General features: G+C 36.5%; 1 protein-coding gene across 1 annotated transcript; it reads right to left on the bottom strand.

The window, feature by feature from the left end:
* Nucleotides 1-35,997: 35,997 nt before the first annotated feature.
* Nucleotides 35,998-71,282, bottom strand: LOC137237142 (aminopeptidase N-like). The gene is made up of 6 exons (XM_067760438.1): nt 70,694-71,282; nt 51,209-51,364; nt 50,679-51,153; nt 39,752-39,990; nt 38,438-39,674; nt 35,998-38,355 (listed from the first exon to the last, which is right to left on the bottom strand). The coding sequence occupies exons 1-6, from the start codon at nt 71,263-71,265 to the stop codon at nt 38,131-38,133; spliced, it is 2,904 nt and encodes a 967-aa protein (XP_067616539.1). The 5' UTR covers nt 71,266-71,282; the 3' UTR covers nt 35,998-38,130.
* Nucleotides 71,283-72,089: the final 807 nt, after the last annotated feature.

Genomic DNA, 72,089 nt, shown 5'->3' with positions numbered 1-72,089 from the left:
GTAAGGCATACAAACATATACACTTGGTTTGAATGAAATATATTCATTTTTCAGTGAGTTATTAATTTTTCGCGTCTAAATCATGCAAAAATGCCACTGTGCGACGCGGCGTATATCGTCATCCCTCGGCATTGTGTTAACAGCTTTAGACTTCTTTCGTTCGAATGATTAGAATAATTTTTTCTCGGAGGATATTTGAGAGCCGGCGAATCCATACCAGGTGGTAGCAAAGCGAATTCAACCAATTCGCCGTGCTGAAGAATGAAAATTTTAATTGATTTCGATTAACTGGCATATTAAAGTACAAGGCCCTGTATGGAAAATAATCAGGAAAAAACAATCAGCTGTCGGGAAAAAAAAACTGATACTGAATTCACTTTGTTTGAAAGCAAAACCAGATTTTTATACTCAGCTGAGCAGAGCTCACAGTGTATATTAATTTTGTTCGCAAAACGGCACCCCGTAACGACATAAACTAATCGATATATAGCTTCTATATACCAAAATGGTCTGGGCGAAAAAAGAAATTCATTTAGCCATGCCCGTCCGTCCGTCCGTCTGTCCGTAAACACGATAACTTGAGTAAATTTTGAGGTATCTTAATGAAATTTGGTATGTAGGTTTCTGGCCACTCATCTCAGATCGCACAATAACCACGCCCACTTTTTCGATATCGAAAATTTCGAAAAACAGAAAAAGTGTGATAATTCATTATCAAATACGGATAAAGCAATGAAACTTGGTAGGTGGGTTGTCCTTATGACACAGAATAGAAAATTAATACAATCTTGGACAATGGGCGTGGCGCCGCCCACTTTTAATAGAAGGTAATTTAAAAGTTTTGCAAGCTGTAATTCGGCAGTCGTAGAAGTTATCATGATGAAATTTGGCAGAAACGTTACTCCTATTACTGTTTGTGTTCTGAATAAAAATTAGCAAAATCGGATGACGAACACGCCCACTTTTTAAAAAACAAATTTTTTAAAGTCAAATTTTAACAAAAAATTAAATATCTTTACAGTATATAATTAAATTATGCCAAAATTCAACTCCAATAATGATATGGTGCAAGAAAGTATAAAAATGAAAGAAAACTTTAAGAATGGGCGCGGCTCCGCCTTTTTTCATTTAATTTGCCTAGAAAACATTTAATGCCATAAGTCGATCAAAAATTGAAAAATCCCTGTGAAATTCGGTAAGGGCATAGCTTCCATGACGATAATTGTTTTCTATGAAAATGGGCGAAATTGGTTGAAGCCATGTCCAGTTTTTATATACAGTCAACCGTCTATCCTTCCGCTCGGCCGTTAACACGATAACTTGAGCAAAAATCGATGTATCTTTACCAAACTTAATTTACGTACTTATCCAAACTCACTTTATCTTGGTATTAAAAATGGGCGAAATCCGACTTTGACCGCGACCACTTTTTCGAAATCGAAAATTTAGAAAAATGAAAAAAATTCCACAATTCTATACCAAATACGAAAAAAGGGATGAAACATGGTGATTGGATTGCTTTTTTGACGCAAAATATAACTTTGGAAATAACTTTGTAAAATGGGTGTGACACCTACCATATTAAGTAGAAGAAAATGAAAAAGTTCTGCAGAGCGAAATCAAAAGCGCTTGGAAACATGGCAGGAATATTGTTCGTGGTATTACATATATAAGTAAATTAGCGTTATACGACACATGAACCAGAACACCCTGGCCCACATTTTGGTCGATATCTCGAAAACGCCTTCACATATACAACTAAGGGCCATTTCCTTAAAAACCCTCTTTAATACCTTTAATTTGATATTCATATCGTACAAACACATTCTAGAGTCACCCTGGTCCACCTTTTTGGCGATATCTGGAAAGGGCATCCACCTATAGAACAAAGGCCCTCTCCCTTTATCATAGTTATTAACACCTTTCATTTGATACCCATGTCGTACAAACATATTCTAGAGTTACCCCTGGTCCACTTTTATGGCGATATCTCGAAAAGGCGTCCGTCCAGCTATAGAACTAAGGCCCGCTCCCTTTTAAATAATCATTAACATCTTTCATTTGATACCCATATCGTACAAAAACATTCTAGAGTCACCCCTGGTCCACCTTTATGGCGATATCCCTAAATGGCGCCCACCTATTGAACTAAGGCCCACTCCCTTCTAAAATACTCTTTAATACCTTTCATGTGATACCCATGTCATACAAACACATCCCAGGGTTACCCTAAGGTAATTTTCCTACATGGCGATTTTCCCTTATTTGACAAAGGATGAAGGAAAATCGTTCCAAAAAACGTCACCCTTGGTCTAAAATTTGGTCGATATTTCCCAAACGTATGTGATATTTAATTAAAAACCACTTATAAACCATCTACGAAACCCTACGAAACCAACGCAGCTATAATTATATTCAGATGAGCAGAGCTCACAGAGTATATTAATTTTGTTCGCATAGCGGTATAAATTAATCGAGATAAATTTAGACTTCCATATATCAAAATTATCAGGGTGAAAAAGAAATTCATTAAGCCATGTCCGTCCGACACGACACGACAACTTGAGTAAATTTTGAGGTATCTAAATGAAACTTGGTATGTGGATTCCTTGGCAATCATCTCAGATCGCTATTTAAAATGAACGAAATCGTACGATAACCATGCCCACTTTTTGGATATCGAAAATTTCGAAAACGCCGAAAAAGTGCGCTAATTCATTACCATAGACGGATAAAGCGACGAAGCTTGGTAGATGGGTTGACCTTATAACGCAGAATAGAAAAGTAGTAAAAGTTTGGAGTTTTGCACCGCCCACTTTTAAAAGAAGGTAATTTAAAAGTTTTGCAAGCTGTAATTTGGCAGTCTTTGAAGATATCGCGAAGCAATTTGGCAGGAACGTTACTCCTGTTACTGTATGTGCGCTAAATAAAAATTAGCAAAATCGGATGACGAACACGCCCACTTTTTTAAAAAAAAATTTTTTAAGTCAATTATAACAAAAAATTAAATATCTTTACTGTACCTATATAAGTAAATTATGTCAACATTCAACTCTAGTAATGATATGGTGCAACAAAATACAAAAACAAAAGAAAATTTCAAAGTGGGCGTGGCACCGCCCTTTTTCATTTAATTCGTCTAGAATATTTTAATGCCATAAGTCGAACAAAAATTTACAAATCCTTGTGAAATTTGGTATAGGCATAGATTCTATGACTAAAACGGTTTTCTGTGAAAATGGGCGAAATCGGTTGAAGCCACGCCCAGTTTTTATACACAGTCGACCGTCCGTCCTACCGCTCGACCGTTAACACGATAACTTGAGCAAAAATCGATATATCTTTACTAAACTTATTTCACGTACTTATCTGAAGTCACTTTATCTTGGTATTAAAAACGGGCGAAATCCGACTATGACCACGCCCACTTTTTCGATATCGAAAATTTCGAAAAATTAAAAAAATGCCATAATTCTTTACCAAATACGAAAAAAGGGATGAAACAGGGTGATTAGATTAGCTTTTTGACGCAAAATATAACTTTGGAAATAACTTTGTTAAATGGGTATCACACCTACCATATTAAGTAGAAGAAAATGAAAAAGTTCTGCAGGGCGAAATCGAAAGCCCTCGGAATCATGGCAGGAATACTGTTCATTGTGGTATTACATATATAAATAACATACATACATAAATAAATTATATATATAAATAAATTAGTGGTATCCGACAGATGATGTTCTGGGTTACCCTGGTCCACAACTAAGGGCCACTCCCTTTTAAAATCCTCATTAATGCCTTTAATCTGATACCCACATCGCACAAACACATTATAGAGTCACCTCTGGTCCACCTTTATGTCGATATGTCGAAAAGGCGTCCATCTTTAGAACTATGGCCTACTCCCTTCTAAAATACTCTTTAATACCTTCCATTTGATACACATGTCATACAAACACATTCCAGGGTTACCCTAGGTTCATTTTCCTACATGGTTATTTTCCCTTATTTTGTCTCAAAAGCTCTCAGCTTAGTATGGAATGTTCAGTTACACCCGAACTTAGCCTTCCTTACTTTTTTTAATTGCTTTTTAATATACATACGTAGATTATGTTTCAAAAGACTTTTTCCTCTATCTTAGAGTACTCATTGCTAAAACTATTATTTTTCTTTCATGCTTACACAAGCTTCACTTTTATGAATTTGTTTGTAACTCTATAGGCTAGACGCGCAAAGGATGTAAATATACATATATATATAAAAATATAGTTTAAAAAAAACTAAAATAAACGCTTTTTAATAATATCGAACTAAAAAGTTAAAAATTGTTTTCAAAATAAGTTTAAAACAATAATGAACGAAAAACAGTAGTATTATTTCATATTTCATTATTATTGTGAAAAAAAGCGTGAGCGCGTTGTGCATATTTTTCGTATATCGAGCGCCCGACGCTTTTTTTTTTACAATAATAATGAAATATGAAATAATACTACTGTTTTTCGTTCATTATTGTTTTAAACTTATTTTGAAAACAATTTTTAACTTTTTAGTTCGATATTATTAAAAAGCGTTTATTTTAGTTTTTTTAAACTATATTTTGTCATGCTCAACATTGTGTCCATTGTCATTAAAAAGAAAGAAAATCGCGCTAATGTACATAAGTACGTATATATGTACATACCTACCCTTTTGCACTTTTTATACCTTTCATGAAAATGAAATGGTATATTAATTTCGTCACGAAACCGAAAATTGTAAGTCCTTAAAGGAAAATAGATAGACCCACCATTAAGTATACCGAAATAATCAGGTTGAAGAGCTGAGTTGATTTAGCCATGTCCGTCTGTCCGTCTGTCCTTCTGTCTGTTTGTATGCAAACTAGTCCCTCAATTTTTGAGATATCTTCATAAAATTTGGTGAGCGGGTGTATTTTGGTGTCCGATTAGACATTTGTCGGAACCGGCCGGATCGGACCACTATAGCATATATCCTCCATACAACCGATTTTTCAGAAAAAGAGGATTTTTGTAATATCTTACTCAATTTAACAGATTGAAGCTTCGAACTTCACCATATAATTTCGTATATTGCACATATTGTTGCCTGAAAAAATTGATGAGATCGGTCGTATATATAGTATATATCCCCCACAACCGATTGTTCAGATAAGAAACTTTTCGTAATTGCTGCCCTATTTTAAGAGCTAGAGGCATCAAATTTCAACGAATGCTTACGTATATATCATATATTGTTGTCTGAAAAAATCATACAGATCGGTGGTATATATAGTATATATATGGTGGTATATATAGTATATATATATATTTTCGCAATTTTAGCCCCATTTTAACAGCTAGAAGCTTCAAATTTCACAGAATGCTTACGTATATGGCATCTATTGTTGTCTGAAAAAATCACAGAGATCGGTCGTATATATAGTATATATCTCATACAACCGATTGTTCAGATAAGAAACCTTTCGCAATTTCTACCCCATTTTAATAGCTATAAGCTTCAAATTTCACCGATTGCTTACGTATATAGTATATATTGTTGTGTCAAAAAATCATAGAGATCGGTGATATAAATAATATTTATATGATGGTATATATAGTATGATGGTATATATAGTATATATATATATTTTTTTTTGCGATTTCGGCCCCATTTTAACAGCTAGAAGCTTCAAATTTCACCAAATGCTTACGTGTATAGCATATATTGATGTCTGAAAAAATCATTGAGATCGGTGGTATACATAATATATATCTCATACAACCGATTGTTCAGATAAGAAACTTTGCGCAATTTCTTCCCCATTTTAACAGCTAGAAGCTTCAAATTTTACCAAATACGTACGTGTATAGTATATATTGTTGTCTGAAAAATCATTGAGATCGGTGGTATATATAGTATATATCTCATACAACCGATTGTTCAGATAAGAAACTTTGCGCAATTTCTGCCCCATTTTAACAGCTAGAAGCTTCAAATTTCACCAAATGCTTACGTATATAGCATATATTTTTGTCAGAAAAAATCATAGAGATCGGTGGTATATATATTTTATACTTCATATAAACTCTCATTTTTGCCCCTTTTTTACGGATAGAAGCTTCAAAATTCATCAAATTTCATCAAATAGTTACGTTTACGTCATATATTTTTGAAATTCGTGATTCGTAGTCATAGTTTTTACATTCAGACCACAAAAAACGTGAAGCTTTGCATCCTCACACAAAGTACCTACCTATTTTTATACCTTTCATGAAAACGAAATGGTATATTAATTTCGTCACGAAACCCAAAATTGTAAGTCCTTAAAGGAAAATAGATAGACCCACCATTAAGTATACCGAAATAATTAGGTTGAAGAGCTGAGTTGATTTAGCCATGTCCGTCTGTCTGTCTGTCCGTCTGTCCGTCTGTCTGTTTGTATGCAAACAAGTCCCTCAATTTTTGAGATATCTTCATAAAATTTGGTGAGCGTGTGTATTTGGGTGTCCGATTAGACATTTGTCGGAACCGGCCGGATCGGACCACTATAGCATATATCCTCCATACAACCGATTTTTCAGAAAAAGAGGATTTTTGTAATATCTTACTCAATTTAACAGATTAAAGCTTCAAACTTTACCATATAATTTCGTATATTGCACATATTGTTGCCTGAAAAAATTGATGAGATCGGTCGTATATATAGTATATATCCCCCACAACCGATTGTTCAGATAAGAAACTTTTCGTAATTGCTGCCCTATTTTAAGAGCTAGAGGCATCAAATTTCAACGAATGCTTACGTATATATCATATATTGTTGTCTGAAAAAATCATACAGATCGGTGGTATATATAGTATATATATGGTGGTATATATAGTATATATATATAGTATATATATATATTTTCGCAATTTTAGCCCCATTTTAACAGCTAGAAGCTTCAAATTTCACCGAATGCTTACGTATATGGCATACATTGTTGTCTGAAAAAATCATAGAGATCGGTTTGTATATATAGTAGATATCTCATACAACCGATTGTTCAGATAAGAAACCTTTCGCAATTTCTACCCCATTTTAACAGCTATAAACTTCAAATTTCACCGATTGCTTACGTATATAGTATATATTGTTGTGTCAAAAAATCATAGAGATCGGTGATATATATAATATTTATATGATGGTATATATAGTATATATATTTTTTTTGCGATTTCGGCCCTATTTTAACAGCTAGAAGCTTCAAATTTCACCAAATGCTTACGTGTATAGCATATATTGATATCTGAAAAAATAATTGAGATCGGTGGTATACATAATATATATATCTCATACAACCGATTGTTCAGATATGAAACTTTGCGCAATTTCTTCCCCATTTTAACAGCTAGTAGCTTCAAATTTCACCAAATGCTTACGTGTATAGTATATATTGTTGTCTGAAAAAATCATTGCGATCGGTGGTATATATAGTATATATCTCATACAACCGATTGTTCAGATAAGAAACTTTGCGAAATTTCTGCCTCATTTTAACAGCTAGAAGCTTCAAATTTCACCAAATGCTTACGTATATAGCATATATTGTTGTCTGAAAAAATCATAGAGATCGGTGGTACATATATTATAACCCCATATAAACTGTATTTATTTGCCCCTTTCTTACGGCTAGAAGCTTCAAAATTCATAAAATTTCATCAAATAGTTACGTTTACGTCATATATTGTTGAAATACGTAATTCGTAGTCATAGTTTTTACACGCAGACCACAAAAAACCTGAAACTTTGCACCCTCACACAAAGTACCTACCTATTTTTATACTCAGTTGAGCAGAGCTCACAGAGTATATTAAGTTTGATTGGATAACGGTTGGTTGTACATATATAAAGGAATCGAGATAGATATAGACTTCCATATATCAAAATAATCAGGATCGAAAAAAAATTTGATTGAGCCATGTCCGTCCGTCCGTCCGTCCGTCCGTCCCTCCGTTAACACGATAACTTGAGTAAATTTTGAGGTATCTTGATGAAATTTGGTATGTAGGTTCCTGCGCGCTCATCTCAGATCGCTATTTAAAATGAACGATATCGGCCTATAACCACGCCCACTTTTTCGATATCGAAATTTCGAAAAACCGAAAAAGTGCGATAATTCATGACAAAAGACATATAAAGCAACGAAACTTGGTAGATGAGTTGAACTTATGACGCAAAATAGAAAATTAGTAAAAGTTTGGACAATGGGCGTGGCACCGCCCACTTTTAAAAGAAGGTAATTTAAAACTTTGCAAGCTGTAATTTGGCAGTCGTTGAACATATCATGATGAAATTTGGCAGGAACGTTACTCTTATTACTATATGTACGCTTAAAAAAAATTAGCAAAATCGGAGAAGGACCACGCCCACTTTTAAAAAAAAATTTTTTTTAAAGTAAAATTTTAACATAAAATTTAATATCTTTACAGTATATAAGTAAATTATGTCAAGATTCAACTCCAGTAATGATATGGTGCAACAAAATACAAAAATAAAAGAAAATATAAAAATGGGCGTGGCTCCGCCCTTTTTCATTTAATTTGTCTAGGATACTTTTCACGCCATAAGTCGAACAAAAATTAACCAATCCTTTTGAAATTTGGTATGGGCATATATTTTATGGCGTTAACTGTTTTCTGTGAAAATGGACGATATCGGTTGATGCCACGCCCAGTTTTTATACACAGTCGTCCGTCTGTCCTTCCGCATGGCCGTTAACACGATAACTTGAGCAAAAATCGATATATCTTTACTAAACTCAGTTCACGTATTTATCTGAACCCACTTTATCTTGGTATGGAAAATGAACGAAATCCGACTATGACCACGCCCACTTTTTCGATATCGAAAATTGCGAAAAATGAAAAAAATGCCATAATTCTATACCAAATACGAAAAAAGGGATGAAACATGATAAGGTAATTGGATTGTTTTATTGACGCGAAATATAACTTTAGAAAAAACTTTATAAAATGGTTGTGACACCTACCATATCAAGTAGAAGAAAATGAAAAAGTTCTGCAGGGCGAAATAAAAAACCCTTAAAATCTTGGCAGGTATTACATATATAAATAAATTAGCGGTATCCAACAGATGATGTTCTGGGTCACCCTAGTCCACATTTTGGTCGATATCTGGAAATCGCCTTCACATATACAACTGCCACCACTCCCTTTTAAAACTCTCATTAATACCTTTAATTTGATACCCATACCGTACAAACTCATTCTAGAGTCACCCCTGGTCCACCTTTATGGCGATATTTCGAAAAGGCGAACACCTATAGAACGAAGGCCCACTCCCTTTTAAAAATACTCATTAACACCTTTCATTTGATACCCATATCGTACAAACAAAGTCTAGAGTCACCCCTGGTCCAGAAAGGCCCACTCCCTCGTAAAATACTCATTAACTCCTTTCGTTTGATACCCATATTGCACAAACAAATTCTAGAGTCACCCCTGACCCACCTTTATGGCGATATCTCGAAACGGCGTCCACCTATGGAACTAAGGATTACTCCCTTTTAAAATACTCATTAACACCTTTCATTTGATACCCATATCGTACAAACGCATTCTAGGGTCACACCTGGTCCATCTTTATGGCGATATCTCGAAAAGGCGTCCACCTATAGAACTAAGGCCCACTCCCTCTTAAAATACTCATTAACTCCTTTCGTTTTATACCCATATTGCACAAACGAATTCTAGAATCACCCCTGGTCCACCTTTATGGCGATATCTCGAAAAGGGGTCCACCTATAGAACTAAGCCCCACGCCCTTTTAAAATAATCATTAACACCTTTCATTTCATACCCATATCATACAAACAAATTCTAAAGTTACCCCTGGTCCACCTTTATGGCGATATCTCGAAAAGGCGTCCATCTATAGAACTTAGGTCCACGCCTTTTTAAAATACTCATTAATACCTTTCATTTGATACCCATATCGTAGAAACGCATTCTAGAGTCAACCCTGATCCACCTTTATGGCTATATCCCTAAATGGTGTCCACCTATAGAACTATGGCCCACTCCCTCATAAAATACTCTTTAATGCCTTTCATTTGATACACATGTCATACAAACACATTCCAGGGTTTCCCTCGGTTCATTTTCCTACATGGTTATTTTCCCTTATGTTGTCACCATAGCTCTCAACTGAGTATGTAATGTTCGGTTACACCCGAACTTAACCTTCCTTACTTGTTTATTTTATATTTATCTTAAAAATCGTTTAGGTATGTAGATTTGTTCACTATCAGACCAATTCTAAATATTCCCGCGGAATTTTGTTCTCGCGGATTTCGTTGCACATTTCTTATTTTGTTTACAAAATTGAAAAGTTTAATTATTGTTGCAAATTTGTTGGAAATTAAGAAATAAAATATAAACAATGCACAGTATTTATTGCATTTCATGTGGTATTCACTAAAATGAGTAATGAATTGGTGCCACAGCAACATCAACAGCGGAACATAAGAACAAGACGGCCGCATAACACAAATCTGCCGGAGTTGCCTGCTTTCATTCAGCAAAGCAATTTTCTGGCGGCCAAGTTGAATTGAATTCGTCCTTCGTCATATGCCAAAATCTATTTAAGCCTTATTAAAAAATCCTTGCGCAATTTCTGGATGGCTGCATCAAATATACAAAGAGCTCTTCCGTTGCTTATGATATATTTTTCTACTTAAAATAAAGAATATTGTGGTTGTTGTTGTTGTATTAACAGTGAGAATACTGTGGTAGAATGTACATATTTTAGCACAAATTTGTGCAAGTGTTCTTTCTTAAAAGAACCAATTTCCTTTAACTATTTTGATGCATTCCCTTTAATTTAACTAGTGAAAAAACTTCTATGAAATGGCAAAGAAATCTCCCTCACATTCATAATACCTACTTTTCTCCCATAACCGGTTTCCGCTTTTTCGAACATTGTTCAGAATAGGAGGAAAGGGAGAAGTGAAAAAACTCACAAGGAATTTTTATTTAGAATACGAGGAATGGGAGAAGGGAAAAAACTCGCACGGAATTTTCGTTTAGAATTGGGCTGAATACATTTCTTATCTTATACATCCGATTATTCGGAGATTACGAATGGGATAAGATTATTGTTCAGCCCCATTCATGAAAGGTATGAAGTCTTCGGCACATCCGAAGACAGTCCCGTCCTTACTTGTTTATTCTCTGATATGACCTAATTATATGAATTAGAATTCAAGTGGCTATTAATGTTTTTATAACTTCTCATATTTTTTGCTTTAACTAATATTAGAATTCACGCGTGGATACCTCCAAGACGGAAGTCGAAGTTGCTGCATCACTTTGGACTCGTATATCTTTTTGAAGGAAACAATTCATTCCTATTAAACGGATACGGCTATGAAGCACGTGGGTAAGAAGCTGAACCCGATTCCACAATGGATGACGGTGAAATGAATGTTCCACCACCCGACAATGACAAGCCCGACATACTTAGTGATAACGACGATTCCTCGGTTCCATGGGAAAGTGCCGACATAGACGTTATGATTACCTTAGTAGTCAGTTTCCAGAAAAGAGCTTGCATTTTAGCACTGGATCATTGCAGGATATTCGGCAAATTAATATTGGGGTTTATATTGTTCCCGCCGTTAACAATTCCAAGATGTTGCCTATAACAATTTACCAGATTCCATAGCTTTGCGACGCTAGCAACCGAGATCGGGCGGGTTTAAAGCCGGGACGTCATTGCATGAACAAAGCAATATAAAAGGTGATCCACTGGCCGATCGTGGTACACGCTGCCCGGATCGAAACACACGTAGTATGTATGTAACAGCGGGTCAGACTGTAGGCATGTTAAGGCCCGTATTACATAAGTCACCGTGAATGTTTGCGTCGCATTCACTCACATTCACATTCACCCAGAAGTTCGTATTTTTTACTTCTTACGTATTCGCGTTCGCCCAGTTACGTAGTCAAATAGCTAATAATAATTCGCTCTAAAATATTTCAAACAAGTAAGGAAGGATAAGTTCGGGTGTAACCGAACATTACATACTCAGCTGCCAATTTACAGCTTGCAAATCTTTTAAATTACCTTTTTTTAAAAGTGGGCGGTGCCACGCTCATTGTCCAAATTTTTACCAATTTTCTATTCTGCGTTATAAGGTCAATTCACCTACCAAGCTTCATCGCTTTATCCGTCTTTGATAATGAATTATCGCACTTTTTCGGTTTTTCGAAATTTTCGATATCGAAAAAGTGGGCGTGGTTATAGTCCGAATTCGTTCATTTTAAATAGCGATCTGAGATGAGTGCCCAGGAACTTACGTAGCAAACTTCATTAAGATACCTCAAAATTTACTCAAGTTATCGTGTTTATGGACAGACGGACCGACGGACGGACGGACATGGCTAAACGAATTTCTTTTTTCGCCCAGATCATTTTAATATATAAAAGTCTATATCTATATCGGATAGTTTACGCCGTTACGGGGTACAGTTATGCGAACAAAATTAATATACTCCGTGAGCTCTGCTCAGCTGAGTAAAAAAATTTAATAAACTAGAGAATTGAAAGCATTTGTTATTGTTGTTGTTTTTCTTTTAGTGACAAAGATATTTGTTCTTCAATACGTGCGACCACTCACAAATTGGCATCAAAGTTCTCTAATGAGAGTTCAAGGAAACTTGTTGTGTCAACAGTGCTGCGTCATAGCAGAGAGAAATTGTTGTTTGAGACGTTGGCTCCACATTACAATTGGAAAGACAGTTGGTGGCAAGAGGAGATACATCGTTTGCGGCACCTTCATAACATAGGTCGAGGCTGAGCATGGATAAGTAAAAGTTTAGGTTTAGGTAAGTGTCTGGCAATGAGGCTAGTGGCTTCTAATATCGTTACGAAGGCAATATATGAAAATTATCCTTTATATAATGACAAAAGTAAGGTCTATTTTTTGCACATTTTTGCACGACTTAAGCTTCATAGTACACCAAGATTCCTTCTTCAGTAGATATTATGTGCTGACGAAATTCAAGCTTTTATAAAATGGCGAAGGTCTGGCAGTCACGGGCTTATTGTTGTTGTTGTAGCAGTGCTTCCCTCTGCGATCACTCACAAATTGTCATCAATATCCTCTAAAAGGAGTCCTACGAAACTTGCAGTTTCAACAGGGGTGAATATAAATGATTTTGTACCCCACGCTCGTAATAGCTCCAATAAAAAGCATATTTGTAGCACACTCCCAGGCAGACTGTCTTATATTGGGCTTGGAGCTGTAAAGCAGACGGAGTAGCCGTAAAATTCCCTTAAACTTAAATATTTTGTCTTGATTGTTTAACAAATTATTATTAGAAAAAAAATGTTTCCAAGTATAACATGCGCCTGACCAGAAAAATGCGAGCACGGTGATCGCCGTGGTGTGGTGGTCGCATGCTTCGCCTACTACTCCGAAGGATCTTGGCTCAGGTCAAAAATTTAGAAAAACAAAGTTTTCTCAAACAGTTTTTCTAGGGGGAGTGAAATAGCTGTGACATCAAACTTTTCAAACGAGAAAAGTCACAGAAACGCTCTACCGATCGATTTCGAGAAACATTTTACCATTGAATTTGTATTAAGCAAACTGTATAGATGTTTTGCTCCTTAAATTAGATAGTTCCCAAAATAATCTTGCTCAAATGAAAACGTTTTAAATGACTGAAAAACTTCAATGAGATTGTTCGAGCATCAAATATAAAATCATGACAAGTTGACCCGAACCCATTCGGTTTGTGAAAACTAAAAAGGCCAATAATATCATAATCGTAGTAAATCTTATCTAAAACGTAGTGGTTTAGTCGAAAGACGGCAACCGGTGCGTATACGTAACATACAATTCACGCCAATGTGTTCAAAAAGCATTCAATTACCTTGTGTGACAGCATTATTTATTACTACAATGAAGGTAATATGAGAATGATGATGCCGGCACGTTCCGGTAATAAGCACCATTAAGGTACTATACCCCGACCATATCGCGAACAATTTAATATGACCATATTGAACCTTCTAGGCCGTCCCGCCCTCCATCCCCTAGTTCCATGACCACCTGTGTATGATACATGCATATTTGTAATAGGATTCGTCTCGGTTATCAACCTCTTGAATCCCTTCAATATGGTCATATTAAATCGTTCCGCGATGGTCGGGTCCACCTTCGGGGATTGTCTTTCTCGCTACGACAGCAACATGGGCTTGTAAGCTGCAAAATACTATCAGTAAACATGTATCCTACTATTCTGGGTGTGTTCTTATCGCAAATGATGGTGTTTCATTTAAAAATAAAAGCTACGTTTCAAAAATTTAAGATTTAAAAATTATGAAAATTTTTCTAAAAGGGTTAAGATTTTTTTTCTTTTTGACTGACGTCCAGTCTTTTTGGAAGCTACTAAATTCTGCTTTAATTGCAATAAAAAAATCATATCGAAAACTGGTCCGGCGGGAACGGCTTATTCAACTGAAAAGACATGTTATGCCCTACACACTGAATATAATTTTTTTCTCATATTACAAATCTTTGTCGGGTACAACACTAGTTACTCTGTCGGCAAGTACAGATAGATATTACAGTTTTATTCATTTAATACGTATTTAGATTTTGCCTTTTCTACATATTTTCGGTACGAAAAACTTCAGTTAAGATCCTTAATCTATAACTGGTACAAGCGAAGTTTACTTCTGACCGAGAGATAACGCCATGATTGTTTCGCGATTTTTTTCAAGCCAGTCGAAGTTCAATTTCATATTCGCCTTTACTTCTTTCTCCAAGTTTGAGTCTACCATACTGCTGTTTTTAACTTTTTCTACCAGAGCGAGGAGCTGAAAATATCGAGGTTATAATGTACAAAATCAATATTTGAATAATCACACACTCGTTGGATTTGCTTACCTTATTTTGCTGATGATTGTTATTCACGTAATTCGCCATTTCAAATATATCTTCGTTATGTGGATTGGAGCTACTTGTTTCGGTGGAAAGGTTGCCGTATGCTTCCCAATTCTTATTCAGAAAATCAATACTAACCAGCAGCCCTAGCCCACTTCTCGTATACGCGTTATTTAATAATGAGGTGCGATCTTCATCGCTCAAAGAATTGTTCAAATTAATCGAGATTTTAAAAACTTTTGTAGTTGTATATGATTTTCAGAAAAACCTAATGCACTAAGCAAGTATGAGCGGTAATCCGTATCGCTAGACTCTAGGAAATCATTAAAAAAATAATTGTAATCTTCATCACTTTCCCTTCGTAAGCCATTACAATAGGCTTGTTGCTTGACGTTTGGCTCAACGGCGACACCATTGTTGATGAGCGCTTTCAATTTCAGACACCTGCATTCTCCACACCTGCTAAACATGCGAGATTAACTGCCCTATTTCGTGTATACTGGCGTAACAGATGTTCGCCAGGCACTTCGTTGACACCCAACATTTCATAAATATTGCTTACCAATGACGCAATAAACTTTTTAAATTCATTGTACTCATTATCCCCGCTAAGGTATGCATTGTAAGTTGTCATAATCAAGTTAGCAGCAACCCAAGGAGCATATTGATCCTCAGCGGGAAGATACGTCATCAACTTAATAGAATTGTTTTGTTCCAGGCGATCATTGGTTGCAAATTTGAAAGCATCAAACAAGAGCACGATTACGGTAATGTATTCTATTGGGACGATTCACCAGGCCTTGAGCTATTAGACGCCAATTCTGCACATCGTAGTTAATTCGATAGTAGCCAGTTGATTGCTTATTTAAAATCAACCAGTCGTCAGAGTTCAGATCGTTATCCGCTATAGTGACATCTTTTGTATTTAGTAGGTAGTGTTTCGCCTTGATATCACGAAAGTATGCTTTCGTAAGTGTATCATAATTAAATGGAACGTAGTGCGTTTTCGATGACTCATTGCTTTTATTGTCGTTGTACGCTGTTTGTGTTACAGTAAATGTTTTCGAGGTATAATTACGTGACACTGTGAGCAATGGGTATCCTGATTGTTGAGACCATGTTGGCAATATAACGTTAATACCAGCAGAAATCGATACTTTGTGTCCATCAACAGCACTTTGTATTGCTGAAAACAACTGCCATTCCCGGTTGAACTAAAGGCACTATGTAAATGTTCTTATTATTAAAAAAAATATTCATATAGAAAGCCAAGTAGGTACTTACTTATCGGTTAGGTATTTGTTCAAACCAGTGAACTGCAAAAACCACAATTTCTTGATTTAATCAAACACTAAAACTTGCATTCACATTCGATCATGCGAATAAAATCATAGTATAGAATAAACTCATAATTGAATAAACTCGTAATTGAATAAACTCAGCATCTGTCTTTACAAGACTGTTAGCATGATTGCGATCATGGCGGAACGATACAAGGCGGCCGCATCGAACAGCTGATTATAACATTTTTTTATTTGATTTGATACATCAACTTCCGGCGCAGTACGATTTTCACATTTGTCCATCGAATTTACAAAAACAAAGTACATCGAATTCTTATTTATGTATGTAGGTATGTCACCATGCTGCCACCTTGTATCGTTCCGCCATGATTGCGATCAAATGACCGAACAGTAGCGCTATTCACTAACTTTTAACATATCTACATACGAGATTTTTAACATAAAAACTTTCGTTTGTTATATCATACATGCGATTCACTAACTTAGCTTTAACAACACTTGTTAACTATCATTTCGATGTGGCAATGCTGGTAGTGAAATGTCAAAATTTACGAAAAGTTCAAAGAAGAATCGAAAAAAACAATCAATTTCTTGTACGCGCCAATAATTTTATGCAGCTATTTTAGCAAAGGGAAGTATTTTTGATATATATTTTATATTTAGATCATTTACTGCTTTTATTTCTCAACTCGAAAGCCATATTTTTTTAAATAAAATGTAATTTTGCACAAACCCCAAACGAAAGTAAACAATGTTTTAGCAGCTTACACAAAATCTGCATTAAAATAACACATGCCAAATCGACTACGTTAAATTATCGGATTTGGAGTTGGCAAAAAGTTAGTGAATCGAAAAAGTGTTAAAATTTATGTTAAGCTAATTTAACATCTCCAAATGTAGTTAAAAAAGTTAGTGAATAGCGCTACAGGTTTTGAGTACGATTGTATTGATCAAACGAAGCAGGGATGCACCTTAACGTTAAGCTAATCGTTTATCAAAAAATTTCCACCGTTTCCGTTGAAACACTTCGAAATATTATCGATAAAGAAATGATCAAGATAAATTGTTCCTCGTTTTTAACCGAAACGAAAAGCTTTCGCTAACGTTAAAAACGTTAACAAAAACGTGATACTTTATGTTTGAATTGTGCTGGCAATGCTATAGCCATGGTGAAGCCGTAAGGTGGTAACAGCGAGCGGACATACACACACAAACTCCATGTAATTTGTTTGTGTAATTCGTTGGTGGTAATGTCAAAAATACTCTGAGAAATGTTCGTACTGTCAAAATTCGTGAGAAAAGTTGCAATCAGCTTGGCTAATGCTTTCACCTTTAATGACTCCGCCATCAATCAGCTTTGCCAGCATAGTTTGAAATTAATAAATCAACATAAACGATTTGATTTCGTTTTGATATGACAGAAAACGAAGCAAAATCATTTCGTTAATTTGACGTTCTTAACGTTAATAAACGAAACGAAATGACTTTGTTCGTTTATTAGCGTTAATTATCGTAACCAAATGATATCGGTTCGTTGGTTAAGCTGGAGTCATTGGTGCCGTATGTCGTATCGCTGTATCCGTATCCCTAACGTAATCAGCTGTTTATCGTTACGACGGTAAACCAAAACCCAATTGGTTGGCTACGATACGGTTACGACCTTAGCGGCACCAATAATCGATTGCATTGATTCTCATAAGATTGGTCGAATCAGCTGTTATAAGGTTACCGATACGGTTACCGATAAAGCACCAATGTCTCCAGCTTTAAGCATGCCTGAAACGAAGGCAAGCGGAGAATAAAATCAAAGCACGAGAATTAGTATCGTTTAGTTCGGCAAACAAACAGAATCTTAAGCAATGTTTATATGCATGCTTATATGTATGTATATTTATATGTAGCTTGTCGCCGTGACGTAAGGGCAGAAGAATCATGCAATTATTATTACTATAATCGCCGTTGAGGCAAACGAGCAAACGCCTGAATTGAATATATTCACGCATGCAATAAGTTGGTTGATTTTAAATCAATGTCTATTATGTTCGCTTAAGCAAATTGGATCATTGAACACGATCATGTTCCGAATGTAATCGAACGTTGTTGTGTTCGATTTTTGCAGTTAATTGGTTCAAACTTGAACGAAATACCTCATCTCCCAAAGCATGCTGCCACATATGAAGTACACATGCAGATTTGGCATAAGTGGACGCGTCATAACGGGATGTTATTTCAGAAGGTGTTTGAACATATTTAGTCATTGGTGCAACAGCCCCTTCCCCATGGTTGTTCAATGCAGTTATCTGTCATAAACGTTTGATAATAATCCCATTCAGGATAAACCTACCATGAAGTTACAAAATAAATAAAAATTGTGAACTATTTGTCTGACTGAAAAATTGAAACGAAATAACCTACTGCGTCTACAGCCTCATAAGAGAAGAGTGTAGCGAATCCTTTTTTGAGCCATATGTAAGTTCACCATCTGACAGTAACAAGATTACCAAACCACTGATGCGCGAATTCGTGAGCAATAATATTTGGAGTATAAGTTTGAGCACTTGTCGGCGATGAAGATTTGTTGAAGAGCAAATATTGTTCATCATAAATTGCTAATCCCCAATTTTCCATTCCTCCATATTTTCCAGGTACTGCCACTTGTGTCATTTTAGGTAGAGCGTACGCCACTATAGTAATCCGCTAAATGTTACAGGATGGGCATACCAGAGACAAGACCTAATTGGTGAGTGGCAAGGCTGTCGGATTTTGAGTAAAGGCGATGTGGTTGTGAATGCAGTTGACCTCCAGTGAGTCCATAATCAGAGACATGGAAGGCAATTATGTATGTAGGCATACTGACATTAGTCTTATCGAAAACAGTGACGCCGTTTCTAAAAATTAAAGTTTTAACATTTAAAGCCTCAATTCTTCGATAAAATTGCCACTTACGAGCTCGCAGTTTCGTTCTTTGACATATTCGATAAAGCACTGTACGAAGGGTGATGCTTTAGAGTAACTGTAAATGTGGCACGCTTGGCTGGTTCATCATAGCAAGGGAATGCCATACGGGCATATGTCGATTCGAATTGAGTAGTTGCTAGATAACTGTAAATGTCAATGTAATTCACAACGATTCATAAAAATATATTTTTTTAATCTAATTTCTCACTGTAATTTTTTTGAACTATCAGTATAAGAAAGCATGTGAAATACCGTCGCATCTCTAGCTAGTTTCCCATTATACGCGATGATCAAAGTCCAAATGGTACCTTTGTTCAAATTAACATTTGCGCTTTGAAGCTTCAAGGTAAGGAAATGTCGCCCGGTCTCATATCACCATCTCATAGGATACTCTACGGCTTTTTTAGACCTGCGCTTTTTATGCTGGCTTTAAGGACCTCAAGTTGAAGTGCGTGTAGAATAATAGTTCTTGTGTGTTCAGTAGCTCTGAGTAAAATCTTCACTAGTCCTGTAAACTACTAGGGAGTTATGTACATTTGTAGTTATTTCGATACTGTAATGAATAGGTTCAGTGTTGTTTGGCAAACGATAGTTAATATTTGCTTCATCTGTTACCAGACTACGCAACCTTGGTTTTACTTCAATGATTTGCTTGCCTGAACCTTTGCCATATTTTGGTGGTAAAAACTCAGCTTTTGCGGTTATTGTCAAAACAATTCCAACAATAGCTAATATAACCAAACTTTCAAAGCCCACTTTAAATTTATCGCAGATCATTTCTAAGACCGGACTGCGAGAACTTAAAACGCGAAGTAACTTGAATGCCCTAATGAAATTTCTTTTTAAAGGTTTCGCAGTGCTATAACCTAATACTTTCAGATCAAGATTGCTATAGATCTTGGGTATAAGTTCAGAATACATACATTTATCGAAACAAAAAAGTTTATATACAGATCAGTAGGGTTGTTTATGGTAAGCGTAAAAATATAATATTTGTTTGTTACAAATAAAAACTATGGGAGGTATTCCACGTAAAATGGCAAATTTAAATCTTTTTAAATATATTCAAAAATTAATGTGTCACTATAAAGCTTATATAAAAAACCGTGTTTTTATAAGAAAATGCGTTACATCCTTTCATAAATGGGTTAATTAGTTGAAAAAAAGTATTACTAATGATACAATTTAATTGTCCAATTTCATAGATTATATCATTAGCTTCAATTTGGTATCAATAGCTTCTTATCAAAAGTGATAACTTTATACATTTGAGGCAAAAGTAGCGATTAAGTCGTGTGAGCTGATTCGTTTATGTCGTTACTGTGGATGGCGTAGCCGGCTTTGATTCGGCCGAAGGCCGCCTATGCAGAAAGTAGTCGAATGCAGATATTATTTATCATAAGAAAGTTAATTTTTTTGGAAGCATCTCGGATCTTTTTTACATTATGTTAGTAGAGCTACTCTTGCAACTTTTTAGTAAATAATATATAATATCTTATAAAATATTTATGTCTTAATTGATAGGTATTTTTCATACGCTATTTTTTCTTGTAATCATTTTAAAATCCGTTATAAGCCGGTGAATGTAACATAACCAATTTAAAAGGACTAAAAATTTCTACTTTTAGATTTTTTAACTTTTGAAAAACAGTTTTGCTTATTTAAGTTTATATTTTAAACCGAATAAATAAAAGCAAATTAAGAGGTTTAAGATTGGAAAAATACTTTACCTAATAAAGGGTTTGAAATTTCAGCTAAAAATTGTGTTTATGTACGCAAAATTGCACGCGCTTAACAACAATTTGTTTGAACAGAAAAACCAACAAGATATGTATCCACATAAGTCAAGAACAACTTACAAACAATATAACCAGTTGTTTACACACAATTTTATTCACCTCTTAATTTTGTTCTCAGTTGCGCATTTTTGTATTTTGGCGATATAACCATCAGCCAAGAATCGCGGTTCCCTGATGCGGTCACTATTTTCGGTTTGCATAAGTAATTCTCATTTTACGAAATTTCCGGCAACGTTTGTATTTAATAAATTTGGGCATGAAAGAAAGTTGCATAATAATACAGTTATAACTATGTATGTACATTTTCATTTCACGAAACATATTAGGTCATGTTTTGTTTGAATAAATTAATAAAATTTTACAATGTGAATTCATTAAATAATATATTAGCAGTGTTTTTTTTACACGCGTATACGTTTACGTTTTCGCGTAAAAAACGCTTATCCTCGCTTAGATAATGCTTAGGAGACTCATCTAACAACATATTGTGCCAAAAAACGGAGACACAAACCTCTGTTGTATGGCTGAATCGGTTGCGGTTGCGATGAATAGTGGGCACACACCATTTTTAGAGGTGATACATAGACACATAGCCACTTCAATTGCATTTGAGTATAATGCGTACTGAAATTTAGTAGTACTAATTTTATTCGCAGCAATTGAGTAGATAAAGTTTGACGCTTAGCAGTCCATATAAAGTTTAAACGTAAACGTCTATAGATGTAAAAAAAAAAAACACAGCTATTATTGCAGATCAATGATTTCGTTACTACGTTGAAAAGAAAGTGTTTAAAAATCGTAATGCATTAAAAAATTAAAACGAAAACCAGAACTATTTAATGTTGGACTGGGACACCGGGACAATTTTTCAAAAACCGAGCCGTGTCAAACCTTAAGTTGCGCCCTACAGTGTCAATCAAGCTTTAGACGAAGAAGTGGTGTTAACAGATTCTGCAAGAAATATTTTCGTATATAGGAGGGAACATGCGGATATTCATTCGTATCTTGGGGTTGATTCAGGACAAGTAAGAGTTTAATCTGTTATATTTTACAGTATGAAGTTGGACCAGGCTCAGTCGTGTCTCCTTTGAAAGAGTGCTTTCTTTTTCTGCAAGAGTAGGATGTTAAATATTGATAACAGGGGTTACCGGGCGCGTCCTGGCAAAGGCGTTAACCTATTCTGTGCTATTCTGTGCGAATTTTGCCTAGGGCTCCTTATGCTTGTCTAGATCAAACGGTTGCGTTGGAAGGTGCCGGATCTCATCATAGTGCTAATGGAGATTTTCCTTCTTGGAGGCGGGGCTAGATGAAGCTGTTGTTTGCTAGGGTGTCCCGAGTTGAGACATGCTGCCTGCTCAGAATTTCGTTATGCTCGTTTTTTCGCATTTTGGCAACATATTTCTAAGCCCGGAACATTGGCATCAGCCAGGCAATAATCTGCATTGGACCGATGTTGCGATCATAAATATTCTTAGCTGGTATACAAAGCACATGGTATGGGGGACTTGGAGTTGATGACTCCTTCGTCCGTGAGTGCGTGTGCCGGGAAAGGACGGGTGGGACGGGGTAAAGGCTGGTGCTCGGCATGGCTTCTGTCCATGCTTCGTAAATTGTAGTAATGGGTTGGAGCGGCCGCGTATAGATGTAAAAAAAAAAAACACAGGTATTATTGCAGATCAATGATTTCGTTACTACGTTGAAAAGAAAGTGTTTAAAAATCGTAATGCATTAAAAAATTAAAACGAAAACCAGAACTATTTAATGTTGGACTGGGACACCGGGACAATTTTTCAAAAACCGAGCCGTGTCAGACCTTAAGTTGCGCCCTACAGTGTCAATCAAGCTTTAGACGAAGAAGTGGTGTTAACAGATTCTGCAAGAAATATTTTCGTATATAGGAGGGAACATGCGGATATTCATTCGTATCTTGGGATTGATTCAGGACAAGTAAGAGTTTAATCTGTTATATTTTACAGTATGAAGTTGGACCAGGCTCAGTCGTGTCTCCTTTGAAAGAGTGCTTTCTTTTTCTGCAAGAGTAGGATGTTAAATATTGATAACAGGGGTTACCGGGCGCGTCCTGGCAAAGGCGTTTACCTATTCTGTGCGAATTTTGCCTAGGGCTCCTTATGCTTGTCTAGATCAAACGGTTGCGTTGGAAGGTGCCGGATCTCATCATAGTGCTAATGGAGATTTTCCTTCTTGGAGGCGGGGCTAGATGAAGCTGTTGTTTGCTAGGGTGTCCCGAGTTGAGACATGCTGCCTGCTCAGAATTTCGTTATGCTCGTTTTTTCGCATTTTGGCAACATATTTCTAAGCCCGGAACATTGGCATCAGCCAGGCAATAATCTGCATTGGACCGATGTTGCGATCATAAATATTCTTAGCTGGTATACAAAGCACATGGTATGGGGGACTTGGAGTTGATGACTCCTTCGTCCGTGAGTGCGTGTGCCGGGAAAGGAGGGGTGGGACGGGGTAAAGGCTGGTGCTCGGCATGGCTTCTGTCCATGCTTCGTAAATTGTAGTAATGGGTTGGAGCGGCCGCGTTAGCTCAAGGCGCCGTTTGACGCGAGCAACAGCGGATGTTGATGTGACCTGCCGCTAGAAGGTGATTGAGGTACGCGAACGGCAGGGAGCCAAAAAAGTTTTGAAGAAATTTCGGAGACGACAAACGTTGGGTACTAACCCAAAACAACCAGAACGGTGCAACCATCTTTTAGACGTGACACACTGGCAAGTGTACGACTGTCTGAGTAAGATCCTTTTCCGCCATTTTACCGCAGATCAATTTGTGGGAGGGACGCAACAAATTAAATGGAGTTACCCTGAAATTCCAGCTCTTGGTTGGGAAAACAAATCCCCAGTAGCTACCTACGGTACAAAAAACCGGCTGCTATTGGAAGCGCCACCCTTCGGCATTCCTCTGGTTATAGATTTTATTGCCTCGCATAGACCCCATTGCGACGTAGTCATTGTGCAGCTTAGCTTTGAGCCGATCCAATTTGTTAAGGCCGGATGAATTTCAATCGAGTTGAAACTGTCCATGATTGCCGCTTCGAGACATTGTCGAAAGCTCCGGCAATGTCTAGAAAACACCTAGGGCATATATTCCTGGCGTTCCAGGGCTTTTCGATATTCATGACCACCCTATGCAATGCACGATCGACTGGCTTGCTTTTGGTGTAAACATGTTGTGCTGGAGAGAACAATTCTTCATTCATATTTGATTGTATATACACATCTATATATCTCTCTAGGATTTTGAGCTGAAAAGATGTCAAAATAATAGGCCTGTAGGCTCTCGGGTGCAGATGAGTGGTTTTTCTCACATATTCTGGTACCTCTCGCTCCGTATTCGGAGTGTAGACGTTGTTACATAACTCTTTCGCATCATCTCCTGATGGGAAGTGAGTGCTAAGTAGTGCCTCAAGGGACTCTGCATGACCCGTCGACCCCTTTTTCAGTCCCTGGAGTGGATCTTCCTTAGATAGGACTTTCCTCAGTCTCGCCGTTTCGCTGGAGCATTCTATGTCGGCCCAGATTTTCTTCCATGACACCCGCTTGGACCCGTTGTTTTCACATTTATAGATCCTCAACAGATCTCTATATTCGAAGCAGCATTTCTCACTTTCCAAAATTTTTATAAATTTCTTTTACCTGCCCTCTAGAAGACTCAACTCCTTACTACACTATGATGGCTTTGTCTTTCCCTTGAATCTTCTCAGAGGACAAGCTTTATAGTACACACTTGTCAGCGCCTTTGATAAGAAGATGTTGCACTCCTCCAACTCCTCTACGGATGTAAGCTATTTAGGTTGCCCAAGTCTTCTTGCTGCAAGTTTCTGGCATTTTTACCAGTCTCTTGCCGTGGATTTCTAAAGAAACATTTCCTCCAGATGAGAATCATGGCTCCTGTATCAGCGCCACGTCAAATGATGTGGAGGTTCATCTGTAAGACTCGCAGCACCATTTAGCTGTTTGCCTATCTCCAAATTATCCGCCAGTGCGCTCACGCAATGGCCTTTTTGAACCGTTTGCAGAGTCTGAAGGTCCGTCTCTCCTTCCCCTGATCGAAGCGTCTTTGTTAGATATGCAGCATCGTTGAGCTGTTTCTCCACTTCGAATACAGCTGCCTCTACCCTCGTATTTTTCTGCTACTTCCATGTCCTCGGGGTCCTTTTCTACCTCTTCTGCTTTTAGAATATTGTGACTTTTCTTAAGGTCCTCAGTACCATTGATTTGCTTGTGCACCTCTGCCACCGCACCTTTGCCCCGTCATAAGACGCATAAGGACATTTTCCCAAGCTGTGAGTGCAAGAGATCCTCCACATGAAGTACCTCCCAATCCCGTGTTGGTATATTCAGGCTCCGCCGCCGCTGCACGCTAAGTGTGTCCTCCGCCTTCATCACTCGGGGTTGGTATCATGGGAATCAGTGCTCTATCCACTACATCCAACCTTGCGCCTTCTTGTTTCTGAAAGTCTGAAACAATCCTCTACAGCCATTTGAAAGTCGCGTTGTTGGTGCAGGTCATCTGTTTGAGCCAATTGAGCCATCCAGCTGTTTCGAAGGCTGATAGCGGTTTTTTGGTTCATCATGCGTCAGTTTGATCATCTCACCTTTCAGAAAACATCTGCCAATTGGGGAGCTGCGATCTAGTAAAGCCACGGTCCGTTAATTGATTTGTCTACATCCAGATTTACTTTTGTGTTGATTCTATGTGCCGTGGTGTGATGGTAGCGTGCTCCGCCTACCACACCGAATATCCTGAGTTCACGCCCCGGGCAAAACAACATCAAGATTTTAGAAACAAGTTTTTTCAACTAGAAGACAAACTTTCTAAGTGAGGTCGCCACTCGGCAGTGTTTGGCAAGTACTCCGAGACAGACTTAGTAGAGATCGAATAACGGTAGTTTTTTTTTTGAGTTACCGAAAACAGGATTTATTGTTCTCATTAGTACACAAAGTTTTGAAGTGTAAATTGCTTTCAGACTTTAAGCAAATAAATTATTTTACTTAAGAAAAGTAGCCATTGACTCTCAGCAAAAACGATTAATAAAATTTATTGGTGTTTACCTTTCGTCGCGTCCGTTACCGTAAACCTTAAATATTAAATAAAGTCGTAGAAATTGCACAAGATTAAAATTTTGTAGATGGCAAAAACGGCAAAAGAAACAAGAAAGCAATAACAATGAAATATAGAAAGAAAATGAAAGAAAACGTCGAGAAATGGCAGGAATACAAGAATAAAGGAGGTAAACGGAAGCAAGAGTACCGAAAAAGATTATGGCAAAAAATGAAAAGTGATAGCAATTTATTAGAAAAGAAGAAAAGGACCGTGTTAGGCAGCAAGTTTTGCGGCAAAAAAAGAGCGTAAATAATATTGATAATTTGAATTGCGAAATTTACAGCTGTAAGCAAACGATGGGAAAAGCAATGAAACAAGTTGAGCGTGCGTTACCTCAAAACCTGAATAGAAAAATAGCTATCCTCAAATCTTTATGCAATAAATATCTTAGGCCAACATAAACGATGGATGAAAATACTACCAAGTCATCAAAAAGCCAGATGCGTGAAAAATTAATTGAAAAATTCTTTTTGCAAGATGGAATCAGCGTTCAAGCTCCTGGGAGAAAGGATACAATGCTAATCAATGGGAAAGTAGTCTCAAAACGTTTTATGCTTATGACCTTAACAGAAGCATATCGACTTTTCAAAGCTGAATATACCGAGAAAAATGTCTGCAAAACTATTTTTATTCGATCTAAGCCAACCTACATTCAGTTATTCAATAATTTGCGACACAATATGTGTATCTGTAAGTACCATTCAAATTTTATTTTTTTACTAGAAGGCTGTGCAAAAATTATACCGCAGATTCCTGCCGATGATGATTTATTTCTTACATCAGTTTGCTGCGACGTTATGAATGAAAAGTGTATGGCTAATACTTGTGACAGCTGTGTACGCGATATTAAAGACGCTCTAGTTCCAATACAGTTTATTGATAAATTTAATCGCAAATCAAATGGAAACAGTGGATAAAAGTAGACGATCGCATAACTTTAAACTACACTATTGGTCCATTAAGCGACTTAATTCATGATGTAGAGATTCAGCTACCAGCTTTTAAAATGCATTGTTTTGTTAAACGTCACCAACAAAATTACTTTCAAACTAAAAAGAAAAATTTAGCAGCTAATGAAATTGTTATTCAAGTTGATTTTGCTGAAAATTATCGCTTGACATGCCAAAACGAAATTCAAGATGCCCACTTTAGTTATAGCCAAGTAACAGTGTTTACGTGCGTAGCTTGGGCTCTTGGTGAAACAAAGTCCTATTGTAAGGGTAAAATCCCCCAAATTATCTTTTATAAATAAAGTGGCAACATCGTTGCTCACAATACAAGATGTGCCATTGTGAACAGTGCATCTTGCCAGACAGAATAAAAGATTGTATATACGTTATGCATTCAGCTGCTGTAATATAGCATGTAAGAGTGAACAAGGTATATGTGTGGGGTGAAACATGAAAATGACGATTGGCAATGATGGCGCGGCATTTTCATGTTTCACCGCCATCATTATAATTTGCATCTCACTTTACTGCGGACGCGTTCATCCAAATAAAATATAGTATTTTGTATTATTATTAGATCGGGCACGAGTATTTTATTAAAATTTTGATGGCAATTAAAGTTTGGCGACGACGACCACCACGCCTTTAACGTAGTGATGAAAGGACTCAATAAGGCGACGATATGGAGGCGGCGCCCTCCAAGAACAAATCTTGGCAGGTAACATATGGCGACAGTTTCCGAAAGTCACATGGCGACCATGAGGCTGGAGCCTCGTTCATTTCATTTTGGACAGCAGCGGTGAGTAGAGTGGAGAAAAAGTGGAGAAGTGGTGGTGCAGTGAAATTAAATAAAACTTCTAAACCAAATTAAAACAAAGTTAATAAATTTATAATATAATAACTTTAATGCTACAAAAATAATAAAAAATTCTACAATTATAATATAAAACACCAAATCTAACAGAAATAATAAAAGAGAAATCAATCTACAATATAAAAATCTTAATGCTACGGAACTAATGGAAAATTTTACAATTATAATACCAAAAACTAAATTTAACAGTAATAATAGAAGAGAAATGAGTCTATAATGCAAATACCTAAATCCTACGGATATAATCGGAAATTTCACTACGAAATTTAAGTACGGCAGAAATAAATCAATTATAAACGAAATTTTTAATGATAAAGAAAGTACAAAATTTATCAAAAGAGTAAAACCATAATATAAAACAATTTTAATTGATCCAGAAATTAAACAAAATTTTCGAAATAATAAAATCAAATAAAACAAACAGAGATAATACAAACTAAGAATAGCGGAAATAGAAAGAAAATTTGTTTGCAAAAGATAATTTTAAAATACTTAATTCGCCTAAGTAAGGGCAAAACTGTACCACCAACCATATTTAATAACGGCATAACATTCGGCATATTCCTCCACCTAATCACATAACGGAACACGAAAAACCACGCCATATACATATCAGCAGCAGCAGCAACACCAGCAGCGCAGTAGCAGCAGCAGCAGCGCAGCAGAAGAAGCAGCAGCGACCAAGGCAAAACCTCGGAAGCAGCATTTAAGTATATTACTATATTACTTACATATGTATATGTAGTTTTTCTGCAAATTTTTTTCTACATGCATTGGCGTATATACATACATTTTTTTGGATTTTGATTAAAACGGTGGTACTGTTGAACAACCAAATATATTTTGTTTCGATTACAACGGTGCGTCCGTTTAATAAAACATTTTGGATTTTTTGAATTAAGCGGTGCGTCCGTCTAAACTTAACTACTAATACTTTTTCAGTTCTCAACAATTCTAAAATTTTGAACCATTTTATAAATTTCAACATTTGCAGACTTACATTTAAATTTTTTTTCTCTCAAGTTTCAGCTCATTTTACCAATTTACATTTCTTCACATTTTTCATATTTTCAAATTTCTAATTTAAAAAAAAAACTTCTCAACTCATTTTACAAATTCCCATACTTCCAAGCTTCCATTTTAATTTCAAATTTTCAAATCATTTCACAAAGCGGGTTACGTGTAATGTGTAAATTTTGGAATTTTGATAAAAACGGTGGGTGGTGGTAAACCAATTCAGATTTTTTGATATATGCGGTGGTTCCGTTAAAAACCAATTAAGATTGTTTTTGATATATGCGGTGGTTCCGTTAAAAACCAATCAAAATTTTTTTTGATATATGCGGTGGTTCCGTTAAAAACCAATTAACATTTCTTTGATACATGTGGTGGTTCCGTGAAAAACCAACTAAGATTTTTTGATATATGCGGTGGTTCCGTTAAAAACCAATTAACTTTTTGAATAAAGCGATGCGTCCGTGATTACTACATTTTGAGATTTTTACGAATTTATACTTACATACCTTTGAGCCAATTTAAATTCAATTACTTTTAACAGATTTTTCGTACAAATATACTGCAGTTTCAATTAATTCTTCTAATAAGGTGTTAAATATTTCTTTAGCGACTACTCACCTGTAAATCAGTTCCTTTTTATAAACATTTTTATATTTTTCCTCAACATTTCAGCTTCAAATATAAATTCAGACATTCAAATAAGTACTTCACTAATTCCATAGTTTGAACTGAATTCCTTTTGCTTTCCTGATAACTATATATGTACCTAAGAGGTGGTAAGCAAGTGCAAAAAAATTTAGACTCAGAATCCGATTCCGATAATTCAGCCTCAAGCTACGAAAGTTTAGCTTCATCTTCGACCGAAGAAGTCACAAACCAGGAAAATAGATTTTCTTTGTCGACAGATTTTCCAGGCTTCGGAGATTCTTCCAGTAAAAATTTAACTTCTAATCTAGCTTCAAATCTTAACGATTCAAATAGTGCAAACTTAACTTCAACTTCTCCTTTAAAACAACCTTAGTTAACCCTTATTCTGACGTAAACCCAGATCTTAACGATCCAATTGATACAAACGTTGTCTCACCTTCTTCTAATTCAGCTTCAGATCTTAACGATCAAATCATGGCAACATCTGAGGAAAGAAAACTTTCATTAACATGTGTGCAAATTCTATTAGAGAAAACTACAGCGGTGATCCTCTAGCACTTGAGACTTTTATAGACAAAATCGAATTACTTGAAGAGTTCGCTGATAAAAATTTAACTAATACTTTTATAGCATCCTTGAAATCAAAACTGGAGGGTAAAGCCCGTGAAGCAATACCAAGGCAAGTAACTTCAGTTAATGAAGTCAAAGTAGCTCTACGTAGTAGGATCAAACCAGAAAACTAGAAAGTTGTAGCAGGAAAAATTGCAGCGTTGCACGTTAATAACAACAATTATACAGATTTTGCCAAAAAAGTTGAAGATTTAGCTGACTCACTTGAGCGGTCTCTTATTATTGAAGGGATCACTCAAGCGAAAGCTCATGAAATGGCAGTCGAACAAACTGTTAACGAATGTCGTTTAAATGCAAAATCAAATTTAGTCAAAACCATTTTAGCCTCAACAGCCTTTACTGATCCGAAAGACGTAGTAGCGAAATTGATTGTAGAACAAAAGAACGAAGTAACTTAGCGTCAGGTTTTAGCTTTTCGATCGCGTGGTAACAATACATTCAGAAATTCACGTGGTAGTTATCGAGGCTTTTACCCAAACCACGGCTACACCGGTTATAGAAACAATAGTTCATTTGCATACAACGGCAACCGTAACGGCAACAATAATCAGAGATATAGGAATTATAACGGAAATAGATACCAAAATAGCAACAATAGTAACACGCGTTCAAATACAAACCCTAATTCAAACAATAGTAACAATAGAGGTAACAATTCTAGATCGTTAAGCGGTAGAGGTAGAAACGCAAACATTCGCGCTTTAAACGCGAGTGCCCCTCAGGAGCGAACACTGGGGGAGGACAAACTAACCGAGTAAGCGAATTTCCCTCACCAATAGGCGACCACCGTGGTGTGATGGTAGTGTGCTCCGCCTACCACACCGTATGCCCTGGGTTCGCACCCCGGTCAAAGCAACATCAAAATTTTAGAAATAAGGTCTTTAAATTAGAAGAAGATTTTTCTAAGCGGGGTCGCCCCTCGGCAGTGTTTGGCAAGCGCTCCGGGTGTATTTCTGCCATGAAAAGCTCTCAGTGAAAACTCATCTGCCTTGCAGATGCCGTTCGGAGTCGGCATAAAACATGTAGGTCCGGTCCGGCCAATTTGTAGGGAAAATCAAGAGGAGCACGACGCAAATTGGAAGAGAAGCTCGGCCTTAGATCTCTTCGGAGGTTATCGCGCCTTACATTTTTTTTTTAATAGGCATCTATTGTTTAAACCTAAATTATTCAGATTTCATAGAATTACAACTTAAGGAGTCACAAAAATTTTGTTCTTTCCTAGTAAACACTCAAGCCGACATTTCACTAATAAAAATACCATGTATAGACAGTAATATTTCCTTAAATACAAACGACATTATTAACATTACCGGTGTCACTTCTAATTCAGTTTCTACTTTAGGTAAAATTACAGCAAATTTATATTTTTCAAACTTTTCTATTAAACATACTGTCACGGATATTAGCATCACTAAGCTACACCATCACTAAGGCCATGCTAAGCGATATTTACGTCAATAATCAAATCATGTATACACATATATAAGGCAGCTGAGAGATGTCACACACAGATGCATTTACTTATACGCCTATGTGCACGCGAGAGACTGTAAACTACAAACATTCACATCAATAATTCAATCTTTATGTATCTACATAAACGAATAAATAATTGCGTCTACACATATGTACCATGTACGAATACGAGCAGCGGAGAGTCAATGCGCAAACACATGCATATAGCTGAGATACTCCTGAAAGTATGCAATGAGAGAAGCTATAAATTCGTGAGAAGTTTGAGAGCTGATGGCAATTAGTAGATTCTGGAAATGGAAGCGCCTAGAAGATGCGAACGTTGAAATCAGAGAGTATAAAAGGCAACAGATGTAGAGGCGCTGTAATTCAGTTTGAGTTGAGCTATCAATCAGTTTGATTAAGCACGCGATCTGGCGGCCAATAGTAGAGTTCAATTTGAGTTATCAATCAGTTTGTTTATTAAGCCAGCGGGTAGCAAAGTATAAGTGTTATTGTGAAGTACTTTAATAAAGGCCATTTTTCCATTAATCAATATTGGAGTTATTTATTCAACAGTTTAGTGATTCGAACTTAGCAGAGGATTGCAAATAAAAAGGATTTGCAAGTAAATTCGTTACAATACTTTACATGTAGTAAATGAAGACTTTAATATTCCATCCGATGGCGTACTGGGTAAAGATTTTCTGAAAATTAACAAATGCATTATTAATTATGAAAGAAATAGTATTTCCTTTTGGGTAGGTAATGAACAAATCGCGATACCAATCCTACATGGAACAGAAAGCGATAGTTGTATCATTCCTCCCAGATGTGAAATATTCAGACTTTTTGATTTAGGAGATTCACCCGAGCCACTTTTCGTGGACTCGCAGGAAATTGAAAAATGCGTTTTCACAGCTAGGTGCATTGTTAATTCCAGTAACCTAATAATTAAAGTCATAAACACCACGGATGATGTCAAGTATGTGAAAAGAAAAAGTATTCGGACAGAAAAACTTTCAAACTACAATGTTTATACAATTAACAAGACAGAAACAGAAGACAAACGTAAGAAAAAACTAATTTCGATTTTAAAAAATCAAATACTTGAACATGCTCCAAGTAAATTAATTGACCTTTGCATATATTATGCCGACATTTTCGCTCTTGACACGGACAAAATGACTTTAAACAACTTCTACGAGCAAAAATTAAGATTGACAGACAACGAACCGGTATATGTTAAAAACTATCGATTGTCATACTCTCAACGCGAAGACATAAATCGCCAAATAAATAAACTGTTAGACAACGATTTGATTGAACCTAGTTACTCCAATTACAATAGTCCTTTGATTGTAGTCCCAAAGAAGGATACTAATGGTCAAAAAAATTATCGTATGTGCGTAGATTTTCGCGCAGTAAACAAAAAACTCATTGCTGATAAATTTCCACTAGCTAGAGTTGACGATATTTAAGATAATCTCGGTAGAGCAAAATATTTTTCCACATTAGATCTTTTTTCGGGATTTCATCAAATCCCCTTGCATCCTGACTCACGTGACATTACGTCTTTCAGCACTGACCGAGGTGCATTTAGATAGAAAGTGCTTCCATTCGGCTTAAATATAGCACCAAATTCATTCTCACGAATGATGACAATAGCCTTTTCGGGTATATCACCCAACGTCGCATTTTTGTACGTCGATGATATTATCGTCATAGGTTGTAGTGAAGCACACCACATTAAAAATCTTTCAAAAGTTTTCGATACTTGTAGGTCTTTCAATCTCAAACTTAACCCAAATAAATGCAACTTTTTACGACCAAAGGTTACATTTTTAGGTCATAAATGTTCAGCCAAGGGTTTGTTGCCAGACAACTCCAAAATAAACGCAATTAAAAAGTATACAAAACCAAATGATAAAGACGCGGTACGGCGATTCGTCGCGTTTGCAAACTATTGCATACGGTTTATACCTAATTGTGCGTCTCTGATAGCGCCTCTAAATCGATTAAGCAGAAAAAGAGTTGAATTTGTATGGAATGTAGATTGCGAAAGGGTATTTTTATCTTTGAAAGCAGCGTTACTTTCACCAAAATTACTTCAATATCCAGATTTTACTAAAAAATTCATTATTACCGTTGATGCTTCAACAGCGGGATGTGGCGCTATTTTGAGTCAAGAACAGCAAGGCAGCGATTTACCAATTTGTTTCGCTTCTAAAGCATTTAGCAATTGGGGCTTTTAGCTATTTACTTTGCAATCAAGCAATTTCGACCATACGTTTATGGCACCCATTTTATTGTAAAGTCAGATCCTAGACCTCTAGTATACTTATTAAATAAAAAATACCCATCTTCAAAACTTTCAAGAATAAGACTAGAACTAGCTGAATATAATTTCACTATTGTATATATTAAGGGTAAATCAAACGTTGGTGCTGATGCACTATCGCGCATCACTATGGATGAGATTAAAAAATCGAACAAAACAATTTTAGTCGTACAGACAAGATCAATGACAAAACGGCAAAACGACAATAATCTTCCTAGGAAAACCCACAAAAACGACGAAAAACAACTTACTTTACATGTCTACGACAAATTTTCATTTCATCTTTCGCAAAAAGTTCCACGGATAAGATCTGAAATTACATACGATAAAATTAATAAAACAACAAGTTTAAGAATTTTTGCGCATATTAAACATAAGAAACTCAAGTTACTTAGTTTTGAGCTTGTTAACGAAATAATGACTTTAGAGAAATTACTTTCGAGGCTTGAATCAGAAGCCGGCAAACGCAAAATTAAGCAGATTGAATGGCCTAAAAATGATATTTTGTTCGAACATTATACTATTACAAATTTCAAAAATATTGGAAATAAAATTTTAAAATCATTAGAAATTATTTTAACAGATCCAGTGGAGACAGTAACAGATGAAGATACAAAATTAAAGCTAATGAAAATTTACCATAATGATCCAATTTCTGGTGGACATTGCGGAATGAAAAGACTTTACGCAAAACTACGAACAAAATTTTATTATCAAAAGTTGTAAGGATTGTCTTTTAAACAAGATTAAACCTAAAACAAAAGAAAAGTTATTTTAACACCAACTTCTTGTAAACCATTCGATATACTAGTAATTGACACAATAGGGCCCCTACCTGAGTCCAAATATGGTAACAAGTTCGCACTTACCATGATTTGCGACATGACTAAATACCTGGTAACAGTCGCTATGTCAGAAAAATCGACAAAAACAATCGCTTCAGCAATTTTTGAAGGATTCATTTTGACATACGGCACAATGAATGCCATAAAATCAGATTTAGGTGCAGAATTTAAAATGAATTATTCGAAGAATTAACCAAACTTTTACATATTAAACATAATTTTTCAACTGCATACCATCACGAAACTGTTGGTAAAATTGAACGTAATCATAGAGTTTTTAATGAATACTTACGTGCATATTTGAAAGATACTTTTTCTTATTGGGATGTTTATTTAAAATACTTTACTTTCCTACACAATACTAAAGTAGCACAGTTTGCGACAATCATTTTTCTCCTTTCGAGTTAGTTTTTGCGAAAAGGCAACTTTGACTAATGAATTGACAAAAGAAAAAATTTACCCAATTTATAATGTCGAAAACTATGCCAAAGAAGTTAAGTTTAGGATGCAGAAAACGCACAAAATCTAATAAATAAATATAAGTTACAAAGTAAAAACCTGTATGATAAAACGGCACGTCCTTTAGTTGTCAAAATCGGAGATAAAGTACTTTTGCGGAAAGAACCACATCATAAACACGAAAATATTTATCAAGGTCGGTTTATTATAACTAAAATTAACGATCCTAATGTAATTATTTTCGATGAAGTTAAAAACAAAGAAAATGTAGTACATAAAGATAAACATTACTTTAATACTTCGATAAAACTTTAAATTTGATTGAAAAATAAATCCAAAATTTCTTTTACGCAGCCACGAAGGCTCAAAAACTGAAAAATAAAAAGAAAATAACACAAATTTTGTATATTCAAAGAGAAAAAAAACTTATTTCATAAAAATTGTTCATAACACAAAAAATACATATTTAATATATAATAGAAATGTAAAACTTTGAATTGAATCTATAAAACATAAATACTTACAAAGAAACATTCAACATATATTATAGTAAAGTAAAATGTTATTAATATTTATAGCTTTTATTTAAATTACAATAAACTACAAAAATGCAACTACAATTTGAGTATTCTAAGTATAAAATCTTTTTTAATTAGTAATAAAAATGGTTCCAAACTAACGAATCCAAAAGGGGAGGAACACCCTAATATGTTGTAAACATATTCGTTTATTCGTTATTTCGCAACAATTTTTATAAGTTTATGGGCAGGAAGAATGTGACAAAACTGATCACTTTGTAAATTCTTCTTTTCCCCAAAAAGGGTGATGTAAGGGTAAAATCCCACAGATTATCTTTTATAAATCAACATCGTTGCTCACAATACAAGATGTGTCATTGTGAACAGTGCATCTTGCCAGACAGAATAAAAGATTGTATATACGTTATGCATTCAACTGCTGTAATATAACATGTAAGAGTGAAAAGGGTATATGTGTGTGGTGAAACATGAAAATGCCGAGCCACCATTTCCAATCGTCATTTTCATGTTTCACCGCCATCATTATAATTTGCATCTCACTTTACTGCGGACATTGTTTTCTATATAGTTTGGCAGTTTAATTCGAGGTTATGTTGCGAATAGAGTGGAAGGCACTCGCAGGCCGTGAAAATAGGCACTCGAATGGAGTGGAATGAAGAACAGTAGGCAGACCAGAGTTGCATTGGATCAATCATTGCATCAATATTAAAGATAAATTTAGAAGAAATAATTAAATACTTGAGTATAAGCAAACATTTTCTTTTAATTACTGCAATGACACCTTACATAGATGCTAATATTCTAAAATTATAACATTTTATGTATGTTTAAAAAATTAACTTCAATTTCCCCAAGATTTCCGTAATATGGCTATTAGTGATGTTTGTGTGCGTGTGCAAATTTTGAGCGATCAGCTGTTAGTTGCGCTACTTGGTAAAGTTTACAATGACTGCGGACGTGTTCATCCAAATAATTATTAAATCGGGCACGAGTTTTGTATTAAAATTTTGATGGTAATCAAAGTGTGGCGACGACGACCACCAGGCCTTTAACATAGTGATGAAAGGACTTAATAAGGCGACGATATGGAGGCGGCGCCCTCCAAGAACAAATCTTGGCAGGTAACATATGGCGACAGTTTCCGAAAGTGACTTGCAGCTGAATTTCATTGCGGAATCTTAGAGTGGAATTTTTTCGCCACTTCACATGGCAAAGGTGCTGTAGACGGAATAGGTGCCGTAGTTAAACGAAAAGTCTGGCAAATCGTTAAAGCAAGAAATATCATTCTGATGCCTTATGCGTTATGCTTCTATTAATGTGCCAAGAACAACATTGATGGAGTTAACATTTTGTATATCTCAAATTGATAGTTTTTCTAATCAACTGTCAGAGTTATGGCAAAATGTTCCAAATATCAAAGGAGTTAAAAGTATGCATTGGTTTTCACATTTCGACAGTAAATTTATTGAAGTTGCTCGGACCGCCTATTCCTTAAAGAATATAATTAAAATAGACCATACCAAAAACTAATAACTTTCTTCTAAATTTTTTAAGTCGTTTTTACTATAATGTTACTTGAGTTTTTATTTTCAATAAAATTGAAGTGTTATAATGAAAAAAATTCTATTTCCTAGCTAATGGAAATTTTGTCGTGTCATTTATGTCGCGTCCATATTCCTTCTATACTCAATTAAAAAAAAATAAGAGAAAATTATCATATTTCATAAACCTACGAATAACAGTCATCCGTTCGCATTTATTAACATATATATTGTATATATATAAAAATCCTTAATTTGCTGTATTTTGTATATTTCTGAATGCGCCTCAAAAAAACCGTTTATATTTGTCGCGTCCGTATCACTTTATAATTGCTTATAACTACGTACTTATTTGCAAAATATCCTTCCCGTATATATTAAAGTCTAGCACTTTCATAGCCCTTTAAAACAATATCAATATATATAAACTTTTACTTTGTCTTCTTTGTATTGGACGCAGCGTGCAAATGTTGCGTCCGTTACCGTGGAAATGCCCATATAATAAGTCACTAGTTTAGCTTTTAATTTTTCCAATATGACACGGTTTCAAGGGAATGATATATTTTTATTGTAATATAAAAAAAAAAAAAAAACAAAATCAATGGAACATTTTTTGAGGACTTAACGATTGACTTTCATCAGCATTTTGATCTTTTTATACATAAATAATAAATTAATTAGCATTTTTCTATAAAAAACTTGATAATATCAAAGTAAGCGTCATTAATACACAAAAACTCGCTGTTCTAAGTGTTGTACTCTCATTCGAACGATGACGCTTGACATATGATATGATTGGTTCACGATTTTTATCAAGCCAATCAAAGTTGACTTTCATATTTGCCCTGACTTTGTTCTCCAAATTTGGTTCTGCCATACTGCTGGTCTTAATTGTATCTACCAGGTCGAGAATCTGAAAATGAATATAATATTATAAAGTTTTCATTTTATTTCATTTATATATGTAATTCGTCTCTATTATAACACTTGCTTACCTTTTTCTTCTGCTCAATATTATTCACATAGTTAGCCATACCAACTACGTCTTTGCTGAGTGGATTGGTGTTATCCGTATAGACATATAGTTTGCCATATTCTTTCCAGTTGTCATTAAGAAAATCAATACTTACTAACAACCCCTCTGCACTTTTTGAATAAGTATTGCTCAATATGGAGGTGCGGTCTTCATCGGTCAATGAGTTACTCAGATTGATGGAGCTACTTAAGAACTTTAGTAATTGTGTCGCATTTTGAGAACAGCCCAATGCACTCAGCAAGTAGGAGCGGTAACTTGTATCCTTCGAATTAAGAAAATCATTGAGAAAGTAATTGTAATCATTATCACTGGATTTACGGAGTCCGTTACAATAGGCTTGCTCGCTGAGATTTGGTTCAATGGCAACACCATTGTTGATAAGTGCTTTGAGCTTGTTATTGGCATCACTGAGACAATTCTCCACAGAAACTAAACATGCTAAATTTACTGCTCTGTTTCTGGTAATTTTACGTAGGAGCTGTTCGCCGGGAACTTCATTAACGCCTAATTTTTCGTAAATATTGCTTACCAGTAATGCAACATATTGTTTAAACTCGCTGTAGTCGGAGTCACCGTTAAGGTAGGCATTGTACGTAGTTAAAATTGTGTAAGCAGCATACCAAGGAGCATACTGATCCTCGCCAGGTAGATAAGCCATTAATTCTAAAAGAATACTATGTGGTAGCCTATTAGTGGACACAAATGTGTAGGCATCATACAATATTTGAGCCCGATTGCGAGGATGTATTCTATTCGGACGATCTATCAGACCCTGAACTATAAGATTCCAGTTTTTATCATCGTAGTTGATTCGGTAGTAGCTGGTTGATTGCTTATTTAAAATTAACCAGTCGTCACCATCAAGTTCATTATCGGCTATAACAATTTCTTTAGTATTTAGAAGGTAGTGAGTAGCAGTGGTATTACGGAAGTCAGCCCTTGATGTGGTGGCGTAATTCAACGGGATGTAGTATTTTTTTGATGACATATTTGTTTTATTTTCATTGTATGCAGTTTGAGTTACGGTAAATGTTTTCGAGGTGTAGTTACGTAACACTGTGAGCAATGGATAACCAGACTGTTGAGACCATGTGGGAAACATAACTTCGATGATTGCAGGAATGGGCAGTTTGTGCTCATCTACAGCACTCTGAATTGCCGCAAATAGATGCCATTCCTCGGTAGAACTGAACGCACTGAGTATAAAAAGAGTATCAGTCGTTTATATAATACTTGAAATTATACGATAGAACAAAATTTGTCGAGTATTTACTTATCGGTTAGATATTTATTCAAACTCGAACGAAAGACTTTTCTGCCCAAAGCATGCTGCCACATGTGAAGTACACACGCGGGTTTGGCATAAGATGATATATCATAACGTGCTGCTATTTCTGACGGAGTTTGAGCGTAATGAGTCATTGGAGCGACAGTTCCCCTCCCATCATTTATCAGTGCTGATTGATATTGGTTCGTATGCATTGTCTGATAAACATCCCATTCGGGGAAAAGCTGTTATGCAAGGTCGAAAATGAAAATAGTCGAATAAGTTCATACTTAATTGTAAAAGATACTTCCAAACAAGTAAAGGTGTCTAAGTTCGGGTGTAACCGAACATTATGTACTCAGCGTGAGCTTCAATTGTACATTTCATTTCAGATAAATTACTTTTCTACATAAAACGTGGCACCACCCGTTAAAAAAAAAAAAAAATTCTCCACATTTCCTCTTACAATAAAACTTTATAAGTGAAACAGCATTGATTCAAAACTCTTTCGCGTGATTTCAATACACAAATGTCTTATGCTAAACGATTGACAGCACCTGTTAATACTGATGATTTTCCAAATACAACTGTTAACACCAGTGCTGCTGCTAACATTGCAATGTCTCGTAAGAACAAACAAAGCGAATGCTGTTGGCAACAGTACTAATTCTGCTAATGCTGATGATTCTGATGCTGTTAATGTTCCTGCTATTCAACTCAATTCTGGTAATGATTCGGCTGCTGTAACAACAACCGCACTTGCAGCCCTTATCACAGCCCCTGTTTCTGAATCGGTTGCTTTAGAACCTGGTGCTCCTAGGGAGGTGACTTCTGTTCCCCCCGTAGGTCCATTTTTGAATCACGGCTCCACGCATCGCTGACGGAAGCTGATATATCTAACTACGTTTGTTCCAAGCTTGGTGTTGAACTTAACAGCAATATTCATGTTTATAAGTTTAATTTTAAATCTGCGAGAGAGAAATCTTCTTTCAGAATCTTAGTTCCTGACAAATTTTTTGATAGGGTACTCGATTCTACTTTCTGGCCAAAACACTCTGTGGTGCATTTGTTTACTAGAAAGTCGAACCGTGACCGCGCTACTTTAAATACCCCAAAAAACTTGCCAGGCAGCACTCCAGAAGTGGTACAAACTTAAATTATGTCTTATCAAACGTAAATAATATCTCACTTAGTATATTTTATCAGAACGTTAGGGGGTTGAATACCAAACTAACGGAAATTTTTCTACTGAGTCATGAGAGTTCTTATGACGTACTCGTTTTTACTGAGACCTGGCTAAACAGTATTTAATGCTGAAGTTTTATCGAGTTCGTTTCAAGTGCTTAGAAAAGACCGACTGGCCAGAGCTGGTGGAGGTGTGTTAATTTTCTACTACATTCTCCCACAATCTGAAATTTCCTTATATTTGAATCATTCCTCAATAGTGAAATCTGTGTGCAGTACTACCAGGGCCTGTGACTCTGTCACTGTACTTGGCGATTTTAATCTGCCATGTGTGTCATGGAGTCTTATCGACGGGAAGCTAGTCCCTACTTCTTCTCGCACTATCCACTATCATTTCCTAAACGAGGTTGCAGATGTTGGACTTTTTCAAGTTAACAACATTCAGAATACACTCGGTAAATGCTTGGATTTAATTTTCTCAGACGATTCAAATTGTTTCGTAAATCGATATGATCCCCTTTCCCTACCTGAAGATGTGTATCATCCTGCTCTCGCGATGTTTATGGAATCTCGCAATCTATCTGAGCGTACCTCCAACGTAGTGCGAAAGACCCCTCACCGATTTCTGTTTAGAAAAGCCAATTGGTCTAAAGTAATACTCGAAATATCGAGAATAAATTGGCCTGAGTACTACGGGTATATTGATGAGAGTATATCCCATTTTAGTAACGTAGTATACGGAATATTTAAAAAATGCTTACCTATGTCCGAAACAACTGCTATATCATCATCGGCTTGGAGCACTAAAGAATTGAAACGCCTGAAAAATCAGAAGACGCGTTCATTCAAACGTTACAAACTTTCTGGATCAATGGCCTATGCCGCCTACTCAATTTTACGTCACAAATATATCACATTGAACAGAATTTGTTACAAGAACTATATCAGTAGGATTAAAAGCCAAATTTTTGACAGTCATCGTCGGTCATTTTACAGCTTCGTTAATTCAAAAAGGAAGATAAAAGGATTTCCTTCTACAATGAAGCTCAATGATCAGATTTCCAACGACAGCTTTGAAATTGCTAATTTTTTTGCGGATTTCTTCGAATCAAATTATTCAAACACCCATGATTACCCGCCATCGAATTATCCTTTCAGATTGTCTCCTCTGGATTCCCAGGCAGTCCCATATATATATACTGATGATGTTTTAACTCATCTGGAAAATCTAAAAATTTCTTACTCTAGTGGTCTGGATCAAATTCCGTCGGTAGTGCTGAAATCTTGTGCTCGATACTTTTATCGACCTCTAGCCTGTTTGTTCAATGCATCCCTGAAGCAAGGCATATTCCCCAAGAAGTGGAAAGAATCATTCATTATATCACTGCATAAAAATGGAAGCAGAACGTGTGTTATAAATTGTAGAGGAATAGCCAAATTCAACACTATTCCTAAGCTATTTGAATGGATTATCACAAAACAGATTACTTTTAGAGTATCTTTATTAATTGACTTTTCACAACATGGCTTTTTCAAGGGTAAATCAATGGTGCCCAACTTGCTTGGGTTTACAATCTTTGTATCCAACAGTTTTAAGACTAATTGTGAAGCTGGTGTTATTTATATTGACTTTAGTAAGGCATTTGATAAAGTGTCTCATTCTATACTTTTATTCAAACTTGATCGGTTAGGAATTCCTCCATTGCTTCTATCTTGAGTTCCTTTTTATGTGAAGGAAAGAAAAAAAACAGTTATATTTAATAATTGTTGGTCTCGGTTCATAAACGTAACTTCTGGTGTTCCTCACGGCAGCTACCTTGGTCCGGTTTTGTTCCTGTTGTTCATTAATGACCTTCCTAGTGTTTTGAAGTGCTGCAAGCCGTTGATGTACGCTGATGATGGCAAACTTATAATGCCTATCCGCTCACCCGTGGATAGGGCATGTCTTCAGGCTGGTCTGAATAGTCTACTTGACTGGTGTAATGTAAACGCCATGTCACTAAACCTACCTAAATATAAGTTCACCTGTTTTACAAGGAGGTCCTTCCAATCCCATGATTATATTATTGGCGACTATGTAATCAAGCAATCACTAATTTTATTGATATAGGAGTTACAATGGACCCAAAACTGGATTTTAAATTTCATATTGAATCTTGAATGAATAGCGCTAAAGTTACTTTGGCTTTCGTTAAACGTTGGTCTAAAGCATTCAATGATCCATACGTTACAAAAACTCTTTTTATATCATTGGTCAGGCCTACTTTGGAATACGCTTCAATAATTTAGAATCCGCGTTATCAGGTTCATTCTGTCAAGCTGGAATCTGTCTAGAAACAATTTTTGCTTTTCGCTTTAAAACACTTACCATGGGATCCTTCTAAAAATCTTCCCCCCCTATTGCATCCGGTTCAAACTAATACAGTTGCCCACGTTGCAGAGCCGCAGGGAGATGCTTGGTGTATTATTTATTGTTAAATTAATAAGAGGTTCGATAAGTAGTCCAATTTTTGGTTGGTGAAATTAAGTTTAACGTTCCTATTAGGCCATCTAGACATTTTCAATCAATTTTTGTAGCAGATCGAGTTATGAAATACATCAACCACTTCGTTGTTTATGTCATGATTTTAATAAACACTGTAAAAATTTAGACGTCTGCGACTCGTTTCTTGGTATTAAAGAATACCTTTTAACCACATTAAATTTGTAATTCGAAATGAAGCAAAGAACTTTTTTTGTTGTTATATCGGCCTACTGATTTGTAAGATCGCGGGTTCGAATCGAGCTCAAAGCCTAACAATAATTATTTTATCATTATTATTGTTATGATAATTTTTTTCTTTCTTCTGTTCTAATTTAATAATTTTTTCAATTAAGAAAAAATTTATCATAACAATAATAATGATAAAATAATTATTGTTAGCCCTTGAGCTCGATTCGAACCCGCGATGAAGCAAAGAACGCTAAACCGTGATAATTCTGTTCAACGCTCTGTTTCAAATATGACGTACCAGTTACTTGAAACTTGTTTGCAAAATTGCGTTGTGATCATTATATTTATATGTATTGTACTATTTATTCTGTATAAATTCTATTCTGTATAAATTTTATCTACTATTAATTTGCTCTATTGTCAATTTCATAAATTATTATTTAATAGCTCTTTAGTGAGTACATTTTAACACATTTACAACATTTTAACTTGTGATGGATTCCATATAAGTCGCAATTAAACGCAGAGTCTAAATTCAATGTGTTCTCTTTTATTATAATTCACCGGAAGGGAAAAAAGAGGAAAAAGGAATATAGATACAGTATAGAGTGGAGACAATTTTGTCTATACCGCATGGTGATGCCAGATCTGTATTATGTTAATTAGTTTCAACACTTTCCCTCAGGTCTGACGTCATCAATGAGTTGATTTAAAATAGATAAACGTACATATGCATACAGGTTACTTTTTACATTGCATTATGCTTACTGATTCAATTTGTACAAACATATGTATATAAATCATAAAATTCCGAAGTTTCTAAATGATTGGTTTTATGCCTAGGTTTTTAACGCAATTGAGGTGCTTGCTTGAAGTCAAGGTTTTTGTCAGGACATCTGCGGGCATTTCCTCTGTGCTCATGTATTTTATGGTAATGTCTTTTCTTTCGACGGCTTCTCGGACGAAATGGTGACGGATGTCGACGTGTTTCGTGCGATTGTGGAATATCGGATTTTTGCTTAACTTGCCGGCACTCTGGTTGTCATTGAAGATAACTACTGGTTGGTCTTTGCCCAATATTTCATTCAGCAAACGTTTCAGGTGTATGGCTTCTTTTGTTGAGTCGGAGATGGCCATGTACTCAGCCTCGGTGCTCGAGACAGCCACGGTTCGTTGCTTTCTGGATTCCCAGCTAATGGCTGCGCCGGCTAATGTGAATGCAAAGCCGGTGTATGACCGTCTGTCGTCTACGTTAGATCCCCAATCAGCGTCAGCAAATCCCGTTAATGAAGGACCAGTGGTGCGAGTATAACAGATCCCGTGATTTTGTGTGCCCTTTAAATAGCGCAATACGCGTTTTGCTGCCACCCAGTGTGCTGTTCCGTAGCTGGTATTAAATTGGCTTAACACGCTGACTGCATGGGCGATGTCTGGTCTTGTTGATACGGCGAGATACATAAGTGATCCCACTAGGTTCTGATATGGCAACTTACTTGCAGAACGAACGTCTTCTTCTGTCTTTGGCGACATTTCTTTAGACAGTTTTATGCTCGAGTTAGCGGGCGTACTGACTGGTTTGCAGTCGTTCATCTCAAACCTTTTTAGTAAGTGTGCAACATATTTCGATTGGCTCATTGTAATAGTGTTCGATTTTAGGCATTGGTTGAATTCGATTCCGAGGCAAAACTTTATCGGGCCTAAATCTTTCATTTCAAACGTTGAGGCGAGTTCAGCTTTTATTTGTGTTAACTTTTGCCTACTGTTCGAGGCTACAATCAGGTCGTCAACGTATATGGCGATTAGGGCAGTGGTGCCGTTTTCGCGATGTATGTACAGGCATGGATCGCTTTTTGACGCCGTCATGTGCATGCTCTGTAATTTATTGTCCAGCTTTTGGTACCACAGTCGGCCTGACTATTTCAAGCCATAAATTGCTTTTCTCAGTAAACAAACTTTATTTTCAACATATCTGGCGCTTTCCGTGTGACCTACTACCTTATGCAATTCGTCGGGCAGGGTCATATAAATTTCGGTTTCAATGGCTCCATTAAGGTACGCACTTACAAAATCGAGTTGGTGGACTTCCAAACCCATTTCTGCAGAAATGGCCATAACTGAGCGGATAGTGTTAGGCCTGGCTACAGGTGCGAAGGTCTCGCTATAGTCAATACCGGCTCTCTGGGTGAAGCCGTTCGCTACAAGCCTAGCCTTCCTGCTTTCGATGCTTCCATCTGACTTGTATTTGGTGCGTAGCGCCCATTTTGATTCTACGACCTTCTTCCCAATAGGACGATCTACTATTTCCCATGTATTGTTTGCGAGAAGTGTGCGATATTCTTTTAGCATGGCCTTTTTCCATTCGGTTGCTTCGGGACTAGCGAGTGCTTCTGCGTGGTTTCCTGGATCTGTACTTTGTATCAATGCTGTGCTATAAGGACTATCTTCGATTTGTGCATTTTCATCATTTGCCGAACTTTCGTCACTCGAGGGTATTTCGATGACCGGTACCATGTTGTGCTCTAACCGTGGTCTGCCACGCGACTTGGCCCGTATTTTCTTTCGGCGACCTCTCCCTCGTTTCATTGCTCGGATGTCGTTTACTGAAGGAGGACCCTTTATTTCTTCGTTTGGTTGTGGCTGCTCTGTTGGACATACGTCGATCTGTGTATTTGTTTTATTCGGTGTCGGTTGCAATTGCATTTCGATATCGTTTGTGTAAAATTCCTCGTACGTATCTGGCTTATTCTGCGAAGTAAATACGACGTCCCTGCTGCGACGTATCTTTCTAGAGTTGGGATCCCACAGGCGGTAACCTTTCGACGTTTCAGAATAGCCTACGAATATGCATTTTATCGACTTTGATTTAAATTTACATTTGTTCGTCGTTTTGTCTAGCATGTATGTAATGCAGCCAAATTTTTGTAAGTAACCACCATGTGGGGCCTTCCCAGTCCATATTTTGTATGGTACTTCACCATTCAAACTTTGCGATGGGCAACGATTGCGCAAATAATTCGCCGTGTTGACAGCTTCTGCCCAATAAGCCGGCGGGAGGCCATATTGGATTAACATGCATCTAGCCATTTCTAAAATGGTTCTGTTTTTGCGCTCGGCTACTCCGTTCTGCTGTGGCGTATACTCAATAGTAAACTCTTGCCGTATGCCTTCGGCTTTCAAAAAGTCTCTCATAGCGTTACATGTGTACTCGGTACCATTGTCGCTGCGCAAACATTTTATTCTTTTACCTGACTGTGTTTCGACCAAACTTTTGTACTCTTTGAATTTATCTATGACTTCGCTTTTGTGTTTCAAAAAATATATTGTACACCATTTGCTCTTGTCATCGATGAACGTGACGAAGTATCGCGACCCTGCGAATGATTGTGTTTTCATGGGCCCGCATACGTCGCTGTGCACTAACTCTAGAATGTCTTTGGTAGTGCGGTTCGATTTTTGAAATGGTTGCTGAGCTTGCTTTCCCTGAATGCTGGTAGTATACGTTGTTAAACTCGTTTTAGTGTTTGCGTTGACGCCGAGAACTTTTCTTTTTTCGATGATTGCTTTGAGGTCTTTTTCGTTTAGGTGGCCGAATGCTTCGTGCCAATCCTGGAGCGTCGTTATTTTAGGGCTGGCTAACGCTGCCGATTCAGCTTGTTCTTCGACGTAATACAAGTTGTTTTCACGCTCTGCTATGAAAACTTTTGCGCCTGTCGATTTATTTGTTACGATGGCTTTTGTTCCCGTAAATTTTACGTCGAGACCGTGTTGAGTCATTTTTGACACTGACAATAAATTTGTACGCAGGTCCGGTACGTATAGAGTATCTTTAAGTGTAACGTTGCAGCCTGTATTTGACGTGACCTTTACTATTCCGTGGCCTGCTATTTTCGTGAGACTATTTTTGGCTAAAGCTAATGTCTTGCCGGTCGATTCTTCAAGGGATTGGAATTTCGCGTTAGACGAGCACATGTGGGACGATGCACCCGAATCGAGGCACCACTTGTCACTTGCCAGAACGTTGCTTGCGCCTAAAACCACCTCTTCTGCATTACACGTTGAATCATTCTGGTTTCGTCTCTGACCTTTGTTTTTAAATGCCTTAGATTTGCACTCCCTGGCCTTGTGCCCAATCTTTCCGCAAGCATGGCATGCGTACTTAAAGGTGGCCCCTTTTTGATCTCAATTGTTTGAATGCTGATAATTGCTGGGTTTCTTGTTTCCGGTGCTTCTGTTCGCGTATAAGACATCTCCATGCGTTGCCGTGCCATTTCTGTTGCATGCCTCAAACTCTTCAAGCAGTTTCACTTTCAGGATTTCTAATTTCGGTAGCTTTTCCTGAGACTCGATGGCGATTCTAAAGGTTTCAAATTCGTTTGGAATGCTGTACAGGAGCAGGACAGTCAGAAGCTCCTCTATGACAACTAAATCCATTTCTACTAGCTTGTCGACTATATCGGAGAATTTTCGTAGATGTTCCCGAATGTCATCATTAGGACACATTTTGTGCAGTATGAGTGACTTAAGTAACACAGCTTTTCGCGCTGGCCCGCGCGATTGATAAACAGAATGCAGTTTGTCCCAAATGTCTTTTGATGTGCGACAGTGCTTTATTTGCTGCAATTCGGGTGGGCTCATTGATAGCACCAAGTCAGACTTTGCTTTGGCATCGTTGTCTTCCCATTCACTAACTGCTGCGGGTGGTGACGCTAGTTTGACACAGCTACCATTCACGTACTTCCACGCATCATTTTTTGTCAAAATAGCCTGTACCTGTATTTTCCAGGTGTCAAAGTTATCTTTGCAAAGTGGTTCAATTTTCACTGTCGTAAAGCTCATTTTGGATTTCAGCACTGGCGTTGAATTTGACACTGATGTTTGCTGAGGTTCGATTTGTTCACGATTTCCTTCTTCTGCTTGGCTGTTTTGTTTTGGTTCCTCGTTTTCTTCACTCTTCATTTGCTTAGTTTTTCACCAAGTTTTTCATATTTTTCTTCTATTTTATTTCTATATTTTTACCTTCACTTTGTGATTGCTATGATGTCTTTGTAATTATCTTTGTTTCTTCTGTTTTACTTTTCGTTGGCTGTCAGTCGTACAACTGTGCTAATTTTCTGTATACTTCTATTGGCTTTCAATTTGCTCTGTGTTTTTAGCGATTGATTTTGTTCTTGCGAAGGAGTGAACTTTTTCTATGTGTATAACACTTTATTTTTTTTTTTGGCGTGTGCGCAGTTAAACGGTATGAGCTTTTCGAAAGCTCTCGGGTACTTGCATAAGGCAAATGATGTGCGCCAACGTGCGAAGGTTAAAATGAATACGTGTATACTGAAGAAAAGATTTCAACTTACGATTCTGCTTTATGAATTACACTTAGAGACTCAATTTTGCGGTTGCGACTTTATGTGCACTTCCTAGGCGCAGTGGAAGCGTGCTGGGCCCATAACCTGTGATGGATTCCATATAAGTCGCAATTAAACGCAGAGTCTAAATTCAATGTGTTCTCTTTTATTATAATTCACCGGAAGGGAAAAAAGAGGAAAAAGGAATATAGATACAGTATAGAGTGGAGACAATTTTGTCTATACCGCATGGTGATGCCAGATCTGTATTATGTTAATTAGTTTCAACATAACTTTTGCTTACTTCTAAGTTTCGAATTGAAATTGTCAAGCGTTTAATTAAATACTGTTTAAATATTACTTTAAATCGATGACTGCATATGTTTTATATATCGCGTATTATATCTGTGAATTAAGTGTCGGTATATTTGGTCTGTATAATTGTTTAGTTTCTAGACTGATGAATAAATAAATGAATAAATAGCTTATTATTCTAGTCTACGACCCTTTTAAACTTGTTTTATATCTAAGTTGCCGTGGTCCTTAGCCGATCCCGTCCATTTTTAACAGAAATATTTTCTGCTATAAGGAAAATATGTGTACACAATTTCTTTGCGATATGTTAATTTTTCTTCGAGTTATGGCTCCCGAAACATAGAAAATTGCTAAGTCATAAAAGGGGCGGTGCCACACCCATTTTCAAAAATGTTTGTGTTTTCCAATTTAATGTTATAATTCAATTTAGAAAGTAAAATTCTATTGTTACAAAGCTCTTTTTCGCTAAGATATAGGTTATTATTTTCGTGTACGACCCTTTTAAAAATCGTTTATATAAAAGTGGGCGCGATCCTTAACCGATCTCGCTCATTTTTGCAGAAATATTTCCTGCTATAGGGAAAATTTGGCTACCCAATTTTATTACGATCCGTTAATTTTTCTTCGAGTTATAGCTCCCGAAACATTGAAAATTGCTTAGTCATAAAAGGGGCGGTGCCACACCAATTTTTTTTTTATATTTGAAGTTTTTGCTATTTATTGTGATAAATCCACTTGGGAAATGAAATACCATTGATATAAAGCTCTTTTTTGCAAAGATATAGCTTATTTTATTCGTCCACGACCCTTTTAAAAATCTTTTATAAAAAAGTGGGCGTGGTCTGCAACCGATTTCGCTAATTTTTCTTCAACTTTGTTACGATAGGTTTAACGATTTTTGATTTATGATTAATAATATTTGTAAAATTAATTTTATCACAAGTGGGCGCTGCCACGCCCATTTTACAATTTTTTTCAAATTTTTATCAAGAGTCTCAATATCAGTCCACATATCAAATTTCAACATTCTAGGTGTATTATTTACTAAATAATCCTGGTTTTTGTGTTTTCCAAAATGTTATATATATAAAAAGTGGGCGAGGTTATTATCCGATTTCGCTCATTTTTAATACCAATCTATTCTGGGTCGAGATAAGGTCATGTACCAAATTTGGTGGAGATATCTCAATATTTAGTCAAGTTATCGTGTTAACGGACGGACGGACGGACGGACATGGCTTTTTTCGATCCTGATGATTTTGATATATGGAAGTCTATATCTATCTCGATTCCTTTATACCTGTACAACCAACCGTTATCCAATCAAAGTTAATATACTTTGTGTGCAAAGCACGCTGAGTATAAAAACACAATTACATACCTCATCCACCACCTCATATGAAAAGAGTGTAGCAAAACCTTCCTTTAGCCATAAATATGTCCACCATTTAACCGCCACGTGATTACCAAACCACTGATGAGTGAACTCATGCGCAATAATATTGGCATCGGTCATTTGAGAACTTTTCGTTGCTGTTGTTCTGTTATAGAGTAAGTATTTTTCATCATAAGTTACCAAGCCCCAATTCTCCGTAGCGCCACGTTTGTCAGGTATTGCCAATTGTACCATTCGGGGTAGAGCGTATGACACATTGTAATAATCTGACAAATGTTGTAAAACTAATATGCCTGTTAGTAGGGTAAATTCGTGAAGACTAACACCTTCTGGCTTTGAATATAACTGATGTGGTATTGAATTTATTGAACCTTTAGTTCCTTCGTAATCGGACACATGGAATGCAATCAAATATGTGGGGACAGACACATTCGTCTTATTGAAAATAGTTACACCATTTCTGAAAATAAGTTATTTTTTTCTTAGACGAATAATTCAGAAATGCTGATACTCACGAGCTTGCACTTTCGTTCTTAGGCATATTCGATAAGGCTTTGTATGAGGGATGATGTCGAATGGTCACTGTAAATGTTGCGCGTTTGGCTGGTTCATCGTAGCAGGGAAACGCTAAACGGGCATTTGTCGCCTCGAATTGTGTTATTGCCATATAACTGCAATATATAGAACATAATGTAAGAGATTTCCAAAATTTGGGTCTTAGTATATCTGTGAGAAAATATCACGCTGCATGAAGAAAGCAAAAGTTAAAAATGTTCCTCTCCGGGTCTGCAAAAAATAAAAAAATTTTCCTCACCCTTTAAGAACGAAATCTGTGTTTTTCATATATTTTCTTTATTTAATAATTGATTTTACTTTTGCACTATGCCAAACAATATAAAGGTATTAGTACTGACCGCAAAAACAACAAAATATAAAGGTAGTTATTTACGTCCGACCCTGGCAAAGTTTGTCGCAACTATAATTAACCTTAACTATATCTATTGGTATCGGTTTTTGATAAATTATCCTAAAGAATGTGCTTACTTTATAAAAAAAGGAAATGTAAAAATTGAATAACTGTCTGCACAAGTATAAGTCACGTTGTCGAAACGCATAATGTAATAATGCCAGGTGCTCGATGTAGTGATAATCTTCTATAAGAGGCATTCCATATGAAAAGATAGGTCGACCTCTCCGATTTTCTTCAAATTCGGAAGACATGTAGTATTTGACGTCTAGAATAGTTTGTGAAAATATTTTTCAAAAATTTTGAATATTTTGGATTTTATTGACAGTTGAAAATTTTTGAAAGCTTTTTTTGAGTTAAAATATTGTAACGAATTTGCTTGAAAATCGTCTTATTTGCAACCCTCTGCTAAGTTCGTATCGCTAAACTGTTGAATAAATAACTCCAATATGTAATAATGCAAAATGGCCTTTATTCAAGTACTTCACAATAACACTTGTACTTTGCAACGAATAGCTTACTTAATAACCAAACTGATTGACAGCTCAAATGAAACTCTACTATTCAAAATAATAGCTCGCTAGATAGCGCTTAATCCAAATCTCAAATCAAACTGAATTACTTCTTACTCGCCTGCCCCGCTTTTATAGTTTACGCTGCATACTTCTAGGCTCTTCCATTTCCAGAACTTAGCAACTATATTCGTGTGTGTATAGTTCTCATATAGTTTTTACTTGTTTACAATTGTCTACTTTTTAGCGCTTCTCAGATGTACATATGTGAGTTTGTAGTTTACAGTCTCCCGCACACACAAAAGCGTATAAGTAAATTCATCTGTGTGTGACATCTCATCTCTCGCTGCCTTGTATGTAAATGTTGCTAGTCGGAATGTGTACATATGTGTAGACGCAATTATTGATTCGTTTATGTAGATACATAATGATTGAATTATTGATGTGAATTCACGTCACTGCTTAGCATCGGCCTGGAGATGGCAGCACTCCTTAGTTTTGCTAACATTCGTAACACTGCCCTCCACCTAAGTCTGATCGTCCCGATCAGACAAATCTCCCAATCTAAACGCCGCTAGCATCTCCAAATGTACCACCCTTCTAATCCGTGGTTTCCCAGTGGTTTGTATGCGGTAGATGGTATCACTGATCTTCTTCAAAACTTTGTACGGGCCTTCCCAACTGCACCGAAATTGGGCTGGAACACCTTTCCGCCGGTGAGGGTTGTTTAACAGTACCAAATCTCCATTCCGGAAACCTTCCGAATTATTTTCCCTGTCGTACCTGTGTTCCATCTTACTACTCATTATTCTGGATCGTTCTCTCGCACTCTGTTGCTTGGCCAATGAAGAACTACTTTGTAGAGCTTGTTCTTGACGGATTGGCTTCACATACTCAGTATCGTTCCGACGTTTCCCAACAAAAGTGCGCGCTGGCTTGAAACCATCCTTGCATTCTTTCTGAAAAATTAAATTCTTTCAGTCATTTTAGTGCGTCCATTAGGGTTTGTTGATGCCGGTCTTTTCCTCGCAGGTACTTTTAATTTCGCTTTATTTGGCACATTCGATCCATCAACCTTTGCTCGATCTACTTTCTTTGACTTTCGTGGTCTCTGTCGAATCTCCTCCACCAGCACTCGCTTACTGCTGAACCCTTTTTCTAAACTGAAGTTAAGTGGCACATCTTGGTTCTCCTAATGCATCACCCTTCTCTGCATATCGATCTTGATGTCATGGTCAACCAAGAAATCCACTCCCAATATAACTTCATCAACGATCTCCGCCACAACGAATTTGTGTAGAACCATGACCTTCCCAATTAGGACTTCACATATTACTTCTCCCTGGACTTGGTTATATTCGCCTGTGACCGTACGCAACCTCGCTCCAGGTAATGACTTTACTCTCTTGTAGACCAAATCAGATCGAATCAAGGAATGAGATGCGCCCGTATCTACAGTCAGTACTCGTTCTTTGCCATCCACATTCCCTCTGACGGTAAGACTGCTTGATTTCCTTCCAATTTGCGACACAGATATCACAGAGCATTCAATAACTGGATCTAGCTCTCTACCTCTTACTCGCTCCTGCTCATCTCCTCCAGCTTTGTGTTTACGGCCACCCACATTGTTGGAACTATTAAGACCAAGATCGCAATGACGTGCTATGTGACCGGACTTCCCGCATTTGAAGCATTTGATAACTTTTTCACTTCGCTTTTGCGATCCTTTCAGTGCCTCCAATATTGCGTCTACCCACTCTGGCCTTTCTACTTCCACACGGCGTGCTTTGAAAACTGGCTTACACAGAAGCGACGCCGTTTCCTGAATCAGAGCTTGTGACACCGTTTCTGCGAATGTTTGCTTTGGGTTCGCGTATGTGGCTCGCTTCGTTTCGACGTCCCTTATGCCATTTATAAAGCTCTGAATCTTCACTCTCTCGGTGTATTCCACGGGTGCGTCCGCATTTGCGAGATGAGCCAACCTTTCAACATCTGAAGCAAACTCTTGCAATGTCTCATTTGCTTTTTGGTAGCGGTTTTGCAACTCAATTTGGAATATCTGTTTTCTATGCTCGCTTCCATAACGTCTCTCGACAGCGGCCATCAATGCTTCATAGTTGTTCCGCTCTCCTTCGGGAATCGTCTGTAGGATTTCGGCTGCTGGCCCTTTCAATGCCACGAACAGAGCTGCAACTTTATCTTCAGCATTCCAGTTATTCGCTGCCGACGTCTTCTCAAATTGGAGCTTAAATACCTGGAATGGAACAGAACCATCAAACGTTGGGGATTTTACCTTCAGAGTAGACGTTGAAGTGATTGGACGGTTCAATTGTAACTCCTGAATCCGATCTTTCAAAGCATCCATCTCGGCCTCCACTTTAGTTTGTCGTTCACTAACAGCCTCCAGCTGCGATGAGAATTTTGTTTCCTGTGCCTCCAGCTTTGTTGAGATACGCTCTTCTTGCTCTTCCAGTTGAGCAGAGATCTGCGATGATATCTGTGCTGAAATTTGCGCCGACATTTCGGATATTCGTGCTTCTTGTGCTTCAATCTTCGCTGTTATTTCAGATGACATTTCTGCAATACGTGTCTCCTGTGATTCCATCTTGGATGCCATATATGTCTTCTGTTCTTCTAACTGTGTTTCCATCTTAGATGTTATATCTGTCTTTTGCGATTCCAGTTGAGATGACATGTTGGTGGATATTTGTGAAGACATTTCGGAAATTTGTGCCGATATTGCAGCCAATATCAGGTTCAAGTCTGTGTTCGCCATTGTCTGCGGTGTTTCATTTTTCTCCTCCAATTTTGTTGTCTCATCGCCATCAAGATGAAAGACATACTCTTCCACGTCAATTCCTTCTAATTCCACTGCCTCTCGTAGTCGTGCTTGAAGTTCGATCTTATTGCCATTTGTATTTAATCCACGGTTCTCCAACTCCTTTTTCAGTTGCTGGATCTTCAATTCACTGAACTTTGCTATGTCCAAGTTTATTCGAAGTCTTCGGAATTTATTCAACAATTCCTCTTCTGACACCAATTGTAACGAATTTGCTTGCAAATCCTCTTATTTGCAACCCTCTGCTGGTGGTCAAACCGATTCTGCTATATGGGGTGCTGGTCTGGTGGAAAGCACTGGACACGGCGAGCACCTCCAAAATGCTAGTTTCAGTGCAACGGACGGCGCTTATCGGCATCAGTGGCGCTATGAGAACAACACCTACCTTGGCACTGAATGTCATGCTGAATATACATCCAGTAGATATTGCGGGAAAGGCAGCCGCGGCCCGGTCGTTGGTCAGGCTTCGTGATATGGGTTATATGCTTTCTGATTTCGGACACTCTAGCCTTCTTACTAGTTTCGGCTTTATCCCGGACAGGACGGACTATTGCATGCCGGTGGCCGCTCCCTATACAACCTTCACCCCAATCATTCCCCCGAGGGAGGAGTGGAGAAGAGGAATTATCTGGGGCATGGGACCGGTTAACTTGTTCACGGATGGGTCGAAGTTGGACGGAAAGGTTGGCGGGGGGGTCTTTTGTCAAGAGCTAAATGTAAGCCGCAAGTTTAAGTTGGCTGATCACTGCAGTGTATTCCAAGCGGAACTTGCTGCGATTAAGGATGCGGTGGATGAAATGCTATCCAGCGCTACTACGGTTAGGGAATTTAACATCTACTCTGATAGCCAAGCGGCTATAAAGGCCTTGAGCTCAACTACAGTGCGATCGAGGGTGGTCTGGGAGTGCCTGACCACACTTGCGATTGCATCGAATTATTTTACAATTAAGATTATCTGGGTCCCGGGCCATAGTGATATTCCGGGTAACTGTCAAGCGGATCTCTTAGCCCGAATCGGTACAACTGAACCGGATGAAGATGGCTGTAGGGATTTCGGGATTCCGCTAGCCACCTGTGGATTGCTCTTCCATAGCTGGACCTCGAGTCAGCTCAGCAAACGTTGGGCGGACACTACGTCTTGTAGGATATCAAGATCTTTCTGGCCGAAAGTGGATGGCAGGAGGTCTGCTGAAATAATTGGGTTCACTAAGGCTCACCTATCAATGGTCATTGGGGTTTTGACAGGGCACTGTCCCATGGGTATCCATGCGGTACGTCTCAATATATTGGAAACTCCATCCTGCTGCAGCTGTATGGAGGATGATGAGGTGGAATCACCAAATCACTTTATGCTTGACTGCCCAGCTTTTGCCAGAACTAGCCGAAAGTATTTTGGTGGTGACTCACTTGGATCTCCCGAGGAGCTATCCAAGGTTGAGATCGGGATCATTCGGAACTTTATCGTTGCTACCCAACGATTCTCTAAGTAGTTATATCTACGTCACCGTTAGTTTAGTTTATTATATGTGGTATCACAACGGACCGTCATGTTGTCCAAGTGAGCTTCCTCTCATCAGGGAAGCTACCACCCAACCTAACCTAACCTAACCCTCTGCTAAGTTCGTATCGCTAAACTGTTGAATAAATAACTCCAATATGTAATAATGCAAAATGGCCTTTATTCAAGTACTTCACAATAACACTTGTACTTTGCAACGAATAGCTTACTTAATAACCAAACTGATTGACAGCTCAAATGAAACTATACTATTCAAAATAATAGCTCGCTAGATAGCGCTTAATCCAAATCTCAAATCAAACTGAATTACTTCTTACTCGCCTGCCCCGCTTTTATAGTTTACGCTGCATACTTCTAGGCTCTTCCATTTCCTGAACTTACCAACTATATTCGTGTGTGTATAGTTCTCATATAGTTTCTACTTGTTTACAATTGTCTACTTTTTAGCGCTTCTCAGATGTACATATGAGAGTTTGTAGTTTACAGTCTCCCGCACACACATAAGCGTATAAGTAAATTCATCTGTGTGTGACATCTCATCTCTCGCTGCCTTGTATGTAAATGTTGCTAGTCGGAATGTGTACATATGTGTAGACGCAATTATTGATTCGTTTATGTAGATACATAATGATTGAATTATTGATGTGAATTCACGTCACTGCTTAGCATCGGCCTGGAGATGGCAGCACTCCTTAGTTTTGCTAACATTCGTAACAATATCTTCTAAATTATTAATTTTAGAAAAAAATCTTTTACTACAAAAAGTTTTTAAAGTTATTGAAGTGCATAAAAAAAATTGTATGGTCTCAAAATTCTGAAAAATAACATAATTGAAAAATAAAATAAATTTTTTCTTCAGTGTAAAGTAATGAAGGATAGCACCGATTCTCCTTAAAAAAATCTGAAAGAAACTTGAATGTGTTCTTAACCTACCCTTCAAATTTAAAAGAATTGTTTTTTTTTGTTTTCGTTACGCACAGTATTACCTTATGAAAATTGATTGCATTTCATAGTCATTTGCTATTTGATTCCTACAAGAAAAGGTTCTTCTCCAAAGCTGTTCGCTGTATTTCTTACAAACTAATACATACATATTCTGATTCCCAAAAATGCCAAATAAAAAATTTTGTTGTAATCCATTTGATTTGCCTAATCACAACTGGGTTAAAAAAATGTAGGTAAATCCACGCCAGAACTATTAAAAGAACTATCCAATTTGGGGAAACATGTCTGCTTTTGCTGCAGGATTAAAATTCTAAAAGATTCTGTACCATCTAAAGAGGTTAGCAATAGTATTATTAAAATTCCATTGAATGAAATTAAATTTTCCAATGTAAAAACAGGTTCCGAAGTAAATCCATCACCAAATATAAGTTCTGATGAAGATAGTGAAGTGTATATAGGAGGAGATGACGGCTTAGAAATGCTTTTATCTGTAAAGAAAAAGTTTCAAACCATTTCGAATTATTCAGAAAAGATTTTTTGGTTGACAATTTTTCCACCAAGTTGGACAGCATACAAACTCCAAAAAGAATTTAATACAACTTATAAGTTAGCTTCTCAAGCGAAAAAAACCCAAAATATGTTTGGATTTGGTTCCCACCCAACTCAAAAAATATCAGGAAGGAAGATTTCCGAAAATGATATTTCCGTAGTCCAAGTCGACTTATGCCTGGGCAGAACGATTGCGTATCTGTAAGACAAACGGATGGAAAAAAGTCAAAAATTCGGAAACGATTGGTCTTGTGCAATCTGAAAGAAGCTTATGTCGAATTTAAAAATATGTATCCTGATTTAAAAGTTGGATTCAGTAAATTTGCCGAACTACGTCATAGGGAATGTATTTTGGCCGACGCTGCTGGAACTCACACAGCATGTGTTTGTAAAGTTCATCAAAATTTCAAATTAATGATGCATGCTTTAAAAGATATCTCCAACCAAATTTCTATACAAACATACTGTTACGAATTTTAGCAAAACTGAGGAGTGCTGCCATCTCCAGGCCGATGCTAAGCAGTGACGTGAATTCACATCAATAATTCAATCATTATGTATCTACATAAACGAATCAATAATTGCGTCTACACATATGTACACATTCCGACGAGCAACATTTACATACAAGGCAGCGAGAGATGAGATGTCACACACCGATGAATTTACTTATACGCTTATGTGTGTGCGGGAGACTGTAAACTACAAACACATGCATATATCTTATCTGAGTTGTCACAAGAGAGAGCAATAATTTGTGCACTTAGTTGTGGCTGGCGATTTTGTAGCCGAAACAACTAGTAAGTTCTGGAAATCGAAGAGCCTAGAAGTATGCAGCGTAAACTATAAAAGCGGGGCAAGCGAGTAAGAAGTAATTCAGTTTGATTTGAGATTTCGATTAAGCGCTATCTAGCGAGCTATAGCAGAATTATTTTGTATAGTAGAGTTTCATTTGAGCTATCAATCAGTTTGGTTATTAAGCTTGCTATTCGTTGCAAAGTATAAGTGTTATTGTGAAGTACTGTAATAAAGGCCATTTTTCAATTATTCAATATTGGAGTTATTTATTCAACAGTTTAGCGATACGAACTTAGCAGAGGGTTGCAAATAAGAGGATTTGCAGCAAGTTCGTTACAATACGAAGATGTCTTACGTGAGATGACTTGTGAGAAATTCGAACATAATTGTCAACTTAGAAAGTGTAATTCTTGTCCAGGTTTTGAAGGAATAAGTATTGAACTTTGAAAAGCATTTGAAGTAAATAATATAAAAAGTTAGGAATTTTTAAAATGGACCAATAGATACCTTTCTTCTATAGAAACAGTGAATAAAGATACTCATACGTTTATTGAATTGCTGAAAGCCGATGCATCAGTACTTTTAACACACAATTTTATAGCCAAGAGCCAAAACAAATTCTTCAAAGCACTTAAACTTCAGTTAAAGAAAGGCGAATTTATAGTAGTTGGTGACTTCTCTGAAAATTTCACTTTTCTGGTACAGAGCGCCATTCAGGAATACCACTGGAGTAGCAATCAGGTTACAGTTCACCCCTTTTTTTATCGCGCAGAAAAGGATAAGAATAAGAGCTTCACATTTGAGAGCTTTGTACTCATTTCAGAGTGTAATATCCATGATACCACTGCTGTTTATTTATTTCAAAAGAAAATGATTAATTGGCTTGTATCAAAATATAATAACGACAATGTTAAATAAATTTACTACTTTTCAGATGGCGCAGTTTCGCAATATAAAAATAAATACAATTTTATAAATTTAGTGTATCACTTTCAGGATATTAATATAAAAGCGGAATGGCACTATTTTGCCACATCGCATGGTAAAAACGCTTGTGATGGAATCGGTGGTACTGTTAAAAGATTTGTTCGAAAAGAAAGTTTACGCCGTCCTGACTCCACACCAATTACTACCCCAATTGTATTTTTTAATACTGTCAAAAATGAATTTAAAACAATGCAATTTGGTTTCTGTTCCAAAGCTGATTACCACAAAGAAAAATATTTCCTAAAGGATCGTTTCGCTACAGCTGTTCGAACCAATCACACGGTAATTCCACAGCTTTATACCCTTTTCAAGCAACGAAATTAAATGTAAAGTTGTATCGACTTGTAATAAGAGCGATTGTAAAATTTTTAAAGTAATAAAAGAACTGACCTAATTATACTCAGTTGAGCAGAGCTCACAGAGTATATTAAATTTGATTGGATAACGGTTGGTTGTACAGGTATAAAGCAATCGAGATAGATATAGACTTCCATATATCAAAATCATTAGTATCGAAAAAAAAATCGATTGAGCCATGTCCGTCCGTCCGTCCGTCCGTTAACACGATAACTTGAGTAAATTTTGAGCTATCTTGATGAAATTTGGTATGTAAGTTCCTGGGCACTCATCTCAGATCGCTATTTAAAATGAACGATATCGGACAATAACCACGCCCACTTTTTCGATATCGAAAATTTCGAAAAATCGAAAAAGTGCGATAATTCATTACCAAATACGGATTAAGCGATGAAACTTGGTAGGCGGGTTGAACTTATGACGCAGAATAGAAAACTAGTAAAATTTTGGACAATGGGCGTGGCACCGACCACTTTTAAAAGAAGGTAATTTAGAAGTTCTGCAAGCTGTAATTTGGCAGTCGTTGAAGATATTATGATCAAATTTGGCAGGAACGTTACTCTTATTACTGTATGTCTGCTTAATAAAAATTAGCAAAATCGGAGAACGACCACGCCCACTTTTAAAAATTTTTTTTTTTTAATTTCAAATTTTAAAAGAAAAGTTAATATCTTTACAGTATATAAGTAAATTATGTCAACATTCAACTCCAGTAATGATATGTTGCAACAAAATACAAAAATAAAAGAAAATTTCAAAATGGGCGTGGCTCCGCCCTTTTTCATTTAATTTGTCTAGGATACTTTTAATGCCATAAGTCGAACAAAAATTTACCAATCCTTGTGAAATTTGGTAGAGGCTTAGATTCTAGGACGATAACTGTTTTCTGTGAAAAAGGGCGAAATCAGTTGAAGCCACGCCCAGTTTTTATACACAGTCGACCGTCTGTCCTTCCGCTCGGCCGTTAACACGATATCTTGAGCAAAAATCGATATATCTTTACTAAACTCAGTTCACGTACTTATCTGAACTCAATTTGTATTGGTGTAAAAAATGGCCAAAATCCGACTATGACCACGCCCACTTTTTCGATATCGCAAATTACGAAAAATGAAAAAAAATGCCATAATTATATACCAAATACGAAAAAAGGGATGCAACATGGTAATTGTATTGGTCTATTTACGCAAAATATAACTTTAGAAAAAAGCTTGGTAAAATGGGTGTGACACCTACCATATTAAGTAGAAGAAAATGAAAAAGTTTTGCAGGGCGAAATCAAAAGCCCTTGGAATCTTGGAAGGAATACTGTTCGTGGTATTACATATATAAAAAAATTAGCGGTACCCGACAGATGATGTTCTGGAATCACCCTGGTCCACATTTTGGTCGATATCTCGAAAACGCCTTCACATATACAACTAAGGGCCACTCCCTTTTAAAACCCTCATTAATAACTTCAATTTGATACCCATATCGTACAAACACATTCTAGAGTCACCCCTGGTCCACCTTTATGGCGATATCTCCAAAAGGCGTCCACATATAGAACTAAGGCCCACTTTTTTCAAATACTCATTAACACCTTTCATTTGATATCCATATCGTACAAAAAAATTCTAGAGTCACACCTGGCCCACCTTTATGGCGATATCTCGAAAAGGCATCCACCTATAGAACTAAGGCCCACTCCCTTTTAAAATACTCATTAACACCTTTCATTTGATACCCATATCGTACAAACAAATTCTAGAGTCACCCCTGGTCCACCTTTATGGCGATATCTTGAAAAGGCGTCCACCTATAGAACTAAGGCCCACGCCCTTTTAAAATACTCATTAACACCTTTCATTTGATACCCATATTGTACAAACAAATTCTAGAGTAACCCCTGGTCCACCCTTATGGCGATATCTCGAAAAGGCGTCCACCTATAGAACTAAGGCCCACGCCCTTGTAAACTACTCATTAACACCTTTCATTTAATACCCATATTGTACAAACGCATTCTAGAGTCACCCCTGGTCCACGTTTATGGCGATATCCAGAAAAGGCGTCCACCCATAGAACTAAGGCCCACTCCCTTTTAAAATACTCATTAACACCTTGCATTTGATACTCATATCGTACAAAATAAATTCTAGAGTCACCCCTGGTCCACCTTTGTGGCGATATCTCGAAAAGGCGTCCACCTATAGAACTTAGGCCCACTCCCTTTTAAAATTATCATTAACACATTTAACATTTTTTTTATAAACGTCAATAATTTTAAAAGATTTTTTTTCTAAAATTAATAATTTAAAAGATATTTTAACTCAAAGAAAAGCTTTCAAAAATTTTCAACTGTCAATAAAATCCAAAATATTCAAAATATTAAAAAAATATTTTCAGACACTATTCTAGACGTCAAATATTACATGTCTTCGTAATTTGAAGAAAATTGGAGAGGTCGACCTATCTTTTCATATGTAATGCCTCAAAAGTATGTATATATAAAATTCAAATTATGTATGTAGGTATAGATCGGGTTGCGTCCTAAAAGGATCTACCGATCACAACCAAATTTGCACAACCCACTTGAAACCTTCCAGGGATGGTCATAGGCTAAAAATAATTTATATATATAAAAGGAGCGTGGCACCTGCCATACAAATGGAATCTTTGATACTGCATAACTCTGAAGGTATTCGTGCTAGAACATTAAAATTCGGTAAAGAGTTATATGAGGTCAATCCCTAACACCACCAAGAAAATGTAGGGTAAGGGAGAAGGGGGCCTCCCATACAAATGGAATATATCATACTTATATCTCTGGATGTAGTAATGGTAGGATAATAAAAATTGGTAAGGAGCTTTATGACGTTAAGTCCTAACACCTAGAGTAAAATGTGGAATTATGGAAAAGCAGGCGTGGCAACTTCCCTACAAATGGGATTTTTGAGAACTATGGCCGCCGTACAAACTTAGGTTATTTTAATAGCTAAAGTTTAACTACAGACTTGAGTTTGGCTGTTATTTCGTCTGGACGTTAGTAATCTGCCGGCGTTAAACTTTTTTGTTAATTTCAGTCTGTCAACATCTTGTATATCTATATAAAATTCAAACAAACGATACTACTTAACAATCCATTGACACAGTCGTGGAAGAATCGCAAGCAGTGCATTGTCCGGTTGAAATCCTTGGAGCCACCAGGAATTCCTCCTCATCGATTGATCCTTAAAAAAGGGTCCATAATATTATGCTTCGTAATTTGGATCCTCCACGCTTATGTAATGCGACAAGGCTTATCATAAAAAAACTTCCAATGTCATTGAAGCAATGATTTGATCGGGAAATTTCGAATACAACAAAGTTTTCATACCAAGGACTCAATTAATACCGACAGATATGCCTTTAAATTTCAAACGCCTCCAATTTCCTATTAGGTTGGCTTTCGCAATGTCTATCAATAAAGCTCAAGGAATGTCATTAGCTGTAGCAGGAGTCAATCTTACCAAATCATGTTTCACCCATGGCCAATTATAGGTAGCCTACTCCAGAGTTGGCTCATCAAAAAATCTTTTTATTTATACTCCAAATAATTTACAAAAAATATAGTATATCCTATGGTTGCAGCAGTACCTAAATTCGCAAATGCACATCCTTAAAATAACTTTAAAATTTGTGTTATTTATTTTGCATATTTTTATAGAAACGTGGGGTGGAACCCACGGGAATAAGCTAGTCCAATAATAAAGGTGATGGCAACAATCTAACCTCACCTTTTCGGCAGCTCTATTTGCTAGTATTTAGGTATATTATAAATGTTATAAATTTTGATTGCTTAATTTTTCGTACAAACTCTTTAAAGAAATTAGTTTTCTGCGAAATTATTACTATATTCTGTTGGGGAATACAAAGTTACTTTAATGTTTTTGTCTAAGAAATTCTGGCAGCGGCTTATAAAGTTTTTATATTTCTTAACGTAAAGTAAAATTTACTCCGATCGTAGTAGAGTTCAAAGGCAGTTTTTTATGATAGACAACCCTCTAAAATATGCATGCCGAACTTGTCAGAATAAGGGAAAACATCAACGGGATGAGAACACCTGAATATTAATTTCGTCATGTGTGTAGTGACACTTCCTTTTGAAAGCTCCCATACAATATGAAGGACGAAAGAAAGGGGAAGAACAGAAGAGACCGTATTTGATACTTTTTTGAAGAAAAGCACTAAATCTAAAATAGTATCGAGAATGCAATTTTTTTAATTTTTACATTAAAATATTACTTATATTAATATTAAAACTTGTTGCTTCTTGTATATTTCTTGTACATATATATCAGAGCTGTTGAAGAATTAAATTATTTCCTTTTTGAAATTAGAGCTTTTCTACAATCAGTTTTTCACAATCTTTTCTTCATACGAGAATCATGCTTTAAATTTTTTAATTCTGCAATCATGCTGAGAAATAAGGATTTCATTCAGCATCGCATGCAGTTGAAAAGAATGCTAAATCAAACTGCAGAAATAAATATACTGAAATCAATGAGTGCACTCAGGTGATTTCACATTTTTGGTGTGTGAAGTCATGCATTCAGTACCACTCACTTGCTACACAAATGCTCAAATTCTCCCTAAAATAGTACGAAAAAATTTAAGTTCCTTTTTATGAAAGTTGAAATTTAAAAATTTATTAAAAAAATGTTTATGACATTCTTCAGGATAAGAATAGTTGAAACAACTTGCTCAATTGCGTTAAACATGACAATTTGAAAAAGCGCCATGTAAAACAGGAAAAAAGTATATTTTCGGCAGGTTAAACATTCCTGTCTTTCATACTAAATAAAATTAGAAATCGATAAAACTTTTTAGAATCAAACATAATGTTATAAATGAAATATAGCAATCCGGTTACTTATAACTATTTTGACAACTTCAAACCAATCACAGGTATGTTAAGCATCAAAAGTACGAAAGTATCAACCCTGAAAATGAAAATTTCAATGGAACTGAATGAAAGGGTGATTGCAGTCAACAAATTTTACAATCACTCGTGAGTGGGAGTGCTTTCGATGCACTCACAGTCAAGCTGAATGCTTTTTTTTCAGTCATGCAATCACTAACGGAATTTTTGAATGGAAAACAAGAAATCGCATTCAAACTTGGCTTATATATTTGAATTCAACCAATCATATTTTTAAAATGAATATCTTGATTTATAACTGTATTGATTGAATCATTTTACAGCTCTGATACATATATTTATATCAGTGGATATTGGTATATTCACTACTATCTCAGCATAGCATCAACCGATTTGGACGCAATTTGTTATATGGATATTGTATTATGTAACTACAATGAACGACCTTTTACCTAAGTGTTGTTCCTGAGAGTGTCTTTGAATTTAAATGAGGTACGACAGTATGATACCAATCCAAAGACGTTTAACGTCGTATTTAAACAAAACAAAAGGAATCATTTGAATACGTTTGTTTGCATGTAACGCGCTACATTCCAAGATCTTTCATTTAGATGTTTATACTGAGGTTGTTTTTATAAGGTTGTAACTTATTTTTGGAATAGAGGTAGCGGACTGCCCTAACATATCAAAAGTCCTAGATTCAAAAAGGTTCGTAACTCTTAGGAGCGACTGCTAAACAATGTCCAAAAATTTCGGGAGAGGATCGAAACACCCGTTTCGACGTTGGAACTTTACATTTTTCTTTCGTCAAAAGATAATTAAAAAATAAATAAATAACCCCGAACCGATCCCAATCGGTGCATTTCTATTCATAACATTCTTCTGTATTTGCGGCCTTCAGAAAAATATTTCTGGGTGTAAGTATAAATAACGAAATCATGAAAAGTACAAAACTATACGATATCTCACTAATAAGTATCGCGATACCCTGCCGGTTAACAGGGATAGTATATTTGGGCCGTATGTAGAGTATACAACAGAAACTTTTAAATCGTGATTCACCAGGGAGATTCTTTTGCGCGTGGTTCGAGCCAATCACTATTTCCTCGATATTGAACATAAACTATTGAATTAACAAAGTATATAAAGTTCACAGGTAAAATGTATAATATATAAAAAGGAACCCTACAGCGTCCAATGAATTTCTCGGTAGCCACTGAACATCAGTTTACTGGTGAGCTAAAAGGGAGAGCGCGAAAACCAGATAAGGTTGCTGTCATAAATGGTTTGCGTGCTTTATGATGCATTTTATTGGTACCATCTGATTACCACAAATGCACCATAAAATAACATAACGAAAACCAAAACTATAGAAAAAAAGATATGGGACAGGTGGAGCGCGTAAATATGATCGTTATACCTTGCAACGTTTAATACAGATATCTTTTTAAAAATCGCAGATTAAACAAGTAAGGAAGGTTAAGTTCGGGTGTAACCGAACATTACATACTCAGTTGAGAGCTATGGTGACAACATAAGGGAAAATAGCCATGTAGGAAAATGAACCGAGGGAAACCCTGGAATGTGTTTGTATGACATGTGTAAAAAATGAAAGGCATTAAAGAGTATTTTATGAGGGAATGGGCCATAGTTCTATAGGTGGACGCCATTTAGGGATATCGCCATAAAGGTAGATCAGGGTTGACTCTAGACTTTGTTTGTACGATATGGGTATCAAATTTAAGGTATTAATGAGGGTTTTAAAAGGGAGTGGTGGTAGTTGTGTGGTCGCCTTTTAGAGATATCGCCATAAAGGTGGAGTAGGGGTGACTCTATAATACGTTTGTACAATATGGGTATCAAACGAAAGGTGCTAATGAGTATTTTAAAAGGGAGTGATCCTTAGTTCCATAGGTGGACGCCGTTTCGAGATATCGCCATAAAGGTGGACCAGGGGTGACCCTAGAATTTGTTTGTACAATATGGGTATCAAACGAAAGGTATTAATGAGTATTTTAAAAGGGAGTGATCCTTAGTTCTGGGCCTTAGAGGGAGTGGGCCTTAGTCCTCTAGGTGGACGCCTTTTGGAGGTATCGCAATAAAGGTGGACCAGGGGTGACTCTAGCCTTTGTTTGTACGATATGGGTATCAAATGGAAGGTGTTAATGAGTATTTTTAAAAGGGAGTGGGCCTTCGTTCTATAGGTGGGCGCCTTTTCAAGATATCGCCATAAAGGTGGACCAGGGGTGACTCTAGAATATGTTTGTACGATATGGGTATCAAATGAAAGGTGTTAATGAGTATTTTAAAAAGGCGTGGGGCTTAGTTCTATAGGTGGACGCCTTTTCGATATATCGCCATAAAGGTGGACCAGGAGTGACTCTAGAACCTGTTTGTACGATATGGGTATCAAATTAAAGGTATTAATGAGAGTTTTAAAAGGGAGTGGTGGTAGTAGTATATGTGAAGGCGTTTTCCAGATGTCGACCAAAATGTGGACCAGGGTGACCCAGAACATCATCTGTTGGATACCGCTAATTTATTTATATATGTAATACCTTCCAAGATTTTAAGGGTTTTTTATTTCGCCCTGCAGAACGTTTTCATTTTCTTCTACTTAATGTCACAACCATTTTACAGAGTTTTTTCTAAAGTTATATTTCGCGCCAATAAGCCAATCCAATTACCATGTTTCATCCCTTTTTTCGTATTTGGTATAGAATTATGGCATTTTTTTAATTTTTCGTAATTTTCGATATCGAAAAAGTGGGCGTGGTCATAGTCGGATTTCGTTCATTTTTTATACCAAGATAAAGTGAGTTCAGATAAGTACGTGAACTGAGTTTAGTAAAGATATGTCGATTTTTGCTCAAATTATCGTGTTAACGGCCATGCGGAAGGGCAGACGGACGACTGTGTATAAAAACTGGCCGTGGCTTCAACCGATTTCGCCCATTTTCACAGAAAACAGTTAGCGTCATAAAATCTATGCCCCTACCAAATTTCAAAAGGATTGGTAAATTTTTGTTCGACTTATGGCATTAAAAGTATCCTAGACAAATTAAATGAAAAAGGGCGGAGCCACGCCCATTTTGAAATTTTCCTTTATTTTTGTATTTTGTTGCCCCATATCATTACTGGAGTTGAATTTTGACATAGTTTACTTATATACTGTAAAGATATTAAATTTTTTGTTAAAATTTTACTTAAAAAAAAAAATTTTTTTTAGAAGTGGGCGTGGTCCTTCTCCGATTTTGCTAATTTTTATTAAACGTACATATAGTAACAGGAGTAACGTTCCTGCCAAATTTCATCATGATATCTTCAACGACTGCCAAATTACAGCTTGTAAAATTTTAAATTACCTTCTTTCAAAAGTGGGCGGAGCCACGCCCATTGTCAAAACATTTACAAATTTTCTATTCTATTCTGCGTCTATTCTGCGTCATGGTAATGAATTATTGCACTTTTTCGGTTTTTCGAAATTTTCGATATCGAAAAAGTGGGCGTGGTTATAGTCCGATATCGCTCATTTTAAATAGCGATCTGAGATGAGTGCTAAGGAACCTACATACCAAATTTCATAAAGATACCTCAAAATTTTCTCAAGTTAGCGTGTTAACGGACGGACGGACGGACATGGCTCAATCAAATTTTTTTTTCGATCCTGATCATTTTGATATATGGAAGTCTATATCTATCTCGATTCCTTTATACCTGTACAACCAACCGTTATCCAATCAAACTTAATATACTCTGTGAGCTCTGCTCAACTGAGTATAAAAAATCTATTATACGATCGCATGCAGCAGCATTGGCGATTTAGCACCAGAGTGGACAAAGATGTATCTGGCCCCACAGGCTTTACCTATGCCCGAAAATTGTTTTATTCAGCGCCAGGTTTAAAAAAAATGCAATGCATGCATACTTTAAATGGACTTGGACTATGAAGACTTCATAGTAGGAGTTTCCTAGAAAACAATACATGATGCTGCGTCTGCTTCAACTTGTAGGACCTTTTTCGCCGAGCGTCGTTGAACACATCTTGAGGGCGTCTCCCACTATCAAAGAAAAACGATGTGGAAAACATTTAGCATGCCACTGCTTACACATTTTTGGCCAGTTAGTGACCACTTCTGAAAAACTTGCGCAGACTTTGATCCACATTCCTTGTCATGGTTTCACCGCAAAAACTCAACTAATTGGCACCGTATTTACAAATCGATCGCCATACCTACCACATCATTAACGGCCTTGGCTATATGGTAGCTACTATGTTTGTATGTAGATGCACATTTCACATACATACATTTAAAAGTGAAAAACAAAATTAAAGAAATATCAAAAAATTTTTTTGTTTTTAAAATTTGACTTTAAGGTTGGAAAGTATGCTCAAAAAATTCTTAATTTTTTCTTTTGTACTACCTTACCGATAGTTTCCAGTGATTTAGGTTTTTTCTCAATTAAGGTAGCAACTTAGGGAAACTCGCACCCATAATCATTATTATTGTAACCATCCTACCATTATTTTATGACAAAGATATTTAATTTCCATAATTTAGCTTAAAAAATACAAATAAACAATGACAATTTTTATAGACTTGAGTGATGGAAAAGTCAACACCAAGCAGAAGTAGAGGAAAAAGTGATGCCGTCGCATACTTTTCCAGAAAATTGATTTCTATAAATTTAAGGCTGGGTGCGAGTTGGCCTAAATTTTAGGTACCCAAACTAATATTCCACTGGAACTTTCAAGCACTGTGCGAGTTGTTTTGACATTCTAAATGTTTTAATGCTGAAATATTATACAAATAACACAAAAAACTTTTATTGTATTTGCAATGTGCAGAAATATATGCCCAAAATCGACATGGGAGGGATCCACGGTAGGAATTCCCAAGACAGCAAAACATGGAAATGCACCGACTCCAACTCATATGTCCTTTTTCGCCGAGAGTCGTGGTACACATCTTGATGTCTTCCTCTATCTAAGAAGGAATAGCATGTGGATAACATAAGGCATGCCACTGATTACACTATTTTAGTCAATTAGTGATCACGTCAGACAAATTTGCACAACTTTGATTTGAAAAATACAATGAATGAATACATAAGTAGTTTCGCAAGGAGGCAAATTGAATTTGAGAGCGGGAGTTCAAGACGGCAAATTGGAGAGAGAAGCTGACAACGTCAGTCACCTGTAATAATTGCATCATGGTCAAAATATATCCAAAGCAAAAAATAAAATATCCAAAAAGTTGATAAATTCACGCAATGAAATATTTATGAGTAATGGATATGGCGAAAAACCAAAAACCAATTGATTGGTATGGCACTATAAGGTTGGTTGGATCAGCTGCTTAATGTGGATATGAATATGGATATGGCAAGTTTGCAAGATAATGACACACCACTGTTACCATAATCTATATTATTTTCTATTTAGTTTTTTTTTTTTATTGTTTTGTTTTAGAATTTGGCCATATCAACTCTAAATACGCAGTTTTTTATAGGGTGTTAGAAACTTTGCTTTCGATATTTAAAAATTTCACACATGTGGGGAATTGTTTTTTAAATTGTCCATGCTCATTAAGTAAATTTTGTAATTGTAAAATTCTTACTGTATTTTGTTCATACTATCTTTGTAGGTAGGCATGTAAAATCCTGCACCATATGTATTTATTTCGCCTATATAAGCGATTGTCAAGGTCCAATTGGTACCTTTGTTAAAATTTATATTTGTGTCTTGAGGTGTTAAGCTAAGAAATTCTCGTTCCTGTTCGTATGACCAATTCATGGCATACTCAGCAGCATTTGTTTCATCTGCACTTTTAATCGTCGCTAGAAAACCTCCAAGTCGAAGTGCATGAACTACAATAGTTCTTGTGTCCTCGGTAGCAGTAAGTAAAATTTGAACTCGTCCAGTAAATTCTCTGGTACCGTTGTGAACATTGGTGGTTATATCGACGTTGTAGTGAATAGGTTCAGTGTTGTTGGGTAAGCGATAGTTAATATTTGCGCGCCCGTTTGTCGCACCACTACCAAGCCTTGGTTTAGTTTCAGAAGTTTCTGTGTTAGAATTTTCACCGTAATTTGGAGGCAAATACTCTGTTCGAATGAAATTTGCCAAACCGATTACGATATAGGTCGCAATTATCAAACTAAAGTTCACTTTGAATTCACGGCGAATCATACTGAACGGCCGAAGCGTTAAACTCTAAATAGTCCACATACGTTATTGCATGTCCGTTATAAAGATTGTGATGTAATACAATAATGTAGATAGGCTTTATCAGATTATACTAGTTTAATGTGTATTTAATTGGCGAAACATGCTCCTATTACTTTCTACAATTGTATTTGTTATTGATATTAGAGAAATATTACAAAATTTGCACACGGCGATGGTTTTTGAATTTCATTCCTTCATCAGCTATCTTTTCAGGAGCTGAGAATTGAAGTCGAAATCCCCAAAATTCATATTTCATACTGGTTTCCGAACTCAATACTAAGATCCCGAAAAGCTACCTGATGAAGAAGTGAAATTCAGAAACATGTCCGAGTAACCATCGCCCTATGCAAATTTTGTTATTATACCTTTCATGAAAATGAAATGATATATTAACTTCGTCACGAATCTCAAAATTGTAAGTCCCTAAAGGAAAATAGATAGATCCACCATTAAGTATAACGAAATTATCAGAATGAAGAGCTGAGTTGATTTAGCCATGTCCGTCTGTCTGTTTGTATGCAAACTAGTCCCTCAATTTTTGAGATATCTTGATACAATTTGGTGAGCGGGTATATTTAGGTGTCCGATTAGACATTTGTCACGTAACCGATTTGTCAGAAAAGAGGATTTTTGTCATATCTTCCGCAATTTATCAGATTGAAGCTTCAAACTTCATCAAATGCGTTCATATATTGCACGTATTATTGTCTGAAAAAATGGATGAGATCGGTCGTATACATAGCATATATCCCCCAGAACCGATTGTTCAGATAAGAAGCTTTTGG

The sequence above is a fragment of the Eurosta solidaginis genome, chromosome 1 (assembly GCF_040869045.1).
Source record: "Eurosta solidaginis isolate ZX-2024a chromosome 1, ASM4086904v1, whole genome shotgun sequence".
Taxonomy (NCBI): Eukaryota; Metazoa; Arthropoda; class Insecta; order Diptera; family Tephritidae; genus Eurosta; species Eurosta solidaginis.
This window is presented reverse-complemented; position numbering and strand designations above follow the sequence as displayed.

Excerpts from the sequence above, each read along its gene's own strand:
- LOC137237142 (XM_067760438.1), bottom strand. The coding sequence starts at position 71,265 with ATGATTCGCCGTGAATTCAAAGTGAACTTTAGTTTGATAATTGCGACC. Across the intron at positions 51,365-70,693 it reads GATAGTATGAACAAAATACA|TTATATGGCAATAACACAAT; the intron begins GTAAGAATTTTA and ends TATATATTGCAG. Across the intron at positions 39,675-39,751 it reads AATAAATATCTAACCGATAA|TGCGTTCAGTTCTACCGAGG; the intron begins GTAAATACTCGA and ends TTTTATACTCAG.